The sequence below is a fragment of the Rattus norvegicus genome, chromosome 10 (genome assembly GCF_021556685.1).
Source record: "Rattus norvegicus strain SHRSP/BbbUtx chromosome 10, alternate assembly SHRSP_T2T, whole genome shotgun sequence".
In the NCBI taxonomy this organism is placed as follows: Eukaryota; Metazoa; Chordata; class Mammalia; order Rodentia; family Muridae; genus Rattus; species Rattus norvegicus.
This window is the reverse complement of record NC_141543.1, coordinates 81,890,985-81,963,073: the sequence shown is the minus strand read 5'-3', so window position 1 is coordinate 81,963,073 and position 72,089 is coordinate 81,890,985.

The following is a 72,089-nucleotide window of genomic DNA, read 5'->3' as shown; positions in this document are numbered from 1 at the left end:
GAAGCATTAATCAGTGATTTGGGCCAAACTGCCAGAGCCTTGATGTTGGATGTCTATCCTCCAAAAATGTTAAACAATAAAGGAGTGCTATTTATAAGTCATGGGGTTTACTGTGCTTTGTTAGAGCAGCCCCAATAGACTAAGACATGTCTACTAAATAATGTAATGAACCCACGTTCCAGCATTGTGATAGATGATGAAAATCTAAACTGCCGAGACTTCGTGTGCCGTAGTAGGTACCCAAGATGCTGTAAGCAAGGGTCTTAGTCTTCAACTGGAATTTCCTTTTCCACTTCTCACCCTGTGTGTTCCTAGCTCTGCACTTTGACCTCGCTCTTGTCTTCTGCCCAATGCCTCCACTAACGGATCTTCCCTGACGAACCCCGACTCCAAATGTTCATAGTCCCTCTTTGTTCATTGAATGGCAGCTCTGCCAGTTCTGTTGGTAGAAGTACCTGGCTGATAATTTATTGACCCTCTTAAGTCACACTCTCCAAATGCCATTAGCCTCCGATTGTTATTAGTAAGAATGTGAACGCCTTATCCATCACTTACCTCTATGTGGTTTATTTCCAGGTAATGTGCACTCTCCCCAAGTCTCCCACCTCACACCCTTTCATGATCATTTGATTTTTTTTTGATATTTTGATATTTCACAAATAAAAAACAAATCATTAGCGTTGCCTCTGTTCTTCTTCCTGGGCCTTAAACCACAGTAAACCTATCAGATCACCCCTTCCTTCTCTGTCACCCAAAAGCTGTTGCTCTTCATACCCAAGCACACCTCTCAGATGAACCATGTTTCCCTCATCTCCTTCTCACTATACTTTTCAGAGAATCCTCACTGAAACTCAGCACACACTCAAATTTTGACAGACTGTAGGATAGCCATGAAGTTAGTTATGCAGTGTCCACAAGGTTTAGTGAATGGTCGCTCATAGCCTTGAAGACATAGCCATTAATAGTCACCCCTCATATCTCCAAGCTATCGAAGCCCCATCCCCGTGCCATTCAGCATCGTAGATTTGCCTTTGGGTGGGCATTTCCTGTACATGAAATTATATAGTATATAAGCACAAATATCCAAACACCAGCACGACTTGGCAAAAGATGACCTCAAGATCACCGTCCATCTTGTTTGAAACAGGATTTCTTCTTAGTCATCGTGAATAATGGACAATCTGGGTCATTATGAGTTTCTAAGGATTTCCTTCTCTGTGGCTCTCATATTGGCCATCTCACCATAGGAATGCCAGGATTACAGGGATAAGTTATCTAGTCCAGCTTTACCTTCTCGGATCCTGAACTCAGGTCGGCGTGCTTGACTAGCCAGCCTCTTACTACCTTACCTACTGAGCCATCTCCTCAAGTTCTCCTCTTCCATTTTAAATGTCTTCTCTTGCATTTGTCTTGTGGATTTGCTTTAATGATTATTATTGTTAATTGGGTTCCCAACATTGCATGTAAGAGGCTGAGTCCCTATCCCCTGTTGGTTCTGATTGGTAAATAAAGTTGCTGGCAGCCAATGGCTAGCAGGGAGACAGAGGCAGAACTTAAAGATTCACGGGCAAGGAGCCCAAGAGAAGGCAGAGAATCGCCATGCCAGGGAAAGAATAAGATCCAGGCTTGAGAGCTGCAGGACAGAGAGACAGCCAAAACCTAAATGTAAGAGTCGAGGACCGTGGTCTAGGATGGCTGCAGGCCTGGTTCTGAGACGGCTATGAAGGAATATCGATTTTAGTAAGTAATAACTTAGGAGATCGGAGGTGAGGTGTTAGCAATGTGAAAGTTTGGGAGTGAGCTGTTTAAAGCATATTAAAATAGAAGTCTCAGTCTCTCTCTACCCCCTCCCTCCCTACCTTCCTCCCTCCCTTCCCCCCTCCTCTCTCCCTTCCCCCCTCTGTGTGTGTGTGTGTGTGTGTGTGTGTGTGTGTCTGCTCACGTGCACGCGTGCTTCATTCGAGAACTAAGAACACTGAGATGGGTAGCAAGGAACTCAGTGGCACAGGGCCTATTTGAGTAGCATCAATTGCCTAATGCAACACATTTGCGCTCTCTCTCTCTCTCTCTCTCTCTCTCTCTCTCTCTCTCTCTCAATATGCTCAGGAAAGTAACACTTGGTCTCATCTGGAGATTCTTTCCACCTTAGAATTCTCTCCTGTGCAGAGTCCATTCCAGTACTGATCCTGTAATTGCCAGAAGGAGATACCTACACACTGTTAGCACCCTAGATGCTTGGAATTGGCTAATTATCCCCAAATACACAAAGTGACTTGCTCGAGCATCAGTACTAATCCCCAAGAAACTATGTGAAAATGAGTAGCTGATGTCTTTTCAAGAAGCTATATAGGTTTTATCCATTGACTTCCAGCTGTGTAGCACCCATGCCTTCTGGGACCTCACATACATGCACCATCCTATTTTATACACATTACAGACTTACAATTTTATTTACAACTTCACAAAAGCAACAAAATTAACTCCATATGAGAGAACCAGATCTACGCTTACTCTTCTCTTGCTGTACATGATCTCCATCAGACAGTATCTCAGGGTTCTTTCCCAAGTCTTCCAGACTGAGAGCAGTTGTGGTGTATAGGAGGTACTACAGACTAATAGATCATTGAGTGTTGTTTCAACGGGACCTTAGGTTTCTATAATAAATGTGAGAGACTAGCAATGACATAAACAGAAAACATAACACAGCAGAGAAAAGTAGGAACCAGGTAAGAGATTGACAAAAACCAGGAGAGAAACTGTGCGTCATTCTGGGCAGAGGCTGAGGTAAAGGAGAGCTATTCCTGATAGGTTCTGCTGGTCATGTGACTTGTTCTTTATTATTTTTTAAGAAAGTAAGGGCAAGCTATGTAGGAAAAAAGTTTGATAGACTATGGAATCTTGAGTAGAAAGCTACAGAAGTATAGGCTACTTTGTATGAACCTGGACTTATTGAATTGAATGTCAGCTCAGATAGTAATTCACTGCAGGATATACTGAACTGACTATGGCATCCACAATTTAACCCATACTGGTTTAAAAAATAAATTGTATTATAATAAAGGGGCCATAAAGAATTATTATATGGCATATGCATCGTAATATTCACAAATAGTCTGGAACCAGAAAACTCCTCACTAATACTTTATGGTTTTTATTTCAACAAATCTATAGGCATTGCATAATTCTTTTGTTTGTTTGTTCTCCTACTGTGTAGCAAGGGCTCATTGTCCTCCTTCCTCCCCTGCTGCGTCTGCTACTCTTCTTGTAGGTAGTTATGCTCTGGTGAACTACTGCATTTTTTATTTGACAGTAAGTATCCACAGATATTTCTCTTATCTAAGTCAATCCCTCTATCACCTTTAGTGGAATAGAAGTGAGCAGGTCGAATGGAGTCACTGGCCGTCAGAAGTCACTGTGTTTTCTAGCTCAGCTGCCTCTTCACAGAGCACAGTCAACTCGCATCTTGCTTAGTTCTGTGTGTGGCCACAGAAGCATTAATCAGATTCACACAGATACAAAACATTTCACGACTGGTACAGCTCAGGCAAGGACTAGTCAGTGGCCACACAGAAATGCTATAACTAGCTTCAAATATCTGTTAACTATCACCCCAGCATCTGGAAAGCCAGTAGCATCTTGGTATAGCCTGGTGCTCATTCCATATGATGAGGTATCGGTCGCTGGCCTAGAGTTGTCATCTGTATGTCCTATGCGTAGTACCTGAACTGAAAACTGAGCTTCTGTTGAATTCTAAGATGCGAATACCCATTGTGGGGCAATGAATGGAGCCAGGACATTTGGTAAGGTTGAGTGGGTTCAGAAACCCCAGAACCCTCAGGCCTGAGGACAGTAGACATTTCACCTGCTCCAGACCAGATTCCTGTCACGTGACCAACCACAGCACCCCATGGAGAGGAGCGTGACAATCAGTCACATGCAGGGGCAGTGCCCCAAAGCTATCCCACAGGCAGATGAGGCATCCCAAAAATCTCAGATCAAGGCAGTAGAAAGCATCTGCTTTTAGACTTCAACCCACTCCAAAATGTATAGAAGACCCTGTCCACAGGGAACAAAGGTGGGTGAGAATGACTTCATCAAGGGCCATCTGAGAACATCTGTCATGATAAGAGCTGTAACACTTTCGGGAGAAGAGAGTTTGCCCTGCCAGCTAGCTAACACCCCCATACACTCCCCCTTTCCCCACACCCTTAACAGCCACACTGTACTGTCTCTGGAGTAGTTGTAGGCAGCCAGAGAGAACAGCGGCCGCCTCGATCTGACTCCCCTCTTCCTTCTGAAGAGCATAACTCCCTGACCACTCTAGCTGGGCCTGAGTCCCACAGATCTCAGTGGACAGTGTCTGGTACACGGACCATGCTTCATGCATCCCTAGTTCATGTCACAGATGAAATGAAGCCTCCGGTTTCTGAAAGATGTAACTTTATGAACTTCCTTCCTTCTCTTTACCCAGAAATCTTATGACTTGTCTATTCCAGTACACGGCAAGAACCAATTAAATACTCCAGGGAGTTGACTGGCCCACTGAAAGCAGAGACCTATTATCCTTGATGAATTCCTGTAAGAGGAGCTTGTGAAAGAGAGGATCTCTTTGGCTTTGTGTGCTAAGGCTGGAAATTCTACTTGACTTTGCTACGTGTATCTGTTTAGACTGCCTTGATTACCTGAGAATCTTATTTTCTGAGTAATTGCCTAGCAATTTTCCCAAGTTTGATCATAGTTCTTATTTGTTTTCATAATTGTAAACAACCATCCCATGCTAAAAGGAGTCAGAGAAAGGAGTGTGCTATCCATTACGTTTGAATAGCGTGTAAATGTGTTTGTGTCTGTACACAAGTGTGCACACATGTTCACAGGGCGTGACAGACACCTCTTCTGGTCAATTACTCAATCTATCCTATGACATAGTGATAAGGAACACTGAATTAGGAGTCAGAGATAACTGAAACATCTTTTGGTTTTTAAGAATTACTGAATTGTGTCCTGGTATAACTTTCTTTGCCCCTTTAAAGCCTGGTTCTTAGGTTTCTAAATGGAGAATATTAATGGTGCCTCCTTCGCAGGACTGTAGTTATATACCAGAGTGCTAAAAACCATGCCTGATGTAAGCATTTCAAAATGCAAATTATGATTATTACCCATGGCTGTCACCATGCTATCTGGAGATTAGCGTTAGGCTCATTTTGCAGAAGAGGAAAAAATACCATTGAAGTTAAATTCAGAAAGCCCATGCCCTTTGTAGTACATCATCAAATAAATTAAGTGACCAAGCTCCTCTGTGGACTGCAAGCTGCCTCAGAATGTAATTACCAAAGAGGAGGCAAGATACATTTTCTATAACAATTTCTTTCTCTACGTCTCCCAGCCATGCACAAAGCAGTCGGCTTGAAGGACAGTATTCACGGCCTATGCGTATTTCTGCAGTGTGTATTTATAAAATGCCTATTGTTTTGTTCTCCTACCTACTCTTCCAAACTGTCTCTCTTTCTTCTAGTAACCAACTAGCAAGATGCTCTGGGAATGAGATGTTTCTTAGCAACATTTTGCTTATAGAGATAAAAACACGACCTTCTTTGGCTACCTCCTAGGGAAGAGAACACCTCAGCATTTCAGTCATTTATCTTTGTTGGCGCTCTTGGCTATGGATTCTACACAGCCCCTGGGTGCTTCTTCATTCTCCTGGGGTGGGAGAGTCCTTCACTTTAAAAGTGGCTCTTCTGCAAAGCTATGTATATTTTGTATCTCTTCATAAAGCTCTACTTTTAGTAAGCGTAAAAACACAAGTCCCTGGAGTTACTTGGATAGGGAATTTCTCTTGGCTTATAGCAGCTATGCTCTGTCCCCTGACTGACCTGCATCTCCCCAAACCGTTCACTACTACAGTTCCGATTATTTACAGTGCTTATTCTCCTTATAAGGAAAAAAATTCGATGAGCTCCGAAAGCTGTTTTTAAAGGGCTGACAAAAGGATCGATATGTTTTGATAACAGCAGGCCTTGCCAATGTCTCCATTATAGATGGCCTGGCAGTGATAGGATCCCTCAAATCCTCTTCTTTGAGCCAAATAAAACACCTTGTTCCTCAGAACACCTGCTAGGAGATGGGTACAGCCCCCGAAGAAATAGCAGACAATGTAATTAGAGGGGCACATTAGGGAGGAAGCATGAAATTCAAGGCTTTTAGTTTTTGTAAAATGTTCACCGTTGGTTTCAGTGGCACTCAGAGTTCTCTAGCAAAAAACAAGATCAATAGACAGTGTGAGAGTATGTTTTTGAGAAGGAGAGAGAGAAAGGGCAGGGAGAAATTCATTTGAAAGAATTAATTCACTCAGTGTCATGCTAGCAAATAAAACCTCTTTGGGAAGGTTCCAGCAGGGTGGAAAACAGGAAAGTTGAGCTTTTCAGCCTTGAGTTCAAAGACAATCTCCAGGCAAAATTCTTTTTTTTTTTTTTTGATCTCAGTCTTCCATATTATGGCCTTCTACTGATCACACAAGGCCACCCACATCAAAGATGCTTTTCCCAAAGTCAACGGCCACAAGCTCCGTGGTTATGATATACCTCACAGAAATATCTTTATCCGAGTTTAACCAAACACCGGGGTGCCACTGCCTTCACAAATATCCCAGATGCTGCCAGCTCTGGTCATCTCTTAATACCATCTACAAGTAGACACAGGTAAAGAAGACCAACACCCGTTTGGAATGTTCTAACAGCAATACACTGAAGCCGCCATGGTTCTAGCATGAAGGAGCATTCACGGGTCCATGACTGGACATTTTCTTCCTGTTCATCTGAAAACACAGGCTTCTTTATTTTTAATTGTATGCATATGGATGTTTTATCTGTGTGTGTGTGTGTGTGTGTGTGTGTGTGTGTGTGTGTGTGTGTGTGTGTGTGTGTATACTAGGTACATTCCCGGTCCACAAAGGTCAATTCCCTTGGACTGCAGTTACAAGTGGTTGGGTATTTGAAATTGAATCCTGACCCCCTGTGCAAGCAGCCAGTGTTGTTTGTTTGCTCTTTTTAATTTTTTATTGATTCCTTGTGAATTTCACATCACGTACCCTAATCCAGGTCAACTCCCTGTCCCTTCATTTTTGTCTTCTGTCCTTGTAAACTCCACTCTGTCTTCCCCCTTGCCCCCCCAAAAATTCTTGCTATGGAAACTAAAGTATGTCACAGTGTGTCACACAGTACATCCTTTTGCCCAAAGAGGATCTGGGGCTGGGTGGAATCTGAGTTGTTCACTCCACCCAACAGCTCTTCTGTGCCCATGCCTCCAGGGCCAGCTCATCCACTTTGCTCAGGTGAGGGGCAGAGACAGCTTTTCCACTCTCACACCCTCAGGATCAGCTCACCCACACTGTGCTACCAGGGCCAGCTACTTCTGCTGTGCTACCAGGACAGAGATGGAGCCAGTTCAGCACAGTACTAGCGACATCAACGTGACATCAAGTGGCAGTCCATATCAGGTATATCTACATGACCTTAGGTGGTAACTCAAGCCTCAGACATCAACACAGACCTTGACTGCAATAGGACTGTGAACTCTCCCATTCCCTCATGGCACTATGGGTTCAGGTGTCACCATGACTTCAAGTAGCAGCACAGGCCACTCGAGTCAGTCTGTCTGGCAGCAACATAACCCTTAGACATTCCCATGGTCTCAGGTGGCAGCCCAGACCACAAAAATCAGCATGGCCTCTGGTGGAAACACAGGCCACCCAGATCAATTTGGCCATCAACACAGTCTTAAGGAGGCAGTAGTCCAGACCACTGACATTCAGATGGTCTTTGGTGGCAACAGGCATCAGTACAGAGCCTGTAGCCAGCGTTCTTCACCATGTGCCATCTTTCTAGCTTCTCCTTTGTTTTAATTACATGTTTTAAAAGAATGTTATAAACGCACACATAACTATGCCTTCATTGAGATAAAGCTTATATACCTTATACTATGTTTCCCCTTGCGGTCACATCCTGTGTAACATAGTTTATTGTAGAACCATAAAGGCATTGATTGATCTTATATAATCTAGAATCTGAAGAGTTTTTTTTTTATCACCATAAGGGTCACCTACTTTTCCCTCTGCTTTAATGCCTACCTCACACTTGACATCGTGTACATTATAGACTGGAATTACATATTTTGTGACTTTTCTGAAGATACTTTGTCGTGCACTTTTGTCCAGAGGACCAGTTCTCAACCTGCATGTTATGATCCATTTGGAGGTAGAACGACCCTTCCGCAGGGGTCATCCAAGAACATTGGAAACCATAGAGATTTACTTTGTGTTTCATAACTGTAGCCAAATTACAGTTCTGAAGTACAAGCACAAATAATTTTATGGTTGGGGGTGACCACAGCATGAGGAACTGGATTAAGGGGTTCCAGCATTAGTGATGCTGTTTTGCCAGGAAATCTAGTCATACGTTGCTGTGGTTTTAATTCACATTATACTTAATTACTAATAAAATTTGACTTTTCAAGTGACTTATGGCTACTGGAAAAGCTTACTTCTGGAATATCTCCTTAAATCTCTGTCTACTCCGTAACTGGATTGCTTGATTTCCTTTTACTCTGTTGAGTTTTGAGAGTTCTTTAGATCTTCTCAATGCTAACCCTTTGCCTTTTGTAGAATCCATGCTTTTTATAACACTGCTTCCCAGTCTATGTCTTATCCATATCCCTTCCTCGGGGTCACTCTCAGATGAGGTATCTGCTATCATTAAACATTTGAGTCCATGCTTTGGTTTTGTTTGTCTTTGTCTATGATATTTACTTGCCTCATTACAATTTAATAAAAAACCCATCTTCTTTTTCTCCCCAGAGGAAGGTTTATCCCATGTCAAAAATCAGCTAGAGGGCTAGGTCTATGGCTCATCTAGAAGACTATAACTCCACTTCTAGGGCATTGAACCCCCTTCTCTGACCTCTGTGGCACTCATGTGCACACAGACATACATGCAGGCAAGATAACCATACACGTAAGATATTAAAAATATAATTTTAAAGACCAGCTGGATACAATTGTGGACACCTGTTTCTATACTTTGTGATTGATGTACTCACTCTGCCGACAACACAGGCCTTGATTACATAGCAACAGAATGTACATTGATATCAATGTTAGTCCTCCCAGCTTTTTACCTCATCGAAATTAACTTAGCTACTTAAGGCTCTTTGCATTTACAAATGCGTTGTCAAATGACCTTGTCTGTATCTAAAATATCTTATAGGGATTTCACCAAACCTCTTATAGATTTGGAAGTCACTGAAAACTTCATTGTGTTACTCTCCATGCTCTGTTCAAATTCAATTTTTCTAATTTATAATTATGCCTTTGATTTGTTTCTCCAACATACATTTTTACATTTCAGAAATTTTTTTACACATATGGTTTGGGAAATTTATAGTGGGCGATTGAAAGTTATATTTAATATTATCTTAAATATTTATTATTTTTGTGTGTATGAGTGTTTTTCTTTGATGTATGTCTGCATATTGGTGCTCATGGAGGCCAGAAGATGAGACAAACACACTGGAATTGAACTTATAGCTCATTATAGGCCATCGTGTGGGGCCTGAGAATAGTAACCAGGTCCTCTGCTAGGGTCCCAAGTGCTGTTAATCACTGAGTCACCTCTTCAACCCTAATAATTTTTAATTTTTAATTTTACTTTGTGTGTGTGTGTGTGTGTGTGTGTGTGTGTGTGTGTGTGCGCACGCGCTATATGTGTTCAGGTGCCTGTAGAGGCCAGAAGAGGGCATCAGATTACCTATAACAGGAGTTAAAAGGGGGATAACATTTGAAATGTAAAAAAAGAAAATATCCAATAAAGGAAAGGAAAGAAAATGCAGGTAAAAGATTTCTAATATGGGTGCTAGAAACTGAATGTATATCTTCTGGTAGCAACCACTAAGCCATATCTCCAGCCTTTTAAAATGATGTCCCTTTAATCATTCTTGATTCAATGCTTCTACATATTTAACATGTATTAGCTGGGATTTTTCTTGAGAAATGTAAGTCATTTGTTTATAAGTTAGAAAATAATTTCTCAGCAGGATATCAAAAAATATATATTTCTGACTCAATCAGAAAAATTGCGCCTTAACTAAGTTTAGGAAGGTTCACCCCTTCAAGGATGGAGGGATGAGATGGTTGTAGTTTAAAGGGTTTGCTGGATAATCCTGAGAAAGGGAGTTCATATCTCAACACTCATTTAACAACCTGGTCATTGTGCCTGCCTGTAGCCTCAGCTGTGAAAGAGGGAGAGAAAGAAGGGGCTGCAGAGCTTGATGGCTTCCAGTCTGTCTGACAAAATAGGAGCCTCCAGTACAGGGAAAGACTCTGCCTCAAAGGAATAGGGAGAGAATGGTAATGGAGAACACCAGACAATAACTTCTGGACTTGATAGTCACACAAGTCCACATGCAAGCAACCTCATAAAAACAAGTTCATGCACACACATACATACATACATGTACATACACACAGACAAAGAGAACATGAGATGAATATTATCATCATCATCATCATCATCATCATCATCATCATCATCCTTAGAAGTATTTAAGATTCCTCTTTCGATTTTATCTCATCGAATGATAGCTTTAAGACCATCAGTTGAATCAAAGGCCTTAAACTGTGTGGTTTTATGAGCCCAACACTTCTGTGTAAAACTAGATCTCTCTACTTTTCAGGGTTCCCTTAGGCTAACACACATCGTGATGGAAAGCAACATAGAATGCTGAGCTTTTGACACTGAAAAGTACACAAAGGGGTGAAAAATGAGGGTCTGAGCACCGGGGCAGCTGCTGGAGTTAATTCGTTGTTCACAGTGTGAACTGTCAAGTGTGAGGCGGCTTTAGAGCAACACAGATATTTCATTCAGACCTAGCAATGGGTAGCTCATGCCGCTTGCTTCCACGTGAACGCTAGGCCCTACAAATGGCTCCTTCCATTTGATAAATTGTAGAGCTTTGCTGTAGGTTTGGAGATTCAAGGTTCCTCCATGTACCTCCCCGGTAGTTCTGTGTGAGGGGAAAAATGTGGTTTGATACCACAGTGAGGAGGGATGTGCTCTGCTGTGCAAGCAAACCCCCCCCCCATTAAAGTCATGGCAAAACATTTCAACGTTAGGAGCCTCAGTTTCCCAGATTGAGATGTCAATGTCCCTTGAGAAACCACAGTCATCCAAAATGATCAGTAATGCTTTCAAGCACTGTACAAGGAAGATTTTTATCTCCTGGTTTTTTTCAGTTCTCATGCCTTTAGTATAAGATGACATGATTGTGATTCACCTATAACTTTCCCAATTTTAACAATAAACATCCAGTATTCAGAAAATGTCTTGGTCTTACTTTTAAGGGTATGTCCACCTTACAACAAAACCAGAATACTTCTTACTCAACCTCAAGATCTCCTTGTTTTGAACATTGAAATGCTATTCAATATTTGCTTTTTTTTAAGCAAGTGCCTATGTGAATTTTTGGGTGTTCATGCCTATGTGCGCATGCGCGCTTGTGTATACAGCCTAATGAACCCATTTAGTGTTGATTTCATGTATAAATGTTTAGAGATAACTACTTGGGATTGGAAAAACTATGATGAAGTTTATCCCTAGAGAAGACTGATTCTTCCTCTCTTAGTACCACTAATTTCCTGTCGCTCTTCATCTAAGAATTGGGCCTTGTGATTGTTCCTTCGTCCATGCTGGCATGTCAACTGGTGTAACCATCACGCGGGTCCTGTTCAGGCAACCATATGATTGAGATTTCATGGGTACAGCTTCCATGCCATATATAGGAAGCACTTCCTGGCAGCAGAAGTCTTCATCTTCTGACTCTGACATTCTTCCTGCCCATCTTCCAGTGTCCCCTGAGCCTTAGGTTTTGTTATGTATTAACTCATGAGTGACCCTACCTCCCACTGAGATTTTAAATAAAACGTAACTTGTATGGATCCTTATCCTCCTCTCTGGATGCAGTGTCTCATCTGTCTCTGCTTCTAGTTTATTAAAAATGAACAACTAACCAACAAGGGCGGGTAAGTGGAGTAATAAACAGGAGAGCCCCACATAGTTACACAGCTGATCGATCAATGGCATCATGACCGGCGGCTGCTCTGTACCCCCATGTCTTTTTTCCTTCTTTTCGTCACTTAGATTCCTGAGCAAAGAAACAGTCATAAAAAATTATAAGTTTTACATTGAGCCTCACACACTTTTTCTTCTCTGCCACACTTCATCCAACCTACTAGCTGACCACTAAGTATCGTCTACCTCCAATTTACTACCGAACGTTGTTTATCATCTAATTCTCTGATTCTGTTCATCTGACCATATGTTATGGCTGTCTGGCAAATCACACGGTTCCAGTGTCTAAGCATGGAGGGTTGATTGGAATACCTATATGACTGTGTTCTGGATGAGTGGAATCCAGGCTGTGCAAACCTAGCCGCCTTTGCAGGGTTATGTGCTATAGTGTGCTATAACATAGTGTGTTATAGGAGAGGAGTTAGCTGAAGATTGCCCTTGGCATTCTAGTGACAGCATTTAGGAAGAATCATGATAAACTCCAGGTGGGGTTTTTGAGCAAGCTTCTGAAATGTAGATAGTCGAGGGCGGGCAAGCAGCAGATTTGAGCACATCCATGAGGCTTCAAAGTTAATATCTGAAACACTGTCAAGAGCCAGACACTATGTTTCACTCTGTTAGTAAATGTAACAGATGCTTTGCAAACACGTTTGGGATCTGAAGGCTGACTGACTGTGTCGAGCTGATAGGAATAGAAGACAGCCATTTACCACATGAGAATGTGAGAAAAGAAAAGATTCAAAATTAAGCTTAAAAGGCAGGGTTTTTTTTTCCCTGCATTGTGCCTGACGAGCAAGAGAGAATGTTGAGTTCAAAAGATCTACTTCCCTATCAAACACTTGCATTTTTACCTTCAATTTGACATCAGTGGGGAAGGTTAAAATAAAGAAATGTCACCCTCCAAAAAAAAATAACCAAATAGCATACCTATCTTTTTGATACAATAGTCAAGTATCCAACATGGATAAAGCTCTGTTGCCATGGGAATGATTATGATTTCAGAAAAATCTAGTATTACAACTTCTCCTCGGTGAAGCCATAGAAATAAGACACAACATTTTGTCTTTTTCTTCAGCCTGTGAACAAGAACACTGTTAACCTTACAGGGACAAAAATAGTATTAGCAAGCCCCCTCTATCTGCCTGACTTCCCCATCTTACCTTTCCCATCTCCATGATGAAGCATAATTCAGGTCAACCAGGATCAAAGAGAGCTCTGGCTGTTACTGGGAGTACAAGCAATAACACAGCTAGTGGGACTCTTGTACTTGGTTCAGGAGGAGGCAGAGGGCAAGACTGGTTCCTTATCTTGAAGCTTTGAAAGGTGAAGATCAATGGCAGGCTGGCTGGAAGTTTCTGACTGCAAACTGCACAGAATCTCAGGTTCCTCCAGGATAACTTGCCAGAGTGTGAGAAAGTTGTGTCACACGTTGCAACACTGTGCCCAGGTTAGTGCGGTGGCCAGATTCTGTGATGTGTATGCTGAGTTGGGATGCCTAGAAATACTGACCACACCCGGAAGGATGCAAGGTTGAAAAGGAAGCAGCCTGTTTATAAAGAACATTTCCGGATCTGAGGATGGAGATAGGAAAAGCAACAGCAAGCCGAGGGCCAGCTGGAATAAACTCCTCCACATAACTCCCCATAAGGAGCTAACAAGCTAATAAATCACCATGGACCTCTTAGGATTTGAAAACAAACAACTTGTCACCCACTTCAGCCCAGCCCCCAACTCCAGCAGGCTTTCCCTGCAAACCTGCAGGCCACTCCTGCAGGGGAAGTCGGATAACTGCGGATTTTCACTTCTCCCCACTTTCCTCCAAATATAATCCTCCTGTCTTATCCACTGGCTCTGCAGGACACTACCTGATTCAGTCTCCTCATTCCTCTCTGCCGCCATCTCCCTTGAATGACAAAGATATCCCTCTCCAAACTTCCTGTCCCCTACCCACCCCGTTACCCTAGTCCCCAATTCCAGCAGACATTCCCTGCAAACCTGCAGGTCGCTCTGACTTCAGATGGTCACTACTCTCAGTACTTCTCCTTCCTAGGTAACAGACAATTTGCTGTGTCTTCCCTCTCCTTGGCTCCCATTTCCAGTGAATCAATCAGGATTTCTCCTCCAGGCTTCCTCCCTGCACACCCTATTATCACAGTTCTACCTCCAGCAGGCACTCGCTGGGAAGCAGCCACACAAGCAAGGATGTTAAAGAAACAGGGAGGCAAGGTATAAAGCTTCATTCACTCTGCCTCCTCTCCTCCCAATCCAGTCCCCACCCAGTCCTATCTCCATCTCTGTAGCAGACTAACTGTTGTAGCTTCTCCTCGCTCTCTGCCCCCAGTCCCAGGGGACTAAGCAGATCCTGCTGGAGTACCCTGCTTTCCTCCTTCCTGTGGACTCCCATCAGCCCTGACCCCAGCTTATCCCTAGTCCTAAGCGTCAGCTCTAACACCTATAAAACACATTTTACCCAAAATCCCTATAAGCCACACCTATCAGGATCCCAGAGAGAATTCACTACTGGGAAACAGACAGCCACCAGAGAGGAAATCAAGGAATGAAACACACGCCCAACAAAGGCAAGACTAAGTATCAGTACTTAGAATTACAGTCTTCCCAATCCTGGACACCTAGACACCAGTGTAAGAACACAGTCAGTAACAGTCAGGACAGTATGACTCCTTTAAAGCCCAACAACCCTGAGAAGTAGGCCCCGAGAATGGAAACATGGCTGAAGCATAAGACAAAACTTAAAATATCCTTTATGAATATGATAGAAGCCCTTAAAGAGAAATTAACAAATCCCTTAAGGAAATCCATGAAAACACAAATAGCGAAAACAGTTCCAAGACCTAAAAGTGGAAAGAGAATCAATAAAGAAAACTCAAACTAAGGTAAATCTGTAAATAAATAATCAAGGACCTCAAACAGGAACCTACAAGCAAGCTTTGCCAATGAAAGACAAGATATGGAAGAGAGAGCCGTGAACACTGAAGACACAATAGAATAAATGGATACCTCAGTAAAGAAAATGTTAAATCTAAAAACATCCTGGCACCAAACTAGGAAACCTAGGAGATTATAAAAATACCTAATCTAATAAAAATAGGAATAGAGGGAGAAGAAACCCAAGTCAAGGGCACAGAAAATATTTTCAAAAAAAAAAAACTGTACAAGAAAAATTTTCTAACCTAAAGAAAGAGATACTCTCAAGGTACTAGAAGCATACAAAACACCTAAGAGACTAAAGCAGAAAGGAAGTTCCCTTTGGCATGTAATAATTAAAACACTAAACATACAGAACAAAAAATTAATATGAAAAGTCACAAGGGAAGATAACCAAGTAACATATAAAAGAATATAGAATAACACTTGATTTCTCAGTGGAGATGCTAAAAGCCCGAAGGGCCTAGACAGATGTTCTGCAAACTGTAAGAGATCACGGGTGCCATCCCAGGCTACTACACCACATTATTTTCCATCACAGAAATGAGAAAAATGAGAAATTCCATGATAAAACCAAAATTAAGAAATAATTATCTCTAAATCCGGTCCTACAGATGGTGCTAGAAGGAAAACTGCAATATAAATAAGTTACCCACCCCTAAGAAACCACAGGAATAAATAATCCCAGAATAGCTAATCAAAGATCAAAAACTAAAACAGAGAGAGAAAGAGAGACAGAGAGACAGAGAGACAGAGAGACAGAGAGACAGAGAGACAGAGAGACAGAGAAACTACCACCACCACAACAACAAAAACAACGAATTTCAAAGACAGACCAGTACAGTAAAGCTTCAAAGGCAAGCCAACAACATTGCTCAAGAGATACAGATGTTTCCTGCAGGCCTTGGGACCTGGGTTGACTAAATTTGATCTCCAGTACCCACTTGGTAGAAGCAAAAGATAAGGTTCCTACAAGCTATCCTCTGATCCCCACTCTTGGACCGTGGCACATGTGTGATCACAACACACACACACACACACACACACACACACACACACACACACCCCACTATTTTTTTTAGTTCCTTTTAGTTTATTTAACAGTATTTCAGTTTCACTCTCCAAAATGAAGTTTCCAGTTGTCACTTTTATCATTTTTTTCAGGGATGTTCTGGCTTCTTCTTTCTTAAGTGGAAAAAAAAAACCATTCCATGATTTCTATTGTCCCATAGCTCAGGTATGAACTACACATTTCATCAATGAAAGAGATATCAAGATAATAGAAGGGTTCAAAATGGCTTTGAGGTCCCATTGAATGCTATATAATGCATAGGTCCAAAATAGAGAGTTAAGTGGCAGAGGTGTTGAAAGGTATCATCATTCAAAGCAAATGTTTAGATCCATAGTGTCCGGGTCCCTGTCATCCTCATACATCTCACCTAACAAGACCTACATTTCTTTTAATGGCCCTTATAACAGGGCTATACATTAATTATGTAGGATACATCTTACAGAGTTTATATTCATATAATAAGACCATCTTGAACTGATGATGCCGTTCGGTTGATTGAAAGCTTGTCTGGCATGCACAGAATCTTGAATTTTGCCTTCAGCACCACATAACCACATTAGCCAGGTAGAGAGGTATGCCTTTGCATTTTCAGTACTTGGAAGGTGGAGGCGGAAGTTCCAAGATCCTCCTCAGCAATATACCAAATGTGAAGCCAGTCTGCTAGAATACACAAGACCCTATGTCAGAAGGATTCTCCCCTTACACACAGACACACACACACACACACACACACACACACACACACACACCCCAAAACAGAGTATACCTTTGAACAACTCATTTCAGACAGTCCTTTGAGGCAGAAGCTAAGAATTGGATACAATGTAAACTTTGGGTGTGTCATAGATTTCTGCATGCTCAATAAATTCGAAAATATCATTCATTCTATGTAGTGCGGATTTTGAATTTATATGTCATTTGACATTTGGACATACAAACCACATAAACATGTGTTCGCATAGTAAGTTGGGTATTTTTTTCTGATTTAGTTTTAAACGAGAACTATGATTTTCTTTTTATTAGCCACTCCCCGGTTAAGACGAGCTATATTCCCAGGTGCCACGGTTAAGTCCCATTCAGTGTGACCTCTACTAACACATTAATTTAAGGTGGCTTCTCCTTAAATCATTTTCCCATGGCAGAAGGGGAATTGATCCCAAGAAACAAAATAACTTTGTTTTCAGTACAAATTCTTTATGCATCTGTGGTCCCTTCACATCAGACATTCCACTAAAGAAAATAGGTGGATTCGTTCAAAACCATGTGTGGAATGATCACATGCACTAATTACTGTTTATTATGCCTACATATCTTCCCAGGGATGCTTTAAGCATGCAAGACGGCATATTTAACTAAGAGCAATGTGCAACTGGTTAGATGACAGAAAACAATTTCAAGGCCTACCTACTCCTTAAAGCTACCCATTAGTTTCTCAAACCAATAAACAATAACCCCTCAAAAGAGGATGCATGGCCACTCTGATAAAGACGAATGGAGCATGATCAATATATTTTAATTAAACGCGCAGCATCCATCAGTGTGGAGACATACATTCCGGGAGCAGGCTGATTGTGGTAGCTTAATTGTTGTCATTGTTTCAGGTTGGCTCTTCTGAAAATGCATGGCCGCGTTAGACCTGTTAAGGAATAATGTTCAGTTCACAAATTGCAGTTTAAAAAATTATCTGCCTAGGCAAATAGGTAAGTGTGCTTGTAGCAAGAACTGTAAAGACTCGTGCGCTCAAAGAACAAAATATAGACTCCTTTTCGTGTGTGTGTGTGTGTGTGTGTGTGTGTGTGTGTGTGTGTGTGTCTTAGACTCCTTTTCTGTATGTGGAAAAAAAGGGGGTGGGGGGCTGAAGAGAAGGCTCAGGGGTTAAGAGCACTGACTGCTCTTCCAGAGGTCCTGAGTTCAATTCCCAGTAACTACATGGTGGCTCACAATCATCTGTCATGAGATCTGATGCCCTCTTCTGGTGTGTCTGAAGACAGTGACAGCATATTTATGTATAATAAATATGTAGATTTTAAAAAGAAAAGAAAAAACCACTAAGCTTCTACTTTATAATAATCTGAAACCTGCTGAGAAAGAGGAAAGATGGAAGCTAAGGTAAAGCAATATCACTATGATCGGCAGCCATGATGGGTAAGACACTATGATCGGCAGCCATGATGGGTAAGACACTATGATTGCAGCCATGATGAGTAAGACACTATGATCGGCAGCCATGATGGGTAAGACACTATGATCGGCAGCCATGATGGGTAAGACACTATGATCGGCAGCCATGATGGGTAAGACACGATGCATATGTTTTTGGTTCCAAAATCAGCTGAGTTCCAGGGAGATAGGATCACTCCTTCTCTGATTGGGGGCGGAGGTTGATTGTGAGTTGACCTTCTTGTTGTAACAGATAAAATACATCTGACAGGGAGGAGCCTGAATTCACTCAGCCTGCTACAAAATATCTCAAGTTCCCCCTTGTACGGTCACTGACTCGTGTGATGCTGAATGATCCCTCAAAGCACAAAGAGTTCCCAAACAATTTTGATTGTTAAGTTCTGTCTGTCTGTCTGTCTGTCTATCTATCTATCTATCATCTATCTAACTATCTATCTACCTTTCCATCAACCTTCCTGGACAGCCCAGACCAACTTTGAAATTGGGATTCCCCTTCCTCATCCTAGTGAAATTCTGTAATTTCCAAAATGAGCCAACATATCTGATTTATTTTCCCCATTCTCAATTATTTATTATTCATCCTAAAACAGACAGACCAAAAAAAAAAAAAAAAAACCTTTCACAAGAGTAAAAATAACTTCCTTCTAAATCATGACAGTCGCCCGGAGATGATGAGAACAGGGGTTTGGGGACCCAAGGATCACTGTACCAAGTAGATGGTGACCTCTCCCTCTCCCCCTTCCCAGTATGCTTATGAAGAACAGAGACACAAAGAAATGCTGTTCTTAACACCCTCTGACCTGCTTGGAAATGCTATTCGAGGCTTAACACTCTCTTCTCCTCCATACACTCAAAATGAGTAGCTTCCTTTTACACACCTGCTGGGCTGATACTTCTCTAAATCACACGCAAAAATGTACAATTCCCAAGCGCTGGATGGAGATCAAGACACAGATCCTGAGGAACTTTGAAACCAACTGAGGAACATTCCAACAACTCCTATGGGTATAGAAGCAAATTCATTCTTCCTTGATTAGCAGACCGTGATCTAAGAAAAAGTGGGCTCAAACACTCCGAGAAGGATAAACCTCAAGAGCTACTGGAACCCAGACTAAAAAGAGATGGATAAGAGGCCCCTGCCTTCCTCCATGTCCTCAATGCAGATACTTCTTGATAGATATGGAAATATTTTTTTCCTACCTGAGCCAAGTTGACAATTTAAAAACTGCTGTTCTCTCTGATGTAAACTTGTGGAAATCCCACTGCCAATAGCAAGCACCATATGTTAAGAATCACATCGTCCAACAAAGAGAGGGTACTCCTTTCCTGTAGCTCTGGAAATCCCTGCTGTCTGTTGCCAAAGCAAATTTAGAAGTTGCTTTGACATTCTTTACTTCAATTTCCTTTAACTTTCAGAACTGCGAGAGTGGAAGTAATGTATTTAACACTCTTGATTTGACAGTAATTCTGCTCACAGACATTTTCTATATCAGTTTATCTTATCTGTGGCTTTTTTTTAAAAAAATGACCAGATGAAGAGACATTAATCATAATATTTCACCTTGCCACAAATGTCTAATCATGTTGGTAGTATAGGGCATGGCTCCAAAATTATGACTGGAATCTCAGCTACCCAGGGAAATACCTTGCTTAGATGTCCTACTACTGACCATTTTTGTTGCACTACATAAACACATTGTGGTCTCTGGGTCTCACAGACACAGTTGAAAGGCAGCTTAGTTGGTGCTGATCATACACAGACACATTTTGTAAAGGGCACATAACAATTATCTGTATGGAATACCAACAGCTTGTGTGCATCACTGTAGGATATTGGATAATGAACCATCTCCACCCAAAGAAAAAACAGACCCATGTTTTGGAAACTGTAATGTGTCCTTATTTGGACAAGGAAGTTTTGCGGGTATAACCAAGTTAAGCGTCTTAATGTGACGCCATCTTGGATTCGTTTGATAGACATTAAATCCATTGACAAGTACCCTTATCAGAGATGCCATGGGAGGGTGAAGACAGAAATTATAGCTGATACAGCCACAGGCAAAATGTTTTAAAAAGTACCTGTAATCACCAGATATGGAGACAATGGAAAAAAAAAACTTCCTTAGTCCCATGAGGAAAACACTGCCCTGCAAGCACTTTAAGTTTGGATTTCTGCCTTCCAACACTGAAAGGGAATACATGCCCATTTTAAAGATTAAATTCATAAGAATGTGTTATAAAAGTCGGAGAAAGGGCTGGAGAGATGGCTTAGTGGTTAAAGAGCACTGACTGCTCTTCCAGAGGTCCTGAATTCAAATCCCAGCAACCACATGGTAGCTCGCAACCATCTGTCATGAAATCTAATGCCCTCTGCTGGTGTGTCTGGAGACAGCTACAGTGTACTTATATATAATAAATAAATATTTTTTTAAAAAGTCAGAGAAAGTAAATATAACCAAGTTCTAATAGGCATCAAAGGAGAACTTCATAAGAGACTTTAAAAAGCAGTACAGGCAAGAAGGGTGGATGCTAATTCACATTCATGAAGCATCATAGCAAGTAGCACTTCTGCCACGTCTAGATCCAAAACAAAGTTTACACAAGGAAGGGAGTCTTACCTGTAAGGGAGATCCCTGGCCTTAGCAGTGCAGCTGTAAAGGAAGAAGAGCCTGAGGAAGCCGCATCAGCACCCCTGTACCTCAGCGCTACAGAGAGGCAGGGCCAGGCTACAGCAGAAACAAAAGACACGCCAACCTCCTTGAGGCCCATTGTCCAAATCCATACAGGAGAAGGCAGCAAGGAGCATGAGGGCTCACTCTACAGGAGTCTGCCTTCTGCAGGGCAGGACGGAGTCAGGGAGAAGGAATGGGAGCCGTGAAGCAGAGAGGAGCCTACAGAGGTACTAAGTAAGAGTCGATTATAAAAAGCAATCTATTTGAGGAAATGAAACGTCATCCAGGCCTATTTGCGGGAATTAATTAAATTGGAGGAATATCTGTGGTTCCCTGAAATGCTGTGTGGAAACATGCTTCTCTTTCCTAGAATTCAGGGGCCTCTATTTTACAAGAATTTGCCCCCACGGAGCTTAATGATATCTAGTATATTTCAAATAATCTCATCAACCAACCCAAGAGAAAGAAACTAGAATCTTTAAATTTCTCCTAAGAATGGTTTAAAATATAATGTCTCAAAAAAAAAAAGAAAGAAAGAAACCCTTATAACAACTTTGCAAGGCATGCATTATTGTATCCACATTCCACAGAACTAACCAGAAGAACAGAGATATTTTTGCTACAATCTCTTAGCGAATAAGCCACTAAGCTGAGAGACAAATAATTTCTACCTGCTACCAAAGCTTTCTTTGCTATTTTAAATGGATTATATATTAAGACTTATTGATTTTTATCTGTGTATGAGTATCTCTACGCATGGGCTTTTACGTCACATGTGTGCACTACCCACAGAGGGCCGGCAGAGGGCACACTGGACCTGGAGTTACAAATTGTGGGCCACCCCGTAGGTGCTAGAGTTTGAACCCCAAATCACTGCAAGAGCAGCCAATGATCTTCACCACTGAGCCTCCCTGCAGCCCCCTTCACAGACATTTATATTGGATTAAAATATAGTCTTAGTTTCTGAAAACCCCACCTACAAGTTTGAAAACATAAATTAAAATTCTAATAAGAAGTGTGAACCCCCAGTGCTTTAATTTCATAGAGAAGTTCGACTTTTACTATAAACTTAACTTCTTTCCAAACATCCCATCTGTGTTTGAAATAAAAAAAATTACAATATTAATGATCTTGTGACTCAGTGGTAGTGTTTGTTAGTATGACTGAACAATTATCACACACACACACACACACACACACATATATATATACATATATATAAAACAAAACTTATCTGTTGCATGATGGATTAACAAAAAACAAATTTACTAAATTTAAGCAATTATAAATCTGGAAAAAATCTTTGGGGTGCTACAGAGTCAGAGACAGCCCCACTCCAATTATTAGGGAATCTACAGGAAGACCAAGCTGCACATCTGTTGCAAACATGTAGGGGGCCTAGGTCCAGCCCCTGCATGCTCTTTGGCTGGTGGTTCAGTCTCTGTGTAGCCCCTTGGGCCCAGGATAGTTGACTTTGTAGGTCTTCTTGTGGTGCCCTTGACCCTTCTGGTTCCTTCAATCCTATCTCCCACTCTTCCAAAAGACTCCCGATCTCCATCTGTTTGGCTGTGGGTCCCTGCATCTGTTTTCATCACCTTCTGGAGGAAGCCTCCCGGGAAACAGTTATTCCGTGACTGCAGGCATAGCATTAATAGTGCCAGTGATTGGCTCTCTTCCATGTGGGTCTCAAGCTGGGCCAGTCATTGGCTGGTCATTCCCTCAATCTCTGCTCCATCGTTATCCCTGCATATCTTGTAGGTAGGACAAATTTTGGCTAGGTTTTTTTTTTCTATATTTTTTTTATTAACTTGAGTATTTCTTATATACATTTCAAGTGTTATTCCCTTTCCCGGTATCCGGGCAAACATCCCCTTCCCCCCTTCCCTTCCTTATGGGTGTTCCCCTCCCAACCCTCCCCCCATTGCCGCCCTCCCCCCACCAGTCTAGTTCACTGGGGGTTCAGTCTTAGCAGGACCCAGGGCTTCCCCTTCCACTGGTGCTCTTACTAGGATATTTATTCATTGCTACCTATGAGGTCAGAGTCCAGGGTCAGTCCATGTATAGTCTTTGGGTAGGGGCTTAGTCCCTGGAAGCTCTGGTTGCTTGGCATTGTTGTACATTTGGGGTCTCGAGCCCCTTCAAGCTCTTCCAGTTCTTTCTCTGATTTGGCTAGGTTTTTTTGGGGAGAGTTGGTGCCCTGCTCCCTCAACTAGAAGTCCTGCCTGGCTACAGCAGGTGCCAATTCAATCTCCATATGCCAGCTGCTAGAAGTCTCAGCTAGGATGACACCATAGACTCCTGGGAGCCTCCTCCACCCCATGTCTGCAGCCTGACCCAGAAATGTCCCCCCATGGATTCCCATTCTCTCTCCCAGCCCTCTCTCTTTCTCCCCCCATATGTGATCCCTACCCCTGTTTCCCTCACTCCCTCTACCACCCAGTTCCCTCCCTTCAACCACCTCAGTGTCAATTTTATTTCTGCCTCTGAGTAAGATTCATGTATCCTCCCTTGGGTCCTCCTTGTTACTTAGTTTCTTTGAGTCTGGTTTACAGCATGGTTATCCTGTACTTAATGGCAAATAGCCACTTATGAATACATACCACACCTGTCTTTCTGGTCTGGGTTTCCTGACTCAGCATGATCTTTTCTAGTCCCACCTATTTACCTGAAAAATTCATGATATCCTTGTTTTTAATAGCTGACTAGTATTCCACTGTGTGAATGAATCACATTTGCATTATCCATTCTTTGGCTGAAGGCCATTTAATTGTCTTCAGTTTTGGGCTATTATAAATAAAGATGCTATAAATATCAAAGAGCAAGTGTCCTTGTGGTGTGGTAGGGAATCTTTTGGATGTAGACCCAAGAGTGGTATAGCTGAATCTTGAGGTAGAACTATTTCCAGTTTTCTGAGAACCCATCAAATTGATTTCCAAAATGACTGTACAAGTTTGCACTCCCACCAGCAACTGAGGAGTGTTCCCCCTTGCTCCACATCCTTGCCAATATATGTTGCTGCTTGAGTTTTTTATCTTAGCCATTCTAATGGGCGTAAGGTAGAATCTTATTGCCGTTTTGATTTGCATTTCCCTGATGACTAATGACATTATTGTTATTTGAAATGCTTATCAGCCATTTGAGATTCCTCTGTTGAGAATTCTGTGTAGTTCCGCACCCCATTTTTTAATTGGGATATTTGATTTGTCGTTGTCTAACTTCTTGAGTTCTTTATATATTTTGGTTATTAGTCCTCTGTGAAATGTAGTGTTGGTGAAGATCTTTTCCCATTTTTTAGGTTGCTATTTTTCCTATTGATGGAATCTTTAGCTTTTCAGTTTCCTGAAGTCCCCTTTGTTAGTTGTTGATTTTAGTGTCTGAGCTACTAGTGTTCTGTTCAAGAATTTGTCTCCTGTGCCAATGTTTTCAAGGCAGTTCCCGGCTTTCTCTTCTATTGGATTTAGTGTGCCTAGTTTTATGTTGAGATCTTTGATCCACCTGAATTTGAGTTTTGTGCAGGGTTTTAAATATGGATCTATTTCCATTCTTCTATATGCAGACATCCAGTTAAGCTGGCACCATTTGTTTAAGATGCTTTCTTTATTTCACTGTATAGTTTGGGCTTCTTTGTCAAAAATCAAGTGTCTGTAGGTATGTGGGTTTATTTCTGGGTCTTCAGTTCTATTCATTTCTTCTTCTTTCTCCTTTAATTTCTGTCTTTCTTCCCCCTCTTTCTTCATTCCTTTCTTTTCTCACTTCCTTTATTTATTTCCCCTTACCTCTTCTTCCCTCATTCAAAGAAGATACTTCTAAGGTCATTATCTATATCTTCAAAACCCATCAACATTGAAAATTCCAGTTCCCCTTGGAATCTGCTGTGTTTTAACAGTTACCTCTACTGGCCAGTAATAGCATGATGGTTAATATGTTCATTTTCAGACATGTTTTAATGTGTGTTCCAAAGGTAACACACTCAATGTGGGTCAACGTGTAATATATATTTTTTATAAAGCATTTTATGATGAGGTTGGGGAAATTGCTCAGCAGCTAAAGAATATCTCATACAGGAAATAGAACCAGCACCCTAGTTAAGAGCCACAGAATCCATGAAACACTCAGGTAAATGTGGTAGCTTCCCTGTAATTCCCAATTCAGAAGATATGGACAGGGTATCCCCAGAACAAACTGATTATCACAACTAATAATGCTGCTGACCTATGGGTTTGACTCAGAGACCCTAAATCTAAAAGATTAATGTGGAAGAGTGTTCAAGGAAAATTTCCATCAACCTCAGGCCCCCACATTCACAGGCTTTTAAGCACTTACACACACACACACACACACACACACACACACACGTGCCCACATACATGTGAACAAACATGCATACATATCACATACATACATATTAAAGAAGAAAACTGTAAATATATGGTATAGTCCATGAATTCTAGACCATTACATATTTCTTTGTCTCCTCACCTCCATAGTTCCCTTCTGATAAAGATATTGTAGTTGGTAAACGTCATTATAAATCATTATTAGGAAAAAAAATCTCAGGTGTGACAAATGATTGACAAACAGGGGCTTACTCTATCTCTCATCTCCACTGTCTCCATTCCATGAGCTTTTCGGTTTCTCTCCCCTACTGCCAATACATATTAGCCTCAGGGTTTACTTCAATCCCATTAATACTTTGATTGAATCCAAGCCAAGTCTTTCTCTTGATTCCTCTTAGTGCAGCTAAAGTCAGTTGGGGATTTTAAAAAAAGACTTCTCCAAGCACTAAGGGATTTACAAAAGTGAAGTAAGTACAAGGAATCTAAGAACACTAAATCCCTCGGCTTGCAAATTCCAAGATTCTGCCCTTCTACTCCAGGGCTATTTTCTAGGAAAGAATTCTATTAGTTGGCTCTCACCAAAGTAATTGTCCATCTTCCTAATTTGCTCATAATTCATCTCCTGAATACATGTAGATACTTAAATATGTTCTCAGTCAGGGGATCAAAAATAAGAGAATGCATTTCTTTTGCCATCTAGTATTTTCAATTCTTAATTCCCAACCTCAAGTCTAGCATCTCTGTAGAATCAATTCAAGGCACACTGTTCTTATTGAATTGTTTTGGCTGGCCCTCCGAACATTATGCGCTAAAGGAACGGTATGCCTCTTCTTTTCCCCTCCTTCCTTGCTTGTATTTCCAGTCTTTTTGACAAGGGATGAGGCAGAAAGATTAGGAGTCTTCTTTCCTAGGGCAGAGCATGCCTTTCTTTGAAAGGTAGCCATAAAATTTAAGCTATGTCACCTGTCTTCTGTGTAAGAAGTGGCCATCAATCAGTTATGACTCATTCCAGAAGGGTCCCATCCAGTATCCAGTAAGAAGAAATGATCAAACAAAGAATGAAAATGACTCTATACACACTGGACTCACTGGTCTTCTCCACTCCATTGATTTTCACTGCTGTACACCTTTTTATCCAATAACACTCCATAGTACATGCACTTCCTTCAGTGAACTTAAGAATAAAAGTGGGTAATTTACCTTGAGCTTTTGTATACTCAGTCTGAAGCCTGTGCACCATGAAAATCTATGATCTAATAAATTAATTTCCTTCTCGGGTTTTCACTTGTCTCTTGTTACAGAGGTGTCAACCCTGACCTTTATGATAAATGATAAAAGAAATTGTACTCCTTTCCATTTGTACAGTTTGCCTCATAGATACAGAGATACAATCTCTCCATACAGTTCCCAATATGAAGCGGGTAATAAACCTGCATCTCCCCGTGGCGTCATGGTTTACTTAATGTCACTCGATGGCCATTCATTCCTTATGAAGACCTGGATTCACAGAAAACTGGTCTCAAGAGTATATCTGGAAAGGAAGTTAACCATTTTAATACATTTGCTTTCATTTACAAAGCCCTTGAAAAACTGTCCCTTTTCACAATCAAAGGGAGTAGATTTCTATGGGTCTTCCTCGCCAACAAAAGGGCTGCAAGAATTTTAGAGACTGATGAGTCAGACATGCAATGTGAATGGTGTAAAACCAAGAAAACAAAAGGGAGGGTCACCAGAGGGGCATTTGGATCTTCTTTTCAGCCTTCTGTTATCTCTGCTGTCAGGGCTACTGAACCTGGAAAAAACACGAATACAGCTCTGGTTGCTAAAATCTAGAAATGCAAGCAACAAGCTTTATGGTGAGACAAAAATCTTTAAAGCCTTATCAGCTCATCTCTAAATCCTGTATAGCAGCCTAACGTCATGCCATGAAATTCAACGTATTTCCTTGAGTTGCCTGGTGTATATTGACTTTTATAAACATGGAAATGCCAAGGAGAAATTGATAGATGAAACTCCCTGCTAGCAGGGGTTTTCTACAGAGGAAAAAAATGGTACATACGGAAGTGTGGGGCCAAGTAGGAAAGAAGAGGTGCATTTAAAGACTCTGGAGAATCATTAGGGGGTTTCAAGGGGTGTTCTCCACTGGGCAGACAAGGTTAAAGGATTGCCTCTTAACTCTATCATGAAACTGGTACCAACATAAAATATAGTATTAAAATAGATTATTATTGTGCACCTCATATAATTCTTTAATTAATGACTGAACCAGTGAGTTGTTGGAACAAAGCCAAGAGACAGTCCTTGAGAAAGGAAACTGTAGGGATGGGGGGGGGAGCTGAAAGGGGAGGGGAGGGTAGAAGGCAAAATAGAGTGAGAGGTGAGAGCAACCAGAAGGCATTTATATGTATATGAAATTGTCAAAGAATAAACTTTAAAAAAAATGAGAATTCAAATCACACACACACAGCCTTTTAAGAACCCCTGGACATGGTTACAGTAGAATTAAAAAGAATAAAAACAGTGATCAGCTGCATTTCATCAGGTAGAATTAATTCGATGGACTAGAATAGTAATTAGTATGGTTAGATTCTGATACTTAACAAAATTAGTTGAACCAAAAACACAGGTAGCTGTAAACTAGAAAAATGTACAACACAGGCCAGTATTTTTTTTTTCCTTTCTTTTCTTTCTGGTTTAACTCCAATCGTTAAGGCCTCTTGATCTACGGAGATGCTTTTGTAGGTAAGGGCTTTGCCACCTAAATGTGAGGACCTGTTTCAGATTGCCAGAGCACATGAAAGTCTGTGTAGGGTTGTACACATCCTATGCAATTGCAGTGTTTTTATGGTGACGTGGGAGAAAGAGATAGGCGAATTTCTGAAAGCACATGGGCCAGTTAGCTGATTCACTTCAGGAAAATAATATGAGTGCCTATTTCAAACAAGGTGGGAGGCAAGGCTCTGATCACATATGAGCAGGCACATTGATAGCTTTATCATATTCAACATATCCCTTAACTACACACAAAACACTCCGGTCAGTTTCATATATCTTTCCCCAGCATCCTTATATTTGAAATAGCTCTTCTTCATCTGCTCCAAAAATCTCTAGCCTATTAAAAGTTACTGTATTAGAAATAAACTCTCAAGTTTGAACTATTTTAGCACAATAAAAAGTTATTTTTTAAAAGCCATTCCAAACAGTTATCTTCCAATATGGAAAAGTTTTTCAAAGTAAAGCCAAAAGGATGGGCGAGGCTTAGGAGACACAATTAGGGAGATGAGAAAGGCCAAAAAAGGTCTGTTTAGGACCCAAGGCTCTTAGAGATAAGTTAATGAGGTCTTTAACCTCCAAAATGTTCAAAGCCTCAAAAAGAAATTAATTTTTAGAGCCCTGATGCACTAGACAACAGCGTGAAACTCCCACCTTCACATTTGGACATGGAGACTTTCCTATCATACGTAATCAATGCTCTACCTAATGCGGTCGGACATTTCAAGTGACGGAAAGATTGGTGAGGGCATTCATTTTCATTCCCACTAATGATTTTATAATGGGGGTCTTATTATATTAATGACGACTACTGGGAGTCAATAAGTGAATAGTAATAAGAAATCCAAGAAATTTCGTTAGAAGAAATACCTGTTAAACAGGTTCATGACATAGGTAGCTAAAAGGGAAACAAAAGGCTTGATGGTGATTAATCACCATGAGGTTGATGTGAATCTGAGTAATTACTAAATTAATGTATCCATCATTGCTGTTAGGTGTGTATCTTTCTTTTCTCTGTCTTCCTATTTTTCCCCACGGCATGAAACTCCAGCTGAGTCTCTATATAGCTGAAGCCCACACATCTTTCTTGGCTGGTTGGGATATAAGGTCACGTGGATTGCTAGACATTCCTACACCCACCCACTCCTAGATGGAATTGGTAGAACTGAGGTTCATAATTCATTTTTCTATTACCACTACACTTGAATGGTATATAGTTTTGAGGTGGCAAGTTGCTTCTTTGGAGGTTAAAACTGCCCCTCCCGTCAGAGGTTAGAAGACAGCATAAAATGTCTGTTGCTGTGTAAACGGCATCTGCTCGCCAATAAAGTGCTTCTGCATAATTTTAAACTATTCTGTTCTGAAGGGCACAATCATTTTGAGGACTTGTGCACAGAGATTTGCGAATACCAAATGTAGCATGATTTAGAAGAAAGTATTTACTCCAACATCCTGAAACCAACCCAGTACTTGGAGGAGGGGAGGTTAAACCCACAGTAGAGATAGCTAGAGGAAATCAAGTCTGTGCTTATGGGTAATTATGAATCGCGTTGCTCCTTAAATGTATTAGCGACAAAGAACTGGTATAATTTGCCACGTCTGCTTGTTACTCTACCAATATGCAGCTTGTAATAAGATTTCACACCTTAATTCATCTGAGAACCTTGTGGTGTTTTACAAGCACTAATTACGGAAAATCTCGCCATGCTTAACTAAAGACAAGCAAAGACTGCAGTGCGGACCCCGTTCTTCAGGTTGATGAATAGAATTGAGAAATTTTACCATTAGAGAGAGTATGGAGAGGAAAATAGAACCAATGTAGCTGGTGGGTGTCACTGATTTTTGTTTGCTTGTTGTTTTTATTATTTATTAATTTATTTATTTTTCTTTTTTTATACACTCCTGATTTTATTCCCCTCCCAGTCTACCCTCCAACTGTTCCACATCCCACACCTTCCCCCCCCCATCTCCACGAGGATATCCCTACCCCACCCACCCTACCAGACCTCTAAACTCCCTGGGACCTCCAGTCTCTTGAGGGTTAGGTGCATCTTCTCTGACTGAACCCAGACCCAGGAGTCCTCTGCTGTGTATGTGTTGGAGGCCTCAACTCAGCTGGTGCATGCTGTCTGGTGGGTAATCCAGTGTCTGAGAGATCTCGGCGGTCCAGGTTAATTGAGACTGCTGGTTCTCCTACAGGGTTGCCCTCCTCCTCAGCTTCCTCCAGCATTTCCTTCTTTTTCATCTATGGTAGCCATAAAATGTGTGGAGCGCATCCTATGGTTGTTTTCTAATGAATCTTTATAAAACAATTTTTTTCAATAAATTTGTGGGCTAGATACATGTGAAGCTCATGGGGTAACTGGGTTTGTTTGCCGTATTAGGCATGCGCAGAGGCTAAAATCCTCCCCCATACGTTCTGAATGGATGTGCATGAAAAGATGAAAGCCAAGAGGGACAGGAAGCAGAGCGAGCACGTCACTCAGGAGACCTGGAATCGTGGTTGGAAATAGCTGTGCAGGAGTGGAGAATGGTTTTCCAGACCAACAAAGCCAAACAAATCCCCTCGTTTGCAAGCATGGAAACATTCCCCAGAGTCAGAAAGGATCCAAGATGGCTGCAGTTGAAGGGTTTTAAAAAGCAGAAACATGGGTCAACCCTGCGCATGAGGGAGGAGAGTTAAAAGGGGGATGTTACAGAACTTGGGGTACAGTATCTCACCTGGAAGGCAGACCCCATGCTCTTTAATTAAAAAAAAATGAAATCACTCGCTTTTTAAAAAATTAAATCAGACAAACACATTCACAAGCCCACTTTGTAACAGCAATTCCCAACATCCGATTAATTAATACGGCAGAAGCTTTGCTCCCTAGCTTCTTCTAATCTTGTTAGAGAACCGTGAATTAGAATCTCTTATTCCAAGATTTTCCCTCAAGAGGGATTAGACGCATCGTAAATTAGTTTCCTTGCTTTATTGAAGGTAAACAATTCTAGCTTCAATCTAGACATAATATATATACTGTCGTTTTCATTGACAGCATTGTAGAAAGTTGGGCATTTAAGTAAAATATAAAATGTTTCTTTTGTTCTTCCCCTGAAGTTGAAAGCTCAAAGGGGGAAAAACACATTTATTCAACTTCCTCCTCCTACGAAAGACTCAAACTTAGTTTTAAACTTCAAAATCTGTGGAAGCTATTGACCACAGAAAAACCAAAAAGAGGAAGAGATGCTTTGCCAACAAAAATACCATTACTGTTGTCATTAATTTACTCTAAATTGCCCTGGAAAGTAGTTTGTAATTCCGTGCTCCCTTTCTTCATTGGCTTAAAACCAGCTTGACGATGTGATGCTTTATGGAGTCAGACATGGAGTATGCAGGTAAATATGAACCTTTCAGTCTACCTTAACACCTCAACTGCATCCCGAGCAGACTAAAGGCATAGGAGAATTTGTCACGCAGAGCACTGAGGCACACACTGGAAGAGCAATGGCACCTGTTCCCACCTGAAATGACTCAGACAACAGCCTGAATTACTCATGGGGAGACCAGAGACCCAATGCATAAAGGAGGAAAAAAAATAAAATAAACATAGTATGAGATATGAGATCTTCACAATTGGTCTGTCTTTCACACAGTCCCAAGTTTAAAGCTTGAATTAAGAAGTTTTGCATTCAGAGTACTGCAAAGGTAACGGATATTTAGCAGGACTTGTACTTTGAAAATCTCCCAAGAATAGAAATGTATAGTTTGATCCTTTCTCTCGGTGTGATACAAAAGCAGCAAGGCACGACTCCTGAACGTCTGTCTGTGAGAGCAGTAGTGCAAACGAACAATCCGTAGTCTACGTTTTAACAGTGCCTGGTGTTTGGACACAGGAATTCAATATATTATGATCTGTGCCTTATGTCATTATATAATATGTTTTTGTTAAATAATTTGATTTTTTTCACAGCCTTTGGCCAATACCATGGCTTTATATACAGTTTAGTGGGCCAGCCTAAGCTGCAATGTTTAGTAGGTTAGATTTATATGTATTTTTACTTAGAATACTTTTGACATAAGGTAGGTTTATTGGAGTAATACTCCATCATAGGCGAAAGATCAGCTGTACTGCTGAGTATCTGCTTCAGATATCAGAAGGAGTATAATCGGGAGATTTTATATGTGAGAGCCTGTTGTATGTCTCATTCCCTCATCTATTCAAATACATCGATCCTCTATTATATCCAAGTGTGTTATAAACTGAAAAATAACAATTAGAAAAAGCTGCAACTTTCTGGGAGCTTTGGAGATTAAATAAGGATAATCCCAAGTAGGAAGCATTTCAAAGTGTCCTTAAAGAAGGCACAGGACACCACTGATGCTACTTAGAGGAGTTAACGAATGCTTCCTATTTGAATAAGTAATTGTCTCCATCTGATTTCACTGTGGGGTAATTATGCACCACACTGTGGCGTATCACAGGGTGCTTACACGTACAATCCATTACCACTGACCTTGGTTATGTAACATGTTCTCCAACAAGGAATGTGAATAGGTGTGTCTTAGGATTTCCACTGCTGCAAGGAGACCTCTTATAAAGAATGTTTAATTGGGGCTGGCTTACTGGTTCAGAGGTTCAGTCCATTCTCATTAACGTGGGAATATGGCAGTGTCCAGGCAGATGTGCCACTGGGAGAGCTGAAAGTTCTACCTCTCAATCAGAAGGCAGAGGGGAGCACACTGGACCCCATGTGGCTAGGAGAACAGGTCTCAAAGCCCAACCCCACAGTGCCACACTTCCTCAAACAATGCAACACCTACTACAACAAGGCCCTATCTCCTTATGGTGCCACTCCCTGGGCTAAACTACCACAGGGTGTTAAGACTAACAGTAACACAACACAAGTGTATGAGTTTTCAGTTTTCCCTGCATTCCAGGATAACAGACAATGGAAAGTTCCTGTTTCTTCATCAGAGGCTCAGAACCAACTAGAAGCCTAGAACTAAGACTGACCGGCTCCACCTTGAATGAGAACTGAACATTGGACTAATGACCTGGAAACTTCAGAAGACCTTTGCATGGTGTCCCTCTGGCTTTTGGGTCTGTTTTATAATGTAAAAAATTGGCAAATGAAAATTGACATAAATCAGATTACTTAATATGGACAAGTGTGAAGCATCTCATATAAAGAGAAAATACCTACCTTCTTAAAAGATGGAGGCAAGGAATTGTGCGATATAGTCATAAGATATTAAATAATTATTTGCCACAAGCGTATAGCATTTTTACAGTGTCTAGTTTAAAATTTGGACTGGATGGGCCAAGGGTGAATTTTATTGTTCGAACCATTGCCTCGCATGTGAAAAACTGAATTTGCTCGTGGGCTTACACACACACACACACACACACACACACACACACACACACACCTAGAAAGGTTGGGTAGAATCACACAGTTAACAAGGTTGAAATATAGTCCTTAGAAAGATATTTTCAGGGAGTGAGATATCACAATAACTCTTGGGGCTCACCTGTCAGTAATAAAATTCAAAAGGTCCATTTGGGCTTTATCCGAAACTGAGATTCAAGGCTGAGATTTTACTGATGGACTCCTACCTCCAACCCCCACTGTGATTCTACATAGTGGAAAGGTTTTCTTCATTCAATGCTTCCTGAAGGGGCTAAACTTTTCATGGCAAGTGCTGAATGACTTTCATGGTTTAATGTGGCTTTAGGGACCTTAAGCCATAGACAAGAGAGGAAGCAGCCTTTGACTTTTGTATGTCTCCATTGGGCAAGGAATCATCCTGAAAAAGTATTTGGCTTTTAACGACGTTTGCACGGGGGTTGACATTAATACAGTGCTGCTCAGTTCCCCAGCCCACCTCCCAAAAACCTCCAGTCTTCCTGCAAACATAGCCAAACTCAAAGAAATCTGTCCCAGACACAGGAAGCATAGCATCCCAGAGGTCCTCTGTAGACTCAGAAGGAAGTTAAGGACGTGACTACTGTCGTAGTAAATATGCTGGAGATTGATGGAGATGACTGTGGTACAGAGCGCCTGCTCGAGCAGATATAAATCTTGGCAAAGGAGCCAATCAAGCCATATAAAGGTGCCACCAGGAAAACCACAGCCATCCCAGGCTATACTTATTAGCATCATGGAAGGCCATAAATCTCCTTTACATACAGATACACAAATCCCGCTCCAAGCTATCTTTGTATTTTGTAATATTGTTATGTTGACAACCCAAAGTCTGAGCGATAGTTACTCCAATGATTAAAATGGCCACGTTATAATTTCTCACATTCACAGAAGGCTTTCTCTTTAGTTTACAAGGAAATTTCACACTTGCTCCCTTAAAGCTCCTGACACTTGTGAGTTAGTCAGGGAAGGCATTTCTAGCCTCCCATGGATAAGAAAACAAAAGCTAGTAACACGAGAAAGGGCTGAGTGCTTATCAGTGATGAGTCCAGGACTCAGGGCAGGCACTTTGACATCTAATCCATGAGAATCAAGGAATTACCTGTCATGCCGCTGTGTAAGTGTTCAGAGCCAAGCCTATTCCTAGGATTTGATGCGACTCACCTTGTTCTTGGGCATTTTCCTCTCCAACCTTATTTGCATATTATGTAACAACTAATCTAATGAAATGAAGAGAAGGCTTCTGGCAGGATTGAAGTGGGTGATTAGTCAGTGAAACATAGTCAAATCTACAGTGGTAGAAGCTTCCAAGTTGACAAAATACTTTTAAAATGCATTTGTTTATTATTGATTTTAAGTCTGTTACATAGTTTCTCAAAGGCATGATTTGTGTCACTATAGCTTAAATGGTAATTCAGGATTCTTAGATATCGTTGATTAAGTTCCTTGATTATGCATTTAAGGCAATACGTGTCTCAAACGTTGTAGGATTTAGCACGTATTAACAATTATGTTAATTGAACAAGACTCCAAAACGTGAAATTATGACTATTCATTAATGTGCTGCCTCAGTGCTGGGAAGAATAAGCAGAGATGTCACTGTTACCCCCAAACAACAGCCAACGCCCACAAACCACCTCCACAGGCAAGTGTATACACACACAATATGCACATGTGGAAGCACATGTCTGCGCATATACTCAGATATGCATGCACAGACATGTGCACACATGCACAAATATAGGGGTTTATGGTTTTTAAATTAACATTTTAAATTGTGAAATACATGCTTGCACAAATACATTAAGATTACATTCACTCCTTCTACTGTTTCTCTCACCCCCCACCACCATTTTCTTTCCATTCGTTCAGATCCCTTTCTTCTTCCCAACTAGTCCTCTCTCATTTCTTTGTGTCTATTATTACCTTTCTTTCATCTCTTTGGAGGATCAATGCAAGCAATAATAGATTTGGTGTGTTCATTATTGAAAGAGCCACAGCTTACCCAGAAGACATGACTTGATTATATGTCTCCCTGTCTTTTAGCTTCCACTATTCTTCTACTCAGTCCTCCATGATATTTCCTGGGATCCAGAGGGGAAACACATATGTTTCATTTGGTACCAAGCACTCAGAAGTCACTTATTCTTAGCACATGGACTACTTATGTGCTTGTTCTTTGACCATCAGTCATGATGGCTTTTCTGACTGAAGGTGTTAGCAACTTTAGTCTAACAGGCACAAATGTAAATATTTACAGGGCAACTTAAGTACATGACCACTTGGTAAAAACATGACTAGTAGATCCTCTCATATGGCCTGTGACTACCATAGCTATAGCTTTTGACCAAATTTATAGTACCAAGCATATATTCTCTCCCATAAAGTTCCACTCCAATCAGAAAGAAATTGGTTACACGCAGAGTATTCAAGCCATTATTGTAAATCCTACCAGGAATGAACTTTAGGATTCTGTAACCTGTACTGAGAGTCCTCATATCAATACCTTGTTATTTGTAACATAAAAACTATATTGCCCACATATCTCATATAGTTCAAAGTGTATTAAAGCTAGCAAACCACCAGATTTAATTTTCTGTTCCATTATTTTTACTTGATTATCTCCAGTAAGTATTTTAATTTGTCTGTTTTGTACAAACCCACATTTCTTTCAATTTTCCAAAAGTACATAATATAAAACAACCAGTAACAACTTTATGGAAGGCACTGTAGGATTGGAATGGTACACAAATCAGAAAAACACATCACTTAACATCCTGGTCATAACTATCAACAAACCCTTTTTTCATAATCACCCAATAGAAGTGAAGTTTTTATTGGCTTTATCATTACCTATTTTATTTCTAGATCCTACTCTCCCTTCTCATAAGTCAATTTCCATAGCAAATTAGTTGAATAATGTGACTTTCCAACTATTATTCAGTCTACCATTGATATCCAGGATTCTTTGCATATTCTATTCAAATGAAACCAATATGATCCAGAAATTCTCTCTATTAGCCCAAAAGAGTTTTCAAAATTTTCAGATCATCTACACTTCCCACTTTCCACCTAACTCCTTCTGCATGGGAGTTCACAATTCCAAGACATAAGTTTGAAGCTAGGCTTCACACCGGCAAGCATTAACAACTGCCTAATTCATATTTTATACCATATTCTAGCCACCTCTGTTTCAAATGATAAGTGAAGAACTTGTCAGGCACATATCTCTTAACCATCAAAATTACCTGATATTTTAGGTTTAAGATAGCAATCACAAGTCCCAATCTTGGGTCCTGCATCCTACAGTGCCATATCCATGCTATGTGAATCATCACATGCGTGTCTCTCGCTGTGTGTGTTTGTGTTTGTATGCATATGTGTATATAAAAACCAGAGGTCAATGTTATGTGTCTTCCTCAATAACTTTTCACCTTAGTTTTGAGGCAGTTTCTCACTGAGGGAAGAATTCCCTGATTCAGCTGGACTACCTATCCAGTGGACCCCAGGAATCCTCATGTCTCTGCCTCCACAGTTCTGAGATTATAGATATGCATTCCTGGAATTATGAGCATACACCATTGGGCACAGCTAGGCGATAGGAAGTCAAGTTCAGATATTCACATATGTATGGCAAGTATTTTCCCAACTATGCATGCTATCTGTCTACCCCCTACAATGTCTTTACATAAGAGTGCTAGTAAATAATGCAATCATTCACAGTGCTGATAAGCTATAAAAGTTTTATAACTTAATAATAGCAATTTCTGCTTTCTCCTTTATTGAAAAAATATATATCATGATATTTGGATTATCATTTCCTAGCTATAAACTATTCAAGACAAAGCACACTATTGTTATCATTCTTCAACCTTTGACAATACGTCAAGTAATTATGAAGGCTGAAGGAAAAGGTCGAGTGAATAAAATCACTTGTCGCTCAAGCATTTGTACATGAGTTCAAATCCCCAGAACCCATGTAAATCCCAGATGTGTAGTGCAAGCATCTGTAAACACAGCACGCTATAGAAAGATAGGAAGCAGAGACACATGAATTTCCAGAAGCTTGCATGCCAATGAGCCTATCATAGGCAGCATTATATCAACAGCAACAGCAACAAAAAAAAAAAAAAAGTTTCCCACAAGCTGGAAAGCAAGGACTGACGTCGTGAGGCTCTCTGACTTCTATGTGTGCCCCATGGTTCATGTCCAACTTAAAGTTTCTTTACTTACAATATACTTTTTATTATTCCTATTCCCAGGAAATTCCCATGTAACTGTTTCAATCCACGTGTTCTTCTTGAAGCTGGAGATAAATATTAAAATCCAGTGTCATGGTAAAGTAGTAAGAGTGTAGATCACAGAGTCACAGTTTTCAGGCTCAGATCTTGGCTTTGCCATCTGTCAGTTTTTAATAAAGTTATATTCTTAACTGACATTGCACATGTAGTATCTGACCTAGTTTATCATGTGTCCAAGCAACTTTCCAGCTTCTTCCTGCTTTCTTCATGTTTCTTCCTTTTTAGGCAGTCAATCACCTTCTCATCCATGATTCTCCTGATCTGAGTTATTCCCTTTGATCATATAGTGGATGTTGCACCATTGCACTGACCTGCCAACAGTCAAGTTCCTGAGATCATTCTCGACCCAAGCCAGGAGAGTGATGTTAATCTCTTAAGTGTTTCCTTTGAAGTGTATTTCTCTCCTGATCTCAGTATTTTTACTGAGAGACACTTTGGACTACACCACATTCAGCCCTGTCTTTATGACCAACACTGTCTGCTTCCATCCAATCCGTTCTGGTTGAACAGATCTCGGGTGAGGGCAGGAATGTACTACGCTATCATTTTTCTCTCATGACAGCATTTGAGCATAAGAAACTTCTATTCTACTTTTAAATAGATACAAGATCTTATCACTTTCTAGAAATCTCCACACTGAGGGCTGGGGAAATAGCTCAGTTGATAAGCTACGTATATTGAAAGACCTGTGGGTGGAGAAATGGCTTAGCAGTTAAGAGAATACATTATGCTTACATAGGCATCAGATTTGATTCCTACTACTCAAGTCTGACAGCTCACAAACACCTGTAACTACAGATCCAGGGCATCTGAAGCCCTCTCTTGAGCTCCTCAGATGCACTCATAAACATTCATTTGTTTTGCCCTCACTAAAACATACATGCATAGACACACAATGCATAATGTAAAAACAGTAATCTTAATGAGTGAATACCTGAGTTCAAATCCTCAGAAACCATGCAAAAAGCTCAACACCATAGTATGTCACCAAAACACCAGCACTGGGAAGAGAGGACAAGCAGATCTGTCCACAGGACTAGCCAAATCAATGACATTCAAGTTTACTGAAGGACATTATGTCAAAAGATAACAGTGGAGAGTAAACAGAAAAAATCCCCACCCATCTCTGGTCCCCATCAGCACATGCACATACATGAACACATAGTAACATCCATTTGTGCATATGCCAAACGAACAAGTACATATACCACACCTCACATATATAGACCCCACTCAAAAGAATTTTCTACTAATTTCAAGTAATTAAAACTCCTTGCCTATAAGCAAAATTTCCCCTGAAATTCCTTCTTTCAGAAAATTATCAGTGGCAAGCAGCAAGAATCTTAGGTCTAAAATGTAAGCAGGTAGAAGTCAGTGTTTTGTTCATTTGCTATTAGCTTCATTCTGCCTAAATACTCCATTGAGCTGCTGAGCTGAAGAGATTAATACTGCACTTCAAACCCATTTTTTAGGGTGCATTCCTCAGTATGCCAATAAAGTCACAGTGGGGATATGATCAGTGAAGGAAAGAATACGTATTCCTGGCGTCTGACTCCTACAGGAGAGAAAAGGATCTGAGATGAATGTAGACTCCAGGGTGGACTAATTCCCATTTCATGATTGTGAGATTCTTCCTGGATTCCAACAACTCCAGAGCAGTAGGAAAGGCAGGCCCAGGAGCACAGCAGACAAGCACTAGGACAGATTCGCCCTTGTTTCTTTAGTGCTATCAACTCCAGTTGCTTAAATCAAATCACTCTTTGTGTCTATTATCAAGACTGGATATTGATTGACACGCATGTATGTGTTACATTAAAAATATGCTATTATTCTGTTTGAAGGTGCAGAAGTAAAAGAAAAGTCCAGTGAGGGATAATAAAAAGGGTCTAAAAGATTGATTTAATGGGGGATGGAGTGAGGCATATAAAATCCAGAAAGGCAACAGACACAGAAATCACAAGGAGAAAAGTAGAAGTACCATGCCTTGCCCTTCCTTCCTTCCTTCCTTCTTTCCTTCCTTCCTTCCTTCCTTCTTCCTTTTCTTTCTTCATCTCTTAGGATTTGAACCACAACCTTATATGTGCTAAGTACATGCTATATCACTCACTTACTCTCCAACATGGTTTTTAAAGATATTTTTATATAAAGGTTCTCCCGCGACTTAAAAGTGTGTGTGTATGTGTGTGTGTGTGTGTGTGTGTGATTTCACTGAACTTTTGCTGTGTAACTATACACAGACACCTCCTCCTCTCTTATTAAACATGATCTCTTTAATCCCTGATAAGTACACAATACTATGGACTTTAAATAGCCAAAGGCAATTTTAGAATTAAAAGTTTGTATAAATAAGTTTTATGTATCCTATTTGACAGATGGAAAAAATAGCAGCTACATAACCCAGGGGGGGCTCTATTAAAAAATAATTAATCAATGCTTGTAAATTGCTTTGAGACCGAGTGAGCATATAATATGAAAGGCTTTCTTCTCTGACGCAGCTCATTTGTGAGGGCACAAGTTGGTGAAAGGCACAAAGTCAGCAAGACTGGGATGACTGAAAAAACAGCCTAGTTTTTACATCAACAAAATAGTAAATTTCTATTCATTTTTATTAAGATAGCTTTGTTACAAGCAATATCACTTATAAATAATTAAACAATAAAACCAGTCTGGGCATGTGTGCTTTGAAGTCTTAATGCATGCCTGGGGCACGTGATAAATCATTATGATAGAACCAAATTGACTTTAATCAAGAAGTCTGCATTAATGACCTAGTAATTCATAGTTTGTTGTCTATTTATTGTTATTTTAATGACAACAGTTTTACAAGTACAAAGATCTGTTTTCTGGTACACACACATACACACACACACACACACACACATACACACACACACACACACACACACACACACACACAAACACACGCGCGCACGCGCGCGCCTACACCCAGGAGACCAAACTGCCGATTAAGAACAGATGTCCTTTTCCCAGCTCAGTATTTAATAATTGGAAAACTTGAAGTTCTTTTAGCTTTAAATGTCACATTCTGTGGTATCAAGCAAGATATGAATACAGCAATTCCTTCCACTTCCCATCTTGTTTGATTATTCCTGTGATACAGTTAAACAGACCATGAAATGGGCTCTTTTAAAACTAAATTTCAATAAGATTAAATTTTCTGGGCATTTCCACATGTTTATTTGTTGGGTAGATATTTCTTGCAAACTCAAAGATTCTCTCCTGGTGAGAGAAGGGAGGCTCCTAGGACTTAGGAAGTTGAAGAAAGTTGCAGGCTCTGTGGTGCTGCTCCCTGGGCTGAGCAATGACTGGGGATGCAGCTTTCATGATCATCACACACACAGTGCTTGGCTTTTTAGTGATGCTGCTATTTTTCAGTCACTTAAGTTTCTATGAGCAAACCCATGTCCCAATCTTTCTTCTTGTTGCCATAATCAATATCTTAACAAAAGCAACTGAAGGGAGAAAGTGTTTATCTCTCTCACGATTCATGCGGCAGTCCATCATAGCAGGGAGATCAAGACAGTAAAAGCTGATCACGTTGCATCTACAATGATGAAACATGGAGGATCCAATGCTCTTTAATAGTCAGTGTACTTTCTTCATCCTTTACAGTCCAGGATCCCTTGCAGAGGGACTAGCCCTGTGTCCATATCAGTTACATAATCAAAGTAGTCCTCCAAATGCCCAAAGATTCATCTCCCAGGTTAGTCCAGATTTTTTCTGTTAACAATTAGCACTAGGCATCACATCCCAACAGATTCATTGATCCTATACATAGAACCAAGTAGTATTATTTGTCTCCATGGGAAAAGTCAAACCACATTCTTCCCATTGTAGAAATAGGGCATCCCAAAATAGATTTTGTATTGTTTGTTTTGTTTATCCGTAGTTCATGCTTTAAGGGAGGACAATTAAACTTTATTACAATTTCCAAAGGTTTCTCTTATATGTAGCCTGAACTAACATGTTAGAAAATTTCATGGTAACAATCAAACAGCAAACAAAAATTTCTAGATTTGGTTAATATTTATTATATAGTGGGTCTATTTTGCAACAAATTCCTCCCTGACAAGACAGTCCTCCCTACACAGAAACTCCTTAACGATTCACAGTGTTCTGAAAGGATTCTCCTTAAGACTCAGGAAGGAAATCACCTGAAACTTCAGGAAACGTAGATGAGCCGTCAGGAACACAGAGATGATAGGTTCAGACCAGCCTAAGTACCTGGAAGGGGCACAAATCACATCAACTACATTCAAAGAAGCCTCCAACCAATGTTACCCATAAGTTGTGAGGTGTGCTCTAGGTGTCCAGATTCCATGATTTACCATGTTACCATTCTAGGCTGGGCTTTGGTCATGCAGCTGTCTCTGAAGCATTTCTTCTCCTTCAAGTAGCCTCTCACCCACACTCCTGAAAGCCACCCCACTTATACCAATTGGCTCTCTAAGTTTGTGTTTGGTAGTAGCTTTACTGTGATCTACCGTCCGTTCCCTATTTGGGGTAAAGAGATAATTTCTTTCACATCTTTTCAAGAGGTATCACACAACAGCTGCACATTAACATGACTCTGTGAGACACACCAGGAAAATAGGTTGAGCAACTCTGCAAGACAGCTCTTAGGCAGTCTGATAATTGAATGTTGTCTCGGGTTGTTTTGTATTTGAAAGCTGTTGCAGACTTCAATGACTTGGTTGCTCGAAGACAAAGTCAATATTTTTAGAACCATGTAGACCTGGTATTCTAAAACTGAAGAAAGGCTCATTCCTTTCCATACTTTATCCTATATTTACTGTCTCAGAGGTCTTAAAGGGTGTCACTATTTCTTATTTTTTTAACGTAGAATATAACAGAGGGGGTCTTTGGATTATGTGCCAAAACCCATCAATCATTTTTCATTTACAGCTCTCTACTTTCTCCATTCCCAAGACAATTTCTACATACTACATAAGTTGCCTGTGGAGCATTACTTTTTTTTTTCTTGTGCCAAATCTTGACTTAAATCTAGACAACTCTTGGTCCCTAATGACTAAGAGTAGACTTATCAGCATCTGCAAGGAACAAATGGGGCCCTAGGACTCTTCTTACAGCCTGTTTTGTCCCATGGACAGGTTTGCATCAGCGAGTGCTATAATGCACTGTCTCACTCCAAATCATTGAGCAATTGTTCATGTGCTGAAACCTCTCTAACAAAGGTCTAAAAATAACCTCTTTTTCCTTGTAACTTGATTACCTAAGACATCTACTATAGTTACAGAAAGCTAAGACATCTAAGAATCCTTGTGCATGACTATGCTTGATGAAAATCTATGTTCTCAGAGCACCATTTCTCCTTATTTGAGAAATCACGGGTATCATCGAACAGATGCACCTGAAAGATGTGAAGTCACAACATTAAGCTAGAATGTGGCTTCACTGGGTAACAAGGCAATTCACATCATGACAAGTTTTTATGAGGAAATGTTTTCTTTGCCATCTGGCTCCAGATATAAGTTATATGCTGTTCAATTTCTAGAGGGGGGGAAGCTTACTGGATCCCCTGTCATTAAAATACTACAGAGCCCATTAAAATTGAAATGACAGGCCATTCATTAACCTACAAAATAAATGTTCACTCAACCCGCAATGTGTATGTGACAAACCAGATGTGGAACTCAGTGAACGACTTGAGTTATAGACACATTTTTAGGTTTTCAGTTTTAAGCTCTTACGACTCTTTTCTCAGGAGATTCTTGACTTGTTGAAAACAATACATTATTTCTTGACAATGAAATACAAGCGAGAAGGGAAAGGAGGGAATAAAAGAGACTAGTAGCCATTAAACACTGCACTAGGGGAGACGAAGAAAGTCGGGTTTAGACATCAGCCTCCAGAACACAGAAAGGGTGGAGAAGAGCAATAATGTCCTTTAATGTTATTTTCCTTCACCTAAACTCTTTCATTTAATCTCTACAGTCCTGTGTTCATGGTCCTACAGGAATGGAAACTTAACTGAACTATGATGGTTAGAAGTCAGATGTTTGTGCCGTTAGATTAGTGAGGGTCATTTGTGTAAAATCCCTATGGTTAGTTACAGAAGCTTTAAAAGGAGTAAAGTCTCACACACACAGGAGGATATACATGTCCACTCTACATTCCTACAGAAACATGGAGACTCTCATCACAGCCTGAGTCATGCTGTGTAGACCTCCAACCTTAACAACCATGAGCAAAATAAACCCTTTTGCAAAAATAAAAATAAAAAATAAAAGCTTACCCCAGGTATATTGTTTTATAATGAATGACTCAATAATACAGGTACATAATATGACTAAAAACAGAAGGGCTACAGAGATTTCATACCAAATCTTGTGAGATATTCCACCAGCTCCTTTAATTGCATGTTAAATTTCCACATCAAGGTTATTAGCACATTCTACATTCGATATGGATCAACTACAATCTTCGGTAGTAGAAAAGAAGAGAGTCTGTTACATTCATATGTTAAAATCTTATTTTCTCATTTCTATTCTTGACACTCCATTCCACGATTTGAAACAAGTTGAATTAAATAAGAATTTTATACTACTCTGAATTCACCATTTTTCAGCCTCCTATTTTGTCTTTGAACTCTCCCATCATCTATTAAGGTGTATTTAAAAATAAGAAGTTGCACAGACTCACACATAGCCAATGAGTTAGACAACTTGTTTCCTTCTGTTTCTTATCGGAATTGTGAACTCCGTCCTAACAGAAGACAAATGTGGTATGCAAGAGAAGCAATTGTGCACAATACAGAAACTTCAGTAGATACCAAAAAGGAATGGTGCCTATTATGGTTTAAGTAAAATTAATCTACTAGATAATGCTTAAAATTTATAGAGAACATCCCCAGCTGAGCTCCTTCTTCAACATAAAAATTCTTTTTAAAAAATACCTGGACTGCCCACCCTGACCCCAGCAATGGGCAAAGAGACACTTTATTGGTAATAACATTCTTATATCAGTCAGGGACAGAGCCAATGGCAGCCCTTTGTTGATCCTAGCTTAAAGTTTGGCTTGGTGACCAAAGTTGTCTTACGCCTAGCATTCAAAAAAATCAAATAAAATCATATCCAGGCAGCACAGCATGGGAGAAGGAAGACAGATAGACAGACCTGTGGACCACCATTCCATAGAACAGGCAGGCTATAGACACCTGCTTACCACCATCTCAATGCACAAGTGAAGGATGTCATCCAGGGACCCGCCAGCCATGTTGTTTGCCTGCAGTGGAAGCCACCACAATGTGTGAGTATGTGGTAGTCAGATGGGAGAGAGAGGTAGAACAGCTTGAGCATTTTGAAGAGAGATGGAACTAGAGACTCAAGGGGGGAGAGGAGTAACCTTTTTTGAGTAGCCAGCTCCACCACTTAAAGTCATGGTGAGGCTCCAGCCCAAGCTGCCAGTGAGGGTCATGTCCGAGTCTGTGGTTACACCACCGGGACCATGTGGATGTCCCCATTGTGAGTCTCAGTCAGGGACTGTGCAGAACTGTCCCTGCCCTTCCCTGGATATGGTGCTCTGATAAGTTGGCCCCATCTCTCACTGGTAGCAGCATTAGTGAGAGTGAGCCCCTGTACCTTTTCTGGACAGCACAGCAGAGATGACCCTGGTGGCAGGAGCTGAGGTGAGCCAGCCCTAATGGTAAGAGTGCTGGAGAGCTGGCCCTGCCACTCCTCTGCAATGAGGTAGCAGTGGGTGTGGGAGTGATGCCCCACACCCTTGCCCCTCACCAAGTGCATTAGGAGAATGGGCCCTGAGGTCATGAGAACGGGTGAGCTGGTCCTGCCTTGGCGGTTGCAGCACTCCACCTGTGATAGCAGGACTTCATTCTTGCCTGGCAGCACAGTAAAGCTGGCCCGTCTGGTTAGCACAGATAGACCAGCCCCAAGGGTGAGAGGATGGGCGATTCGGCCCTACACTCATCTCACATGAGGTGGTTTGGGTGCTGGGGTAATACCTTTGGACTTTTCCCCTCACTATCTATAGTAGCTGGGAGAGCTGGTCCTGCCATCATGAAAGCAGGAAACCTAGCCTTTAGGTGCCATTTTCTCCAATTCTATTAGACTCTAAGTCAAAAACAAAACAAAACAAAAAACTAAAAACAAACAAACCAAAAATCCAACAAAAATAACAACAAAAAATCCACTATCATCTATAATAGTAAAATTCATATATTAATCTTTCCTCACATAATATGGAGTAAAAATTATCATCATTTACAGATGAGGAATCTAAGATCATCAGACATCAGAGACAAACCAAAAAATTGGAAGGTTTAATTCTTGGTCTATCATGTTTCAAGTTCTATGCTTCTGGAACTCCACAATAATTGAATTCCAAGTAATAAAAATGCAAACAAGAAAAATCACATTTCACTTCATAAATGTATGAATTTCAAATAATGCAAAAATCACTCCCTTACCTGATCCGGTGGTAATTATTTTTTTATTTCTTAAGAGTCAAAAAGCAGGGTGGACTCATAAAAGAAGGGGGAATGGGATAGGGGATTTATGGATGGGAAACCAGGAAAGGGGATAGCATTTGAAATGTAAATAAAAAATACCCAATAAAAAATGAAAACAAAAGAAACAGGGTAGAAAATTGAAATCCATAACCCAAATACCTAAATTTTGAAATGCTTGCTAAAACAAACAAGTTTGTTATTATATATTGAGTAAGATATGCAAATTTTGCCCGTGGAAAATTCACTTGAAATGAAAGCAAAGACTACTTACAAGATATAAAAGTTCAATACCTAACATGTCAGATAGTTATTCCAGAACAGAGACATAGCCTTAAGAGGGATAAAATAAAATAATCTGTCCCAGCATGATATCAGACAACAATTAAGCTGTTTGGCCATTGGATGACATATCAGATTTGTAATATACGGGCAAGAAGTGCAAAACAAATGCTTCTATAACTTTTACCCATCCTTTCTATAAAGGTGAACTAGTTAAGAGATAGAGTGTTTGTCTGGATAAAACACTCCCTGAAGGGTTACATTAATATTAAAGAACAGCATCGGGCACCACAATCAGTATTTTCCACATGATCTTGGGTAACACTGTGAAGCTAGTCAAGGTCATCATCTGAAACTTATAGTCCAAACTTCCTCCCATATATTTTACCCTCCAAGGAAAAGCTCAGTTAGACGTGCAATAGACCAATTTCTCCCTCTCCTCTCCATCAAAACCACTAAGTCTGCTCCTCAGGCGAGCAGAACTACATTGATAGAAATCTAGGCCTAACTGACTGCATTCATAATCTGCTTCTGCAGGCCAATTATCATAAACACACAGGGTTAGAGCAGTGTACATCCACTCCCTCTGCTGCCCAAGTCCAAGGTTATTAGGGTCCTCCACTTAGGGGTTCAGAGGCTGAAGTCAACCCGGTGACCAGGTGCCATTCTTAATTGGAGAAAAGAATGTACTTTCGAGTTTCCTCAGACTGGTAGAACTCATTTCCCTGTGTGTATAGGGTTAAGAGTTTCTGCCTTTCAGGGATCTGTTAATTGTAGCTCTCACCTCTGCTAGCAGACACCCGCAACTTAAGGCTTCCGAGACTTCTCTGACATGGCTCCTCTCATTGGCCCAAGAAGAATATTCAGAGAGAGCACATTAATAACATGGGGTCTTGTAAAAGTTAAGTGATCGTGAACATGGCATCTTACCTCTCTTCGACACTACTGGCCAGAAAAACTCTAGGCACTGTTTATTCTCAAGCCAATGGAATTGCATAGGAAACCATTAGGCAATGACCTCACCTTAGTCATCTTAGATCCTATTTTTATGTGATATACTTTCCAAGCATGTTTATGTGTGTGCATGTGCGTGTGTGTGTGTGTGTGTGTGTGTGTGTGTGTGTGTGTGTGTGTGTCATAAATCACAAGATTAAAGCAATCCCTACCCAATATCTACTAAGGACACAACAAAATTATGTGAGATAACAGTCTTATATAATTTCCTAGAAACTACTTAACTCTACCGACAGGCAAGCATGCTTGACATCCACAAGACTTCATCCTATACCATATTTTTTGTTATATAATTATGCTTACTTGCATAGAATCTCTGAGAAATCATATTATTGCAGTTTACTGATGTAGAAAATAGGTATTAATCAACCCATACTGGCAGTGTTGCTATCCAGGTTGGATAATCTCAGTGATGCTCTAGATGAGATTTTTAGAGTATTTTTTGCTCTTTGACCTGCCTGAGACAGTTCCTCCCACAGTGAAATGTATTTATCAGTATGGTTTCAAATAAACAGAGAACAGAAGTGAAATTATGTTATCAACAATAGTTTCAAGCAGACACAGTGGATTCATCCTTTAATCCCAAATTTCTGGAGGATAAGACACAAGGATCAAGAGTTTGAGGCTTCCCTGCTCAGACTGCAAAGTCAGACTCTGTCTCAGAAACCCAAAGACATAACATAAAATGAAGGTGCTTAAAATGGAAAAGTTAATGAGATTAGCTCCTTTGGGTCTTTTTTATTACATAATTTGAAATAAGTAAATATACTATTTTGTGAAAACTCAAACACAATATGAGAAGCTGTCTGGAACACCCCTCCCATCCTTTCTACTTTCTATCTGACTGGTTAGTTCCTATACTTGATTTTCTTTTGTTTGTCTGTTTCCAGAATTTTTACTGTATGTTTACAAATAATTTTATCAAACATTTGTTGTTTTCTCATTTTTATTGGATATTTTATTTATTTACATTTGAAATGTATCTTCTTTCATGGTTTCCCCTCTGGAACACCCCTATTCAATTACCCTAACCCTCCCCCTGCTTCTATGAGGTTGCTCCCCACCCACCCACTCCTGCCTCCCCACCCTGACATTTCCCTACACTGGCGCATTAAGCCTTCACAGGGCCAAGGGCCTCTCCTCCCATTAGTGTCTAACAAGGCCATCCTCTGCTACATATGCGGCAGGAGCCACGGGTCCCTCCATGTGTACTCTTTGGTTGGTGGTTTAGTCCCTGGGAGCTCTGGGGGCCTGGTTGGATGATATTACTGTTCTTCCTATGGGGTTGCCAACCCTTTCACCTCTTTCAGTCCTTTAACTTCTCAGGTGGGGTCCCCGTGCTAAGTCCAATGGTTAGCTGAGAGCATCTGTCTCTGTATGTGTCAGGCTCTGGCAGAGCCTCTCACGAGACACCTTTATCAGTCTCCTGACAGCAAACACTTCTTGGCATCCACAATAATGTCTGGGTTTGGTGTCTTTATATGGGATGGATCCTCAGAAGGGGCAGCCTCTGGATAGCCTTACCTTCAGTCTCTGTGCCACACTTTGTCTCCATATTTCCTCCTATGGATATTTTTGTTCCCCCTTCTAAGAAGGACTGAAGCATCTGCACTTTAGTCTTCCTTCTTCTTGAGCTTCATGTGGTCTCTGAATTGGATCTTGAGTAATCCGAGCTTTTGGGCTAATATCCACTTATCAATGAGTGCGTACTTTGTGTTTTCTTTTGTGATCGTGTTACCTCACTCAGGACATTTTCCAGCTCAATCCATTTGCCTATGAATTTCATGAAGTCATTGTTTTTAATAGCTGGGTAGTACTCCATTGTGTAGATGTACCACATTTTCTGAATCCATTCCTCCATTGAAAGATCTCTGGGTTCTTTCCAGCTTCTGGCTATTATACATAAGGCTGCTATGAACATAGTGGAGCATGTGTCCTTATATGTTGGAGCATCATTTGTGGATACACCCAGGAGTGGTATAGCTGGGTCCTCAGATAGCACTATGTCCAGTTTTCTGAGGAACTGCCCGACTGATTTCCAGAGTGGTTGTACCAGCTTGCAATCCCACCAACAATGGAAGGGTGTTTCTCTTTCTCCACATCCTTGACAGCATCTGCTGTCACCTGAGTTTTTTATCTTGATCATTCTGACTGGTGTGAGATAGTATCTTATCTCCTTATACAAAGCTCAAGTCCAAGTGAATCAAGGACCTCCACATAAAACCAGATACACTGAAACTAATAGAAGAGAAAGTGGGGAAGAGCCCCAAACATATAGGCACAGGGGAAATTTTCCTGAACAGAACACAAATGGCTCATGCTCTAAGATTGACAATAGTTCAATGGTACCTCATAACATTGCAAAGCTTTGGTGAGGCAAAAGACACTGTCAATAGGACAAAACGGCAACCAACACATTGGGTAAAGACCTTAACCAATTGTATATTCCATAAAGGGCTAATATCCTAATATATACAAAGAACTCATGAAGTTAGACTCAAGAGAATCAAATAACCCTATTTTAAAGTGGGGTAAAAAGCTAAACAAAGAATTCTCAACTGAGGAATACTGAAGGGCTGAGAAGCACCTAAAGAAATATTCAACATCTTTAGTCATCGGGGAAATGTTTTCTTCTGTAGATAATCTTATACTTCATATATGACTAGCACACCTTTCACTCACCGTATCTTCTGGTGTCATACCTGCATGAATACATATGGAGTAATATTATTCTTATTACCTGCCTCTTGTAGTTCCAGAGCTAGTAGCACTTTAGTGTAGACATGTGGATTCTTTTTAGTTATACTAAACAGCATACAAGTGAATCTCCTTGAAAATCGGAAAGGGTTTCCCTTAATAAAAGCAAAATCAAGAGTTTATATGATGTAAGCTAAAGGTATGTATGGTGCTTTGTGTGTATCTGTCCAAATGACCAGAAGGATTTATTCTTCCCTTTAGTAATAGGACTCTTGCTATAGTTAAGTAGAGAAATGTAATGAGATACCTAGTGCCACCCTTAGCATGTATTATATGCTGTCTATAGTCTCTGTATCATGATTACAATAAAACTGAGCAGATAGACGGATGATAGATAGATAGATAGAAAGATAGATGATAGATAGATAGAAAGATAGATAGATAGAAAGAAAGAAAGAAAGAAAGGTAGGTAGGTAGGTAGATAGATAGATAGATAGATAGATAGATAGATAGATAGATAGATAGATAGATAGATTCTGTGTGTGTGTGTGTGTGTGTGTGTGTGTGTGTGTGTGTGTGTGTGTGTGTTTTAGTGAAAGGAAAGAACTAGGAGAGGTAGCTAGGAGATTTGTATAGCTTTCTCTACACACAGAATAGCAATGTGAAACCCTGCTCAACAAAGTGCAGAGGACAAACACTTTGCATCCCAATTTTGCCTAAGGCTAATTCAGAACATAATACTTCAAACCCATAGGTACTGAAATTATTAGTATATCTGATATAAGGATAAAAGCTGCATTTGTACCCAAAGGAATAAAGTCAAGCAATCTAGTCCCCAAATGTTCCCCAGTTACAAGTTTCAAATGAAATGAAATAATTTTCATAAACGTTACATGTTGCTTTCCAACAAACCTAAAATTTCATGTGAGTCAATAAACGTGATCACAGAAATTGATACTGACTTAAAATATAATGGCATACCCACCCAGATATTGCATAGGAATGATGAGTTTCTAAGGTAAGATGTTTTCTGAGTGAAAAAACATGACAGGATGTCTCCTTTAAAATTGTCAAGGTATGTGACTCTCTGACACTGTTTAAGAAAGAGTTGCTTGGAAATATATTGCATAAAGCTAATAAATGCAGAAATGATGGCTGGAAACAGGCTCTTAACTGAAGTTTTTAAAAGAAAAGGGAGTCCATGGTGGTGGATCTCACTGTCAAATTGCTCCCAACCTTCTTAAGGTCACGTTTATTCTGGATTTGTTTTGTTAAGCGATCTTGTTTAAAAGCTAGTTCTGGATGGAGAAGGAATCTCAGGCACTAGTTAGTTAACCACTGTTGGGTCCCCAAAAGCTCCATCAGATATATCCGGAGCAGATCCAGGTCAGACTGAAAAATCTATGAATATAAATAAAAAAGTTGTAGAGAGGAAAGGAATAGGTAGGCGAGTGAGGTAGCAAGATGGCAGGGCATGGAGCTTAAGAGCAGTAATTATGCAATATGTACGTTATGAAATTGTCTAAGAACAACATATATAGGTTTTATATGCAAATTGGGAAACATTAAAAGACCAAGGAAATTATGATGAAAATTCAATCCTGCCTCTTCTATTAAGTCTTGGATATTTCATCCTTAGATGTGCATGTTGTGCTAATGCTCCCTGTACCTTTCCAAAATCATGCTGTTTATACAAAAACTATGCTTTTTATAGACATGTTTTCTGAAAACATGGTAGAATTAAACAAACAGATAATTTACAATTCTTATAAATCTCCTTAGAATGTTAAGCTGCTTCAATACTTCCTATTTGAAAATACCATTCTTTATTCATAATCAACCCTACCACGACAGATGATTTTCTCATTACACAACCCTGCACTACCCCCTCCAGGTTCTATTGTTCATATATGTCAATATCTCTGAATTGAAGTTGGCTCCTTAGAAATGGTGTTCTTTGAGTCAAGTACCACGCGCATTTTCTCTGTTGATAAATATCAAAAAATTACATCGGGGTCTGAGAATTTACATGCACACTTCTTTAATGTTTTTCCTTTTCGAACTCTCTCCAGATGTGATTTGTCAAGCAATGTTTTTAATTTGTCTGTTTGGTAAGTGAAAAAATAGATTACAGTCATTCTCGTTGTCACAGACTGATTTCACTCTTACTAGCCATTTATTCTGTGCATAGGGTACCCTGCTGGTTGTTACATTCTGTCTATTGTTTATTAGATTGATGTTCTTTCTCTTATTAATCAATAATCATATGAGTTCTCCATTCATGGAAGGAAGTGGGGGTATGTTTTGTGTATTTGCTGGCATATTTTTCCTCTTAGTACCAAGGGCTTTTACTGAAATTGATTATTAGTTTTATGTACTGGTTTTATTCACATTTTTTACTCGAAACAAAGCTTCAAGTAGCACAGTACATTGGAATTTGTCCTTTGAGATCTGGCGATTATTTCTTTATGTGAAACACTCTCTATAACCCAAAAGTATGAAAAAAAAAGTATGCTTTTCTGGAATTGTCTATGAGAATTTTAAGTGACTTGCATATTCTTCTGCAAAATACCACTTATAATTTGTAAACCTCTGTCTAACGATGTGCATGTGTCTGGGTTTTCTCTCACTTTTCTTGATTAAAATAATTCAACCTATATCAGTCGTATGCTTCTAGGAAAATCAGTTCGTGAATTTATTTATTTAAGGCATTTTTCTTACTATTTTGCGTGTTTTGTAATGTTCAGTTTCTATCTTTATTTTCTTCTCTTAGTTTTCTTTTTTGTATAGCTTAATTTTTTAAATAAATGCTTAATTCATTTATGTTCAGTGTGCTCCTTTTTAGCTGAGAAAGAATTTTGCTTCTTGTTGTAGCCACTGAATTATCATCTTCTTATTTTAAGGATGAAAGTTTGAATTAGTATAAATACATTTAATATACTTTTCCATTTCAAAACTGTATACAAATAGCTTATCCAAGAAAAGTGGGTATTATCTATATAAAATAAGAACCAAAAATACAATTTTTAAAGAGTGATTCTGTTAATTATTCTGTTATATCAATATCACCAATAGCATGACATATTCAATGGTAGAATTTGAAAAGGAATATTCTGATAGTTTTTGGTGTATCATAGTGAAATAAAATTTATAATTTAAACTCACCATAAGCACATGCTTTCAAAACCAGGATGGAAGGTCAGGATTCCCAAGCTTTTATCATTTCTTCTGAGGTACCAAAATGGTGAGGTGTTGAGTTAGTGCTCCCCTACTGAGAGATCACAATGTCCCAGCTCGGCAGAACTGACTGTGGAAGTACATGATGTTTTAGTTTCTCTTTGGTGATGATTGAGGGGAACCCCAACTAGACAGAAAAAACTAACAGAAGACATTGAGACAGAGTGTAGTATAGCAATAGGACAGAATGGTGGAGTTATAGATAAAGTCTATTAGGGAAGGTTGTGTCTTTGAGTATTCTTGAAACTTCCGTGGAAGCAGAGGCCTAACAAGAAACTTCAGTTTAGCTCTTTAGACTCAATGTAAAACTGTTCTGCACTAGAAGCTTTCAGCAGTCATTGCTTAAACATAAATATCAGGATCATGAAGTTTGGAGTCGGGTATTGGAGGATGAGAAGGAATCCAAAAGAAAGCCAATGAGTCCTACATCTGAATTGGAATGTAGTTGGAAAAACAGGAGTGAGAGATGAGAAAGCAAAGCTCCAAAAGTCGGTTTCTCATAAGAAACTGCCAAAAGTGGCACATATTGTCAAGAAAGTTTCAGTTGAATACATTCACGATGTGATAGGAGACTTAAGCCAAATTTACAGGAGCATTGAACTAGAATGATATATCCACATTATCAGACTACAAATAGAACCATATCAAACAACAAACAGAATGATTTGAAACTGAGAGACTCTGGTTTTAAATTGTCATAAACACATACATTATTCAAAAATTGTAATCAAAAGTCTTCACAGCTCCAATTTTCAACCTGCCTTCTATGCAGATATTTTTAGGTACTTATTCCTCCTCCATTTACTTAAGGATATTAGAAACGTTTCTTCAATAGACTTAACCACTTAAAAAATATGGAAATAACTCAGTGAACTAATGCATATAAAATAAAAACAGGGAAATTCATCTTTTAGGAAAAGGAGATTTAGCAGGCTACAAAAAATCATAAAAAGGTGTATGTGACACTTAAATTTAGACAGTCTCAATATTACATTAAATTTTAAATAAGAACCACAAAAGGAAATATTCTCTAAGATACATAATACAGCATTACATGTTTTCCTTTGGAAAAAGTTAAGTACCATAATGAAAAATATGAGTATGTTTAGAGAATTTGGTTACTGCATACAGTGAAAGCATTAGTAGTTTGCTCATTACTGACAAATGAATTTTTAAGTAAATAATCATATTAGTCCTGCTATGTAGGCAAGTGTGCCAAGAGCAGTTACTTCTGACTCAGGAAGTATTTCTTTGAGTTGACAGAATAAACTTGAGAAACTAAGTATCAATCTGTGACACTCTGATGTCAAAGAAAAGTTACACTGTATGAGGTTAAAATGGACAAGGAAAGGTATTCAGAGGTAGGGAACATGAAAAGGCCATCTGTGTTTGCCCGCAGGTCCTTACTGAAGCTAAACTCTAATTCTTCCCCAGGACAGAGTAAATCACTCCTCCTCTCTGTGGTGATTTGTTCATGGATCCTAGGTTCTTAAGAAAGGTATTCCTGTGTTTTAAGTCTGATAAGAGAGGCTGGAGGCAGATTTAAATCTCAAAGGTGTTGAGAAGAAATGTATATGTCTTTGAAAGAGGGTGTTCAAAGGCAAAAAGAAATCCAGGGTCTGTCAATGTTAACAGCATCTTCAACATTAGACAATGAAAGAGGCTGCGAGGCTCAATGACCAGCATGGCAAGATCTTAAAGCTACAATAATGATGTTTAAATCGTGTTGGCAAGCAATAGCTGTCTCATTGGACTCAGGCCCATTTGACAGTGGGAAAATCATGCCTGGTACTATTAACCCAGCAGACTACTATTGGTTAAGTGAGACCACGGATCTTAGAGGAGGACTGCTCCCATCATTTCTTAAACCATTATAAATCCTAACTGCATTCTAAGTGCTTAATTGTGTACCCACAGGCAATTGTAGCTCTCACCCCTCAGTAAAGAAGTTTTTTCTTACAGAATAAGAAAGCTAATACCAAAGAGCACAAGTAGCCAAAATGCTAGAAGCATTTTGTGACTGTGAAGCACCCATTACCACTGATATATCTTTTACACAGCTCCTGCATCGGAGGCTCAGGAACATGGAGGAAGAGGAAAGGGTCAGGTTTAAGAGTCAGAGCACCAGGATGTCTGGTATGACGTTGTGTCTTCTAGTTATGACAGAAGCTATATTAATGGGGCTCTAACAACATGACTGCTCCTGAAAAGGACCTAAAAAATGCCAACAGTAGTTGACTTCCCACTGTACATGGGAATACCTCACACAGCCCCACCCTTAGATGAAGAGTTATAGGTAATTAACAACTACTAAGCGAGGCAGAATTATTCTCACCCATGGATGAGCTTCCTGATTAGTTACCCAATGCTAAATAGTCATTTCTAGAAACATATGAATGCACGTAACACCGGAAGGACTCCACAAGTCATGTTTATATGAAGATTCATTTAAATGGAAATGTAATATCAATGGCTAAGGAAGAGGAAGAAAGATGTGAGGGGTAGGATGGAGCAAGAGGAAGGGAAAAATTAGACAGTCGTATTTTAATCAAATAAAAAATAAGAGACCAACACTTATGGAAATGCTAAATTATAGAAGCAAATCTCACCAGAAAACACCACAGACAAAGCTCTTGAAGAGTCTTCACATGAAGGAGTTAGAGGGGTCAAGGACACTACAAGAAAACCCACAGAATCAACTAACCTGGCTTACAGAGCCTGACTAGGGGCTCACAGAGACTGAACTGCTGGCAATCAGGGAGCCTGCACGGATCTGAGCTAGGCCCCCTGCATATTTATAATGGTTGTGTGGTTTGGTCTTCTTGTGGGACTCCTAACAGTGGGAGGGAGCTTCCTCTGACCCTTTGCTTGCTTCTGACACCCTTTTCCTTTTACTGGGTTGCCTTATTCCACCCCGAATATAAGGGAAAGTGCCTACTTTTATTGCAACTCAATATGCCATGTTTGGTTGATATCCCTGAGATGCCTGCCCTTTCCTGAAATAAAGAAAGATGAGGGGCCAATGGGGAGAGGAGGAGGGATAAATTGCATCTAATATGATTTGCTTCTGAAAAGGACAGTTTCTCGAAGGACTTCTAGACTGCACTCTGAACAAATGCTATGTGTACCTACCACACTGTGTCTAACCTTAACGCAAATCCTAACCCTCTGTGAGGACAAAGCCCCTGTCTGAATGACCAAATAACAGTCATACTCTTAGCCACTGCCAACATAACACAAGTTTTCTTCTTATGTCAGATTCCTGCAACACTACTCAAGTTAGTGTTTTGGTTATGCATATGCAAAACTTAATAGTAACATTAAATAGTTATAGCAAGCAAACAAAATAAAATAAATAAATAAATAAATAAAACACTTACTGCAAGAATAAAATGGTCAAATTAATCCTGATTGGCACTAACTTCTTCTGAGATACTAAAAACAAGCTAACATTTGTTAAAGTTTACTCTCCAAAATTTGAAAGCAATTTGATTCTTCCGAGATCAGATGAGATCGGGCACGTTCAGGATGGTATGGCCGTAGACAGCAATCTGATTCTTAAAGAATTAAAATCAGCACAGTAGATAAGATGGCACTTGGGGACTCTCGCTTTCTGTTATTTATGCCTTCGCTTAATTTTTAACCCTTGAGTATTTCCTGAATATAGTATTTCTCTTCTAATAAATAAGATATAACAAAAGTGACGCATAGCTTTCCCATCCTTAGATAACAGAGAGGTAGTGCTTACATCGTGTGATCCTCATTTAATCTCTCCCTTGCTCCCTTACTTTCTCTGAAGACTCCAGTCTCCATGTTGTAGATTGCTCCCGGAAGAAGCCCACGGGGCAAGGAGATGATATAGTCCTACAGCTAACTTTTAGTAAGGAATTGAAGACTTCTGATCAATAGCCAGTGAGTAACTGAGTCTTTCCTATGGCCACATGCTGACTTTGAATAAAGATATTCCTTCATCTGCACAATCAGCTGAGATTTTAGCCTGGCCATCACTGTGATTGCTGTTGGGTTAATCTGCTTTCTGTCACTGGGACAAAATGTTGGAAAAGACTAAGAGAAGGAGAGTTTAACTTTGACTCATGGTTTGGAAAGTTTTGTCCCGTGGTCAACTGGATTCTGAAGTAAGGCAGGTAGAGAATATGGTAGAAAAGTAGGGGGTGTGCATATATTACCTTGAGGAGTAAGACCACAATGACCTAATCTCTATAGTTAGCCTCTGCCTCGCAAAGTGTCTACTATATCTCATTATCACCGTTAGCCATAAACCAAGCCCTTAGCACGTAGCTTTTGAAGATCACTTCAAATCCGAACTATTACATCTGCCCCATGAGAGGACTTTTGACAGGAGAACCTACTTACGCCACACTTATATTCCAGACTCATACATCACAACTTGATAATTTTTTCTTTTTGGAAGCCACTTTTGGAACACTTGTTATAAAGTGACACATCACTCATACAGGTGAATGAGAAGCTGAGGAAAAGCAAGTGGAGACATGGTTGAAGATGAAATGACTGTTTGACACGGATTGAATATTAAACAATAAGCTGGGAGGTCAGGGCAAGGAGTTATCTAAAGAATGAAACATAGATGTTGTGAACAATTGTTTCTATGAAGACTCTCATGCTCCAGCCAACCTTTTGCAAAGATGATAGACTGACTAAAATTTCAGTGACTACAGAGAGGCTGGACTATTGCAGGTCCAGTGTCTAATTACCCTTTATCTTGGGCCTTCTTTAATCCTCTTCCTGTCATGTCTTACAAATTTCTGTGTCTGACCCAACATCCTTGCGACTGATAGGTAAATGCTTTCAGAACACAATAACCTCTACTAACCAAAAGGCCAAGAATGCTGTCAGACAGCATCTGAAGCCTAGAGTGGAGATTTCCCCACTATGCTGTTACCTGCCTACTGGGTTTTTCTACTAGCATACTTGAAAAGCACCTTGATCTCTGAGTATCTTTGTTGACACTAGAAACTATTAGTACTCTGGAATGTAGAGTTCGATGGAACATAAATCTGGATTTGTGGGCCGTGGTCACTCAAATTTGGCTCCAGACGAAACTATATGTTATCGCCTTTGAGTTGAGTGTTGTAGTTTCAAACCAACAATATGAAAGCTAAACCAAAAATAAATAGCCAATAATATAATAATGAAAATGTTTTAAGTCGTGAATCTGAAGAAAACATTGAAATTCCCTGTGAAAGGAGTCGTAATTATTACTGGAAATTACAGCTAGGAGAATTGTACCTCTTTAAACCCCTGAAAGTTTTTCCTCTGGAAAGTTTCTGCTGCAAAGTCTCAAAACTTTTATAAAAAAAAAATCTGAAAAGAGACGAATAGATGTTTACCTAACGTGCAGTCAGATCTGATTCCCAAAGATGAACAGACTAATAGCATCAGGCATTTAACACCCCAAGACAGGAATAAATATTTGATGCCGTACTTCCTTACAGATGAATAATCCTGCAGGGAGGGAAACAAATTGTAGCAATTGAAGATTTTGCAGCAAAATGGAAAACATCTTAAAGCTGAGCCCACGAGTAGAAAAGCCTCGGGCTTATACCTAGTGTCCAATTCACTTTGAAAACATGGGATCCTAGAGATGAAAAATTTTATTGATATTATCCATCTAGGGAGAGCTAGAAAAATACCTTAATCGGATATGGCATATTCGTCACCATTCTATAACAAACTTCAAAAATTAAGAAGACAGAAGTACATAATACTGAAGAAGAAATTAGGAAGTGTTTAAAACGGAGCGCCCTTAGTGTTATATCATTTAACAGGACAACGAACTAAAGCAAACATACCAATGCCTGACAAAGAGGTGCCTCCCCAAAAACATGCACAGTACAGAGAGGGTTAAACAAAGACTTATTCTAAATGGATATGGAGTTTTAATGCTGTAGCAAGGTGTGGGTTTTGTAAGGGAGGGCAGTACTTTTTCTACTCTCTTCAATCATCATAGTGTAGGACCTGATCAGTTCTACGTCCAGGAGGTCCCACTCACGAAAACATGGAGATGGAAATTGATGCAATAAGCAAGGGGACAAAGGCGACCCCAAAGAACAAAGGCCCTTTGTACTGCTTCTGGGTACAGGCTTTAGGTTACAGCATGGGTTGGTTATTTCTCATTGGTGGGGCCTATTACTTTTGAATCCATTGGTGGCTGCCTATTGTCCTTTGAATTCACTGGAGGCCCTTGGTGCAGGAATATCTTTGGCATGCAGAGGGGGTGGTGAAGGACCCCTGCTAAGGGTGTTAGCTCTTTTCCTGGAACAGTGTGCTATCCTCAATTCCACAAGGTGTTTGCCTAAGGCAGCCTTTGTCCTCAAGTTTGAATCTTACCATAGACTCTCACAATCCTAGATTATGGTGTTAGTTTTTTACATTTACTGCATGTTGACCATATTTTAAACATGTTGAGTAAAGAGAACATTGATAAATTAATTTTACCTGCTCTCCTTTATATTTTAAATATGATGATTCTCAGATCATCGAGATGATAGAAACAGGTCTCATCTATCTAATTCTGTTTTGGTGGAGAAGCCAATCAATAGCTATGCACTGACCAAATTGATAAGTAAAAATTCCTGTCAAATGTGTTAATGTTGATTAGTTAGTATCAAGGACAATTCTGATACGATTTAAAAAAAAATCTTTTCCAGCTAATCTAAAGGGAATCTAAAATGGAGGTGAGGAGACACGAATTTCCGATCTCAGAACACATTGTCATTTGTTCTACTAAACAGCAAAACATTAATATTAGTTACTTCTTTGGTCCATTTATAGTGGAATGACCAGTAATTAAGTCAGTGTGAAGGAAAACGACTGAACTAGATCAATTGCATTTATTCACACAAAGATTTAGTAGACTGCGACAACTTTGACATTTAAAAATCGATGACAAAACTCCAGCAGTTCAAGAAATGTGGCTGTGATAATTATCTACTGTATTGAGAAAAGATTTTGAGTTATATCTCTGCATATTAAAGAGCTGAATTCTAGATTGATTAACGAATTAGTATTAACTGAAGGGTCATAAAAAAATTCCAGGAATGATATTCAGGATTAAAGTTAGGATTATTTATACCTTCAACATTATGTACTGGTCGCCGATCCTGTAGAAAAGAGATAAAAAGATAGCCAGAGAAGGTGGAAGATGGTACCCACACATTGCCTGCCTAGATTTCCAGTGTATGCTTGGGAAATATGCCCTCCAACGTGGGTAAAGTTTGTGGCAGGGTAGGAGGACAGGGAGATTAAGGAGCTGGGTAGAATGTGTCTGAGGGAAGAACAAAGGCCACAGAAAGACAGTCAGAAAACCCAACTCACACTATCCTCTATCGCTGAGCAGATTTGCAGTCCAACCAAACAGAAATCCTGGGTCCATGTAAAACAGAACTATAGGAAAATCCTCTCATCTAGATACTCAGCATTCATCCTGCGCAATGGCAGGAAGCCATTTTGAAAAAACTGCTGAGTTAGTAACTGGCCCTCCCTCCATGGGGACAAAAATCCTTCCCAAACTGTCCACTCTTAGAACACAGGACAAATGTTCAGTGAATACACCTGCCTAGCCTTCAGAAACTCTTTAGATGGAGACAAAACATACAAACACAACATCCACAAAAACTGTGTCAGAACTTCAGAGAGCCATACACACTGGACTTCTAGTCCAAGCAGATTTACTTCCTCGTCATGAAACCAAGGAGAAAACTATCTACCAGAGCTTCCTGAGGATAAATGTAGGTAAGGGGTGACAAATGAACTCACAGGAGAGTAAAGCTGGACAGACTTCTGTCTCAAACCCAGAAACGTATAGTTCTAGAAACCCGGATCTAAGCCTGCTAACGAAAAGGTTACCATTAGTTCCATCTAGTACCTAGAGACAGGAAGTCCACACAGAGTGAAAGCAACTACCACCCTTTCACACTCAACTCTCCCTGGTTGCTACGCAAACAACAAGAGATGAGTGGAGAGTGTCAGCTATTACCAAAGCCCTGTTCTCACCATGATGGATCAAGGAGCAAGGAAATGAAAACACAGCGTCTTCGTCCCATCGATGACATCCCCCACAACGGGAAACTAGTCCTCAGTTTTCCTTCTACCAACTTTTATTTTGTATTTTACAGTAATTGTTTGTCTTTAATTAACATTTTATATCATTCGTTATTTCATTCCTCTGAACTTGTCTTTTGTCTTGATTCTTGTTTCTGATGAGCCATTTCTAAGAGTCTATTTAAGCCAAAGTGCATAAGTCAGATTGACACATTCAATCACTTACAATTGCTTTCCTCTCCTGTTCTTCCCCTTCTCTTCGACACATCTCTTATTTAATATCTAATCTTATGGAATAAATTTATCCTGTCATCCTGTCCTGTTCCTCTTTTTCTTTTTTCTTTTACTCCGTAGACACTAGGGCACAGCCTAGCCTGTCTCCGTCTCTCTCCTGAGTGCTGGACTTCAAATGTGAGCCTCAGATTTCAGTGTTTAACTTTTAGAACCATTTTTTAAATATTATTATTACTATTAACTGTTCACTTCCATGAGTTTGTTTGCATTGTGTGCGTGCAGGAGCCCTCAGAAACCAGAGTACAACATCAGATCCCACAGAACTGGAATTACAGGTGGTGGTTATGAGCAGCCTAACAGGGGTACTGGGAATTTCATCCAGGACCTCAGTAAGAGAAGCAAGCTCTGTACTATTAAACATTGAGCTACATCTCCAGCATCTTGATAGTCAACATTTAACATTCTTTCTCTTGTCCCTCTCCTTTTGCCAGCTTTAAACTTTATTTTTGTCATTTGTTCAGTTATATTTTCTCTCTCTTGTTCCTCCCTATTAATTTTTCCCTCGTGAGTAATTCTTTATTTTAACTGTTAAATTGTCTGCTGGCATTTATTCCCCTTTTTCTTTTGTTACTCTTCCTGTGACAGATTGTGCTTGGTCACCTCCTGTCCTTGATGTCACCTCTTCTTACCTTTCATTCTTCTTACTTAATACTACCATATTAATCTTGGTTTTGCTTGGTCTTTTTGTTTTTGTTTTTGTTTTTTCCATTTCCACAGTAACAACAAGTACCCAACTGTGCACCAGGTTATTCTTGATCCACTATTTCCCTGATACTGTTAAAGTCAAGGACAATTCACTTTGATGACTGAAGGTTACATTTTTATACCAGGATCATCCATTGTTTGTGGTAGCTGTTGCAGTTAGTTTTCTGATCCTGGTGTTCTGTTTGGGGCTCATTTCTTGACCATGTGGCTGAGGACTTAGCTAATGATGGCAACAGAAAAGTGTCAGGTCAAGAATGGAAGAAAGAAGGAAAGGAGACATATGGCTCAAATATAGTTTCAAATATAGGGATTATGAAGTATCAAAGACTGTGAGGACTGAAAGATGAGAATGAAGAGGGACAGAGTCCAACATGAGGTGTGGTAGAATCCTCACACACGAGTGTTTCAGTGAAGTGAAAACTGTAAGAACACAGAACCGAATATGCAGTGGGCTGTGCTATAATCTCTCAGTTAAAGTCGGTTGAACATCTGGGGGAGCTGACTGTTTACCCCAGTACCTGGGATGAATGAAATTCACTTGGGGCTGGAATTCCTCATTAACCTAAATGTGGAACTAAATTCCTGGAGAAGTCAGATTGTACTCTTGATTTCAATCAATGATGGATGGCAGAGGTACAAGTCTGAAGTCTCCATTCAGAGCTTGCTCTTCTTCAAATATGTGTCTGTTTAAATTTAAATGCCCAGGATCCATGCTTAATCCCGATTAGCAGAATTGACATCATCTAATGGTTTTGAGAATCTAAAGATGGAGGAATTGATATGTTTCCTCTTACCTCGTAGTTAAACTCTGGTTCAATGGCCCTAATGAATTGGTCCATGTTCCGGTAGAATATTGGAGAACCCAAGCAAGTACTGAAGGTCAAATGGAGCTTATCCAAGGTCACCAGTGAATGACAATGAGTGTTCCTGGTTTTGATAGGGAGCAAAAAGTGCCCAGATATAAAAGTTCAAGAACTATTTTCCTAAACAAAATCTTGGAGTAAGCCTGTGCTTGATGTCCCTTGGTCCCTACTTAAGCTTCATTCAATTTCCAATATGCGCACTCTCCACAAACCATTCCCATTAATCCAATTTCTGTATCGATTAAGACTGTGATATTTGCAGTTAATAGTACACTAGTAGCCCTGGATTGGAACAAGATCTAACAGACTTCAAAGGTAGGGTACTTTTAACAAGCAACTCACATCACTTTTTCCAAGGAAAGACTATGTAGCCCGGGCAGACTGGCCTCAACCTCATAGTGACCATCCTGTCTCATCCTCCTGAGGGCTGTGATCTGGGTGTGCATTGCCATTTTGGACTTGTGCCTTTTTACTTTTTAAAAATCTGGGGGTTTTCCCATGAGACTACTCCTGATCAGAGTTCACTGATACTCCAGTGTTTTATTCTCCAAGCACTGATCATGCCATGGATGCTAAGCCACTCTTTCCTACACTAGATCTTCTTCTACAGAACTGTGCCTGTAAGAAACATCATCTGGGAAAAGCCTCTTACATTATTAGTGTTTACTCAGTCTTACTAAAAATCAAGCACTCTGGGGCTCACCATCCCCCAAATAGTGGATAGGATGGAGTTTGGGGACATTTATGGAAGAACAGGAGGAAGGATTGTGGGCCAAAGTGGATAGGAACTTTATAGGAAAACCAACAGACCCAACTAACCTGGACCCTTGAGACTCTTAAAGAGTCTGAAGTACCAACCAAAGAACATACACAGGCTGGATACCTGGGGGACCCACCATTTTTTAGTATTTTATAGAAAGAGCAAGACCTTGAAAGTTTAGGTTCATTTCTCAACTCCTCTTGCAAAGTCACATTGTGGGTTCAGTGAGGTGGTTAAGAGTTTGTGTCAGTGTCTTATGTGGGGTGGCATTGCCCACTGAATGGCCAGGCCTACCTCTCTATAAGGTGACTATTTATATCTGAAATGAGTAGGAAGGGAATAGGTCACAAAGGCCTTCGAGGTTAAAACATTTCCTTATTACTGTTCATGCTCTTCCTCCTCCCCACCCTCTTCCTCTTGTTCATCTCATCTACCTCGTCAACCTCAGGCTTTTGTTTTCCTCAGTAGAATTTCCTTTCAGGGACCTCTCTTCTAGCCTCTCCTCCTTATGTCTCTTCTTACTCAGAGCCCAGGTACCAATCCAGGATCTGATGTTATCTTCCTCTGCATCTGCATGCTAGGGCATACCAGTGAATCCATGCAGAGGATTAAAGGGGAAGAGAGACTCTGAAGGCACAATTGAGATGATGACAGCGGTCCTGATGAAGGAGGTAGGAGGCAACAAGGCAGCTACAACCAGCAGGAGGTTGGACCCAGGACAATAGTTTCCTTTATACTATTCCCCTAAGTAAAAGACATTTAGCGTCTAGTCTCCTTGTCTTTGTTATACCACATGTTGGGAAGATGCAAAGGGAAAAGAAAAAATGGAATTTCTTCAGTATAAAGTAGAATATTCCAAAATAAGTAAATTACTTGGGCTAATATTTTGATTCACATGTGACATTTCTGACTTCAAATTAAAACATCAAATTGTTCACTAAGCTGGAATCTTGAGCTTTTTCAATTGGTTAGAACAATCTGTTATCCTAAATTAAATTTCTACAGGAGTACGTCTTTGGATATTATATACTTCATAGCTGACAGGGACACTATCTAATTAGCTATTTATATGCAAAACAGAAGAAGGGATAATTAGAGACATGGATTATGCGGAGGCATTCACACTGACAGAGGGCAAAAGGAATTGCGAACATATTGAATCAAATTTGTGTGTACATTTCTACAGTTCGTCATATTTCATTTACATTGTGTTACAGTTATGCATCATTTAACGTGTTATAAATGAAGTAATATTTGAATCCACTGATTGATAAATTAAATATAAATCTTATGCACTATTAGACTACAAATATAACAAGGCTCCAGTGGATGGAAAGGAGTAATTTCCTTCCTTAGCTCCAGATTTCAGAGGTTTTCTCCAGAGACACAAGGCATATTTATATTTCATGCCACTAATCAAATTCTCAAGGTACTTATCATAAACAAAAGCCCTCCCTCACAGGACTTATTCTAGCGATCTGTCATTGAATAACAGATCCCATCCTATATTGTGGGTTAACAAGACAAATGTTATGTGTATCAGAAATATGGAGAAGGACATGCAAAAGAGAGCATGTCTCTGCTGCCATCTGACTGAAAACTCGAAGAGCTGGCAGCACAATAGAGAGCTTGACTGGGACCATGTAACAACTCGGGCTTTATTCCCATCTTCCAACAGGCTTCTTCTGTTTCTTTCGTGCCTTTGCATACTGAATCTGCCACATGTTTGGAATGTGTATGAATGGCTCTGTCATTCCTATGTCTTACACATAAGCTGGGATGGTTGCATTAGTTAGAGGCCCCTTGGGATCTCTTTTATCCAGGAAGTTTCATCTGTGGTTAGGTTGGGCTTCTGCACGGCTTTGTGATTGTTGAAATAATAATCTTAGATTGTAGCTGGCATCTTATGTCTCCCAGAGGGAACCTCTCTGCGAAAAGAATGAGACCAATGTGGTAATATTTTCACGATATTTTACTTGTTAAAATATGGCAATATTCAAGGTAAGGATTCATTCACTCATTTCTCTGTGGGAGGAGGGTCAAAGAATATATGACCATATGTTATAGGGACCTCTTTGGAGAGGACTGGTTCCATGGTATGCCCTGACAATTTTTAGCACATGAATGAACATGAAGACTGTGATTCTTTTTGGAACATTTTAAATGGAAATTAATCAGAAGTTCTAATTGACTTTCTTTGTTAGGGAAGGCTTTATAAATGGTAAATGAAAAAAATAAGACTATTTTGGATCACACTTATAGTTTCTAGATGTAATGATTAAAGAGTGAAATGGTTACGTTCACCTCATATTCTATTTTTAAAATATTTCCGGAGAAAAGATTATTGAAGTCATTCAAATTATCTTCATTATTCAGTTTCTTTTATGCTGAAGAGTAGTTATCATGTGTCTGGGTTCTGATCAGAAGGATGGATGTATAAATGGTGACATCTTTCAGAATCTATCATTAAGAAACATTTAGGAGGGGCTGGAGAGGAGGCTCAGTGGTGAAGCATGGCATGTGCTATTCTGGAAAAAGTTGGATTCTCAGCACCCATGTTGAGGAACTCATGACTGCCTAACGCCAATTCAGAATGAGCCAATGCCACCTTCTGTCTTCCAGCTGTATCTGCATTCTTGAACACACACCTATACATACACAGGTTCACACACATTCACATATCAAAACATAGAAATAAATCTTTAAGTAAAAAAGAAGCATCTGAGTATACTTCTCATTATGTTACTACAAGCATTTTTTTCTTTCCTATCAACTGAAACATTATTACTATAGCTTTAACCATGAATCACTCACTAAACAACATAGCCTCAGGTATTTGAGAATTTAGTTGAACCACCATTATATATTATCCCTGGACTGTATGCTACTTGGCTTCTCCCTACTGTGACAAAACCCCTAAATTGAAAATTCTAACAGGAAGGAAGAATGATTGGATTGACTGACTCCTACTTCCCGCTCATGTTTGTATCACTGAGCCTGAGGTGAGACCCAACATCCTGGCAAAGAGTCCAAAGCTGATCAACGCTGTTCACCCTATGGTGACTGAGACAGGAACAAAATATGCCTGCAAAAGCATGCTGCCCACTTCCTGTTCTCTCTACCTATGTCTTTCCTCACAATTCCCACCACCTTTCAATTGCCTGACCATCTGCCCTCCAACTGTTCAGTGCATGAGTCTTGAGAAATATTTGAGATCTAAATTGTAACACACTCTGTAACTCCCAATGCTCACGTGAAAAAGAAATAAACTCTCAGCTTTACCTCACATCCAAGTGATTTGGACTTTTCTGAAAAAGTCTTTTTTAATTTCTCCTAATCCATCGAGATGATTTTCCTAACAGGAAACACATACTTTACCTTCCATTCTACTTCCCATCTATTTCCCCACTCTAATCCCTCTTCTCTTCCTCTTTGAAATTACTATATTTTTAACATCAATGTCTTGATAATGGGTTCTTTGATGGAGGCAGTGGCTGATGATTAAATAGTCTCATCTCAGTCATCGAGCCTAATTTCGGTACATCCTTATAGGGAGAAAAATACCTGCTTTCGAGCACACCATCAGGGTGTTTAAGCAGTAATATTTTGGCATTTTTGAAAAGAACTGGACTGCGAGATGTTATTACTTTCAGGAAATCCCTGAGGTTTTCAGAGCAATGGAAACAGAACTTCAGACAACCAGCCAACATTAATGAAGTCATGTTTTGCTCTTATCAATGCACTTAAGAGTTTACCTCCAATTCTAGGTTTGTATAAGAACTAATATTATTTTTATTTCCTTGGTATCATTAGATAAATGTATAGTATAAATGAAAAGTTTTTTTTTTAAATAAGACAGCCAAATGGGATGCTGAGAAGACCTGAAAACATTCAGGTGTTCGGTGTGCACATTTTGGATGCTGTGGCTCAGGGCAACACAAATATTGGGGTGGGGGAAAACTTACATTTTCCTCACATTAGCACAGGCAACCAAAATGCTTCAGTCTTGGCTTCCACTGCTCCCAAGGTGAAATTATTTCATGCAATTTCATTTCTGCAATTCCCAGCACAAATAAACTGCCTGTGTTCCTGAGCCAAGTGGCTAACCATTGACATGCTGATTAAGCATTACTGATTAAGTGTACAATAAGTCATCAGAATTGCTGGTGCACAGATGGGCGACATTTATTTAATTGTTTAATAACCCGGGCTCTGAAGGGAACTTGCTAATGTAACTGTAATTGAGAAACAATGCTGTCTCAGGGAAACATGAATTGACTCACCTGTTTTACAATGGGGTCATCATCTGGGTAAACCCATAAAGTCCCAGTTCTGTTTCTGGTAGTTTTGACATACATGGCCAGCAGAAACATTAGAAAATTCTGCCACTCATGGTTGAGAAGAAGACAGCGCCAGCCAATGAAGCAGAAGACTCTGTCACTCGTGAAAAGAGTGAAGGAGACAAATCTCCAGAATCTCTTTCTAGTTGTTGTGTTTTAACACTTTTATAATTGCTTTATATATTGCTTTCCATTCAGATAGTTTCTGAAGGATATTGCATAGTTTGTGAATGCCCAAAATGCCTTACACACTTGAAGATGCTCTCCATATGCTCTCCATAGGTAGATGGACTTATATGTATTAAGTGTGTGCTCTTCCGATTCTACAGTTCTACTCAAATCAAACGAATCATCTTATAGATCGATTCTATGGTTTAAAACTCGTCTCAAAGTTGACTGACATTTAAGGTGAACTAATTATTCTTGAGCACATATCAAATACAATATACTAATGGTGAACTAGAGGCTTCTTAAGGAACACACAACTTGAAGGAACTATATACTACAGGGACGTAGGGACATTGCTGTCAGTATGGATTTTGGAGACTGATGGCCTAGTTTCAAATCTTTCACAAGGCACTAATTGTAATAAAGGCCAACACTCCCCATTTAAATGACAACAATAATAATCATAGCACTTGATTATTTTTAGTGAATTTTCCCTCCCTACCCGAGATGCTGACATACATAATTTATGTAAAAGTAAAATGAACAAACTAAAACAAAAAGCAAAAACAAGACCTACTATGTCACAAAATAGTCTTACTCAGACAATGCTGTTTTTGTAATACTAGAGTTAAAATGAGGTCACTAAAGTGTCCTTTACCTAGTATGACTGATTTTATAAACAGAACTTTGAATATGCAGCTAAGCTCATGCACACACACACAGAGAAGAAAAACACAGGAAAACATGCAAGGCATACAGTGTGAATTAAGAGGTAGATACTATACTGATGGAAGATGAAGGAAGCCAAGACTGTGAAACACAAGTAGGAGTTGAGATGGAAACAGAAAGACACTACCTAGATTCTCAGAGGAAGCATAGAACTGAGCTTCTAGACATCAAGGGCCAGGCAACAAAATTACGGGCAAGTTCCCTTCCTTATTTCCTTAAGTCACACAGTTTATAGTAATTAGTTAGGGTGTCTACATAGAAACCCATAACCATGTTGTATATTTGTGATGGATGTAAGTTAATACGTATATGTAGTTCCAAGAACAGCAACTGGTACATTGTCACCACCATGCTTTCTGTTAAGATTTTAATAGAAGAGAATAAGGGATCTTAGATATACTCAAGACTTTAGCCCAGTGCTTGTCAAACTATGGGTTACAACTCCTTTGGGGAGTCACATATCAAATATCTCGTATATCAGATTTATATTATGATTCACAACAGTAGCAAAATTACAGATATGAAGTATCAATAAAATGACTTTATGGTCCTGGGTCACCACATCATGAGGAACTGAATTAAAGTGTCATGGCTCTAAAAAGTTGAGAACTACTATCCTAAGAACAGACAACTTAAATCATCAGGTATGTATAATCTCACAATATTCCTATCAGGAGTCTAAGTGGAGTTCAGCTGTTTGCTTCTAAGATATGCAGCCAAATTGTTGAATGAAACTTTGATCTCATCTGCAGTCATCTATTTATGACTTTTGGCCAGAATTAGCCTTTCATCTCATCTCTTGGATTACTTTTTCAAAAGGATGCCTGATTTCCTTCATAGTAAATAATATAGAAGAAATCTGGAGAGATTACCTGAAATGCAGACCCCTGTCTTTATGCCCTACACATAGAAATATCATCCTATCACTTTCTTCTGTTATGTTTATTGAAAATTAATCAATAGCATAGTTCACATAGAAGGGATAATGGCTTCAGTAGACCATGCACTGAAGGGGCTTGGGGCATTTGGGCCATCTTAGAGCTTACCTGCTCTGTACAGGAAGTAGAAGAAAGGGACTTTCCACTTGGCTTTCTGGTAGCCTTCATATAAAGTAAATTCTTCAACTATTCAAAAATAAATAAAATAAGATATATCTCTTCTCTCTGAAAATATTCTTCTTGGAGGAGAGGGCATAATAGCTTATTCATGTAAAATCAGGTCAATTTCTTATACCTATATTTTAACATTTAAAACAGACACAATTATTTGGGAAGCATTAACTACATATACAGCAATACAGAAAATGAATTCATGTCTTTTTGTAATAAATTTTAAGTTAGAAGATTCACTTAATAAAATGTTAAAGTATTATTAGTATAATTGAGTTTTCAGATTTTTCTGTTAATTTTTCATGTATTACATAAATATTCCAGTTCTGCTTTTTAATATAGTATGCAAATAAAATAAAATTTGCCTTTGAACACTACTACCAATTCAAGGCACCTTCAAAAAAAAGCTAAAACACTTTTATGAGCTCAATCTGTGTGCCTCAAGAGCATTTTCAATGCATTTTTATACACATGCATGCACACTGTCTTAAGTTAGGGTTATGAATGCTGTGAGGAAGCACTGTGACCAAAGCAACTTAGGGAACAAAGGGTTTATTGGCCTATACATCTATATCACAGTTCATCATCAAAGAAGTCGGTATAGCAACCCAAAGAAGGCAGAAACCTGGAGGTAAGAGTTGAGGCAGAGGCCAGAAAGGAGTACTGCTTACTGGATATTTCTCATGGCTTGATCAACCTTCTTTCTCATACCACTAAGGACCACCAGCCTAAGGCTAGCACTACTCAGGATGGGCTATGTTGTCCCCCACCAACCACTAATTAAATGCCCTATGGCCTTGCCTACAACCCAATCTTACGAAGTCATCTTCTTAATTGAGATTTTATCCTCTCAAATGAATTTTGCTTGTGTCATATTGATATAAAACTATCTAGCATACACACACACATGAGAGAGAGAGAGAGAGAGAGAGAGAGAGAGAGAGAGAGAGAGAGAGAGAGAATGGTTTGGAGATTCACTATGCCTTAGAAATTTAATGTAGTCTGAATCAATTTATTCTCACACCTATCTTACAGGATGACTTTCAGGACTGAATGTGCCAATAAATATAAATTGCTTGGGAAACATATTGCTCATACACATTGGCCCCATCTGTAATGATGGAAGAGTTTTTATTCTAAATGTGGTGATTATGACAGGTTAACCTTGCCTGGGTTAAGATGTCCAGGGTATTAACTATTACTTTAGCTGTTTCTGTGAATTCGTTTCAAATGAGATTGCCTTTGCGACTAGTAGGCATTCACATGTGAATAGAGTCATCCAATCCACTCAGGGCCTGCCTACAGACTAGCCTCTCCATCAAAGGAGTACCTGACAACACAGAGCCTTCAAATTTACACCAATGCCAGCCCTTCCCTGGTCTTTGTGATTATAAGCCAATTCACTAAGGTAAGTCTGTAACATTCTATATTAATTCTGTTTCTCTGGAGAACTCTGACTTCTACAGTGACAGTTACACAGATCCACAAAAGACATAA